This window comes from Arachis hypogaea, chromosome 19, assembly GCF_003086295.3.
Source record: "Arachis hypogaea cultivar Tifrunner chromosome 19, arahy.Tifrunner.gnm2.J5K5, whole genome shotgun sequence".
Taxonomy (NCBI): domain Eukaryota; kingdom Viridiplantae; phylum Streptophyta; class Magnoliopsida; order Fabales; family Fabaceae; genus Arachis; species Arachis hypogaea.
In genome coordinates this window covers 18,495,423-18,567,511 of record NC_092054.1, presented here as the reverse complement: position 1 = coordinate 18,567,511, position 72,089 = coordinate 18,495,423, and the positions used below count along the sequence as shown (strand labels likewise).

Genomic DNA, 72,089 nt, shown 5'->3' with positions numbered 1-72,089 from the left:
GCTTGAGACTGAGTGGTTAAAGTCATGATCCAAAGCAAAAGAGCATGTTTAAGAACTCTGGACACCTTTAACTGAGGACTTTAGCAAAGCTGAGTCACAATCTGAAAAGGTTCACCCAGTTATGTGCCTGTGGCATTTATGTATCCTGTAGTATTACTGGAAAACAAGATGCTTAGGGTCACAGCCAAGACTCATAAAGTAGCTGTGTTCAAGAATCAACATATTAAACTAGGAGAATCAATAACACTATCTGAATTCTGAGTTCCTATAGATGCCAATCATTCTGAACTTCAAAGGATAAAGTGAGATGTCAAAACTGTTCAGAAGCAAAAAGCTACTAACCCCGCTCATCTGATTAGAATTTGAGCTTCACTTAAAATACTGGGATTCTATTGCAACTTGATCCTCTTTTTATCCTATTTTATTTGTCTAGTTGCTTGAGGACAAGCAACAGTTTAAGTTTGGTGTTGTGATGAGCGGATATTTTATACGCTTTTTGGTGATATTTTCATGTAGTTTTTAGTATGTTTTAGTTACTTTTTATTATATTTTTATTAGTTTTTATGCAAAAATCACATTTCTAGACTTTACTATGAGTTTGTGTATTTTTCTATAATTTCATGTATTTTCTGGCTGAAATTGAGGGACCTGAGTAAAAATCTTATTCAAAGGCTGAGAAAGGACTGCAGATGCTGTTGGATTCTGACCTCTCTGCACTCGAAATGGATTTTCTGGAGCTACAAATGTCCAATTGACGCGCTCTCATTGCGTTGGAAAGTAGGCATCTTGGGCTTTTCAGAAATATATAATAGTCCATACTTGGCCCGAGATTTGGTAGCACAAACTGGCGTTTAAACGCCAGCTCCTTACCCTTTTCTGGCATTAAACGCCAGAACTGGCATAAAAGTTGGAGTTAAACGCCCAAACTGGCACAAAAGCTGGAATTCAATGCCAAGAATAGCCTATGCACGTGAAAGCTTCAGTGCTCAGCCCAAACACACACCAAGTGGGCCTCGGAAGTGGATTTCTGCACTATCTATCTTAGCTTACTCATTTTCTGTAAACCTAGGTTACTAGTTGAGTATAAAAACTACTTTTAGAGATTTATTTTGAACATCATGACATTTTTACATCTGAATTTTGTATCTTCTACGTCATGAGTCTCTAAACTCCATGGTTGGGGGTGAGGAGCTCTGCTGTGTCTCGATGGATTAATGCAATTACTACTGTTTTCTATTCAATCACGCTTGTTTCTATTCTAAGATATTCACTCGCACTTCAACATGATGAATGTGATGATCCGTGACACTCATCACCATTCTCAACCTATGAACGCGTGCCTGACAACCACCTCCGTTCTACCTTAGATTGAGTGTGTATCTCTTTTATTCTTGGTTCACGAGTTTGATTGCCTCTCCTGACAACAGAGCATTCAAATCTGTGAGATCAGAGTCTTTGTGATATAAGCTAGAATCAATTGGCAGCATTCTTGAGATCCGAAAAGTCTAAACCTTGTATGTGGTATTCCGAGTAGGATCCGGGAAGGGATGACTGTGATGAGCTTCAAAGTCACAAATGTTGGGTGCAGTGATAGTGTGCAAAAGGATCAATAGATCTTATTCTAACACTAGTGAGAACCGACAAATGATTAGCCCTACGAAACCCGTAGCTGGACCATTTTCACTGAGAGGACAGATGGTAGCCATTGACAACGGTGGTCCACCAACATACAGCTTGCCATGGAAGGAGCCTTGCGTGCATGAAGAAGAAGACAATAAGAAAGCAGAGATTCAAAAGACAGAGCATCTCCAAAACCTCAACCTGTTCTCCATTACTGCATAACAAGTATTATTTAATTCATGTTCTTTTACTCATTCCAATTAAAACTGAGAATTATTATTGATATCCTGACTAGGAGTTGCAAGATAACCATAGCTTGTTTCAAGCTGACAATCTCCGTGGGATCGACCCTTACTCACGTAAGGTATTACTTGGATGACCCAGTGCACTTGCTGGTTAGTTGTGCGGAATCGCAAGAGTGTGATTGTGATTTCGTGCACCACCTGGTAACTTTGCATAATTATTTAAAAAAATCCAAGCTTTAGAAAATAAAGATGATTCTTCTGATAAAGTTGAATCAGATAGGATTAATAGATTTGTTAGTAGTAATATGTTTGATTCGACACCTCTAGTGGAATGTAGTAATGATCTTTTTATTACTTGTAATGAAGTTAACGATATTAGTCGGACTGCCGATTTAATAGCAGAGGCTCATTGTTTAGAGAATAAAAGTTATGATGATTCAGTCGAAGATCAAGTTTCTACTCTTTCTCATGATGTTATTGATTTTACTTTTGATTGTATTTATGATTTGGAACCTTTGGTATTTGAAAAATGTACAACTGAAGATGATGATTTTAAGGGGTTTGAATCTCAAGATCCTTTAGAAGAAGTTAATTTGGGTACTCATGATGATGTTCGAATTACATATATTTGTAAAGATCTTATTGATCCTTTTTGAACTAATCTTATCGATTTGTTACATGAGTTTAAGGATTGTTTTGCATGGGACTACCATGAAATGCTTGGTCTTGATCGATCGTTAGTAGAACATCGATTAGCATTGAAACCTAATGCTCGACCTGTGAAACAAACCCCTAGACATTTTGCTCCTAAAATCAATGTGAAAATTAAGGAAGAGATAGAATGCTTGATTAAAGCCAAATTTATTCGAACCGCTCGTTATGTAGAGTGGGTGTCGAATATAGTTCCAGTGATGAAGAAAAATAGAAAATTGAGGGTGTATATCGATTTTCGAGATTTGAACAATGCTACTCCAAAGGATGAGTATTTTATGCCAGTTACAGATATGTTAATCGATTCTATAGAAGGAAACAAAATCCTAAGCTTCATGGATGGTTATTCTGGATATAACCAAATTTTTATTGCGGAGGATGATGTGGCCAAAACTGCTTTCTGTTGTCCTGGGGCGTTAGGTAATATGAATGGGTGGTTATGCCTTTTGGTTTAAAAAATGCTGGAGTGACATATCAACGAGCAATGAATGCATTTTCCATGAGTTTATTGAAAAATTTATGGAAGTGTATATTGATGATGTAATGGTCAAATCCATTTCTGTAAATCAACATATAGACCACTTAAGAAAAGAATTATTGACTATGAGGAAAAAAGAATTGAAAATGAATCCCTTGAAGAGTGCTTTTGGTGTATCGATAGGAAATTTCTTAGGCTTTGTCGTTCATAAAAAGGGGAGAGCTATTGATAAGAATAAAGCATATGCAATATTAGCTTTGTCTGCACCCAAATCGAAAAAAGAAGTACAATCGTTTTTGGGAAAAATTAATTATCTTTGAAGGTTCATTTCAAATCTTTCAGATCAAACCAGGGTGTTTGCGCCTCTAGTAAAATTAAAGAATGGTTCGAAATTTGAATGGACTACAGAACATCAGTCAGCATTCGACTCGATCAAAACTTATTTGGCCAAAGCCCCAATTATGGCGAATGTTCGTCCATTTGAGCCTTTAAAATTATATATTGCAGCATCTGAGAATTCGATTGGATGTGTGTTAGCACAAGATGATGAGAATGGGTATGAGCGCGCAGTTTATTACCTTAGTCGAGTCCTAATTGATATCGAAACAAGGTATTCACTGACTGAAAAATTATGTTTGTCATTATATCATGCTTGCATGAAATTAAAGTGTTATATGGTGGCTAAATCGGTAAAGGTGATAGCGCAGACTGATGTTGTTAAGTATATGCTTAGTTTCCCTATGTTAAGGGGGCGTTTGGGAAAATAGATACTAGCATTAACGGAATTCGATTTGCAATATGTCCCAGCAAAAGCTGTTAAAGGACAGGTCATTGCAGACTTTCTTGTGGATAATTTGAAAGGTCTGAATGACCAGGGAGCAAATATTATTGATATAGAAATCAATTATTGGAAATTATATTTTAATGGATCTAAGCACAAAGATGGTGCAGGGGTTGGAATCCTTATTATTTCACCTGAGGGTGTTCCATCAGAATTTTTGTTTGAATTAAAGTATCCTTGCTCTAATAATGTCGCTGAATATGAGGCTTTAATTTTAGGTCTCAAAATTTTAATTGACAAAGGAGCTTTAGAGGTTCAAATTCTAGGAGATTCACAGTTGGTTTTAAAGCAGTTATCAAAGGAGTTTAAATGTAACAATGAAACGTTACAGAAATATTTAGTAACTGCTTGGGAGATGTTAACTTCTTTTCAGAAGGTTTCTTTGGTACATATCCCTAGAATTCATAATGAAATTGCTAATGAATTGGCCCAAATTGCTTCAAGATATCGGGTTAGCCTGGAAACTATTAGAAAATTTTCTAGTATCCATCAAATTTTAGTGCCAGCAAGAAAAAGAGAAGTGCTGTGTATGGATGAATGGGAGGATTTTGATTGGAGAAAGCTTATTGCTCAGTATTTGAAAGATCCCAATACTGCAGTTGATAGAAAAATAAAGTTATGGGCAATGAACTTTGTTTTATTGGCTGATGAGTTGTATAAAAAAGGGATTGATGGAAGTTTGTCGAGATGTTTAGGTCGAGAAGATCAGAATGTTGCTCTAGGCGAGGTTCATAATGGAATTTGTGGTGCTCATCAGGCAGGAAGGAAAATGAGATGGGTATTATATCGAAATCATATATATTGGCCGTCTATGATAAAAGATTGTATTGATTATGCAAAAGCATGTCAGGAATGTCAGAAACATGGCTCGATACAACAAATTCCAGCAGCTGAGTTACATTCGATAATAAAGCCATGGCCATTTAGAGGTTGGACTTTGGATCTAATTGGCTTGATTCGTCCTCCTTCATCAAGACAACACAAGTTTATCTTAGTGGCTATTGATTATTTTACGAAGTGGGTTGAGGCTATTCCATTAGTAGAAGCTGGGCAAACTGAGATAATTAACTTTATTGAAGAAAATATTATCCATCGATTTGAAATTCCTCAGACATTAAATACTGACCAAGGAACTATGTTTATTGGTCAAAGAATTAAAAACTTTGCAGCTTCGAGGAATATTAATATGATCACTTCGACTCCTTATTATGCACAAGCTAATGGCCAATTTGAAGTAACAAACAAGATATTAATAGGCTTGATTAAAAAGCATATTGGGAATAGGCCTCGAACATGGCATGAGACTTTAAGTCAAGTGTTATGGCTTATCGAAATTCACCAAGAGGTTCGACATGAACCTCACCTTATAAATTGGTGTATGGCCATGATGCAGTATTACCATTGGAAATTAATTTGAATACCTTGAAGGTATCGAAACAAAACGATTTACCGGTCGATGATTATTGGAATGCAATGTTTGACGAGTTAAATGAGTTAGATTTAGAGCGAATATTAGCACTAGAGAATATAATTCGACAGAAAGAAAGCATTGCTCGAAGTTATAATCGTCGAATTTCTAGAAAATCTTTTCAAATATGTGATTTGGTTTTGAAAGTTATTTTACCAATAGAAAAGAAATCGAGATTTCTTGGTCAGTGGTCCCATAGTTGGGAAGGTCCCTTTCAAGTGATAGAAACATATTCTGGAAACGCTTATCAAATTAAAGATATCGAGTTAGGAAAAGTGATTAGCTCAATTAATGGAAAATATTTAAAACTTTTCTATTGTTGGCAAACATAGAAAATTCAGCATGCATAAAGTTTAAAAGAGACAAAAGTCATTACAAAATAATTGGAAAAGTTTAAGGCGCCAGTAATTTAGCCAGAACAGAGCGCAGTTTTGTCCTTTTATTTTCCAGAGTTGTGAGCATCCCAGTTTGTTTAGATTTATCAGTTTGGATCTCCTCAAGCTGTTGTTCGACTTTCTCTCGCTCAGTGTCAATCGAGACAAGTTGTTGGATAAGGAGATGTTGTTCTTGCTGAGCTGCAACCAAAGGTCTAGCCAAGGTGGTCCGATTTTGACGTAGAGTAGTGAGTTGTTCTTGAATTAGAGACAATTCTGCTTCGAGCCTTGCTTCTTCTTGGTCATGAAAGGCTTGGATAGAAATAGCACGGGCAATCTTTAAATCAAACTCGTCACGAGCAGCTTTGATTGGCTGAGCAGTTGCTTGGTAATTTTCAATTCTGGATACGGCTGTGTCTTCTCGATTTTCAATTTCTTGGAATTGAAAATGGAATGCGACACTTTCTTCGATGAGTTGTTTAAATCCTCGAATTAAATCAAAATTGGGAATGTTGGTTGGGAGTTCAAAAGAGGAGCATAAAAGAGATGGTTAAAAGTTGATTAAGGATTGTGTCATTAACCCATGTGGCAGGAGGATGATCCAAGAGCTTGATGAGCAATCGGAGTTGTTCCCGAGTATCAGGATCCAATTCAATTGGAGGTCTTGTAGAAACTAAACTTGAGATGACTGGAACAGGTATTGGCACTTTGGTTCCCTGGATGATTTTATTCAAAATAGAAGTCAAGTCATCCAAGGTAGCACTAGATGGAGTTGTCGGAATAATTGATGTGCTTGGTTTTGGTCATGGAGGAGTCTGAAGTTGTGCCAAGTCTGAAGGTGTTGGTTGCAATTCTGGTGGAGTTTCTGAAACCTTGGATTTGGAGGAGTCTGAATTGGTAGTGTCAGCAGCCTTGGAAGCAGAATCAGAGTCAGGAACTATTAGATTCTTTTCAGAAAGAATAACCTGATTGTCTGGTAAAGTCGATTCAATCCTTTGAGTTTCTGCTGGGGAATGTTGCAAAGGATTGGCTGTTGGGTCCACTATTTGTGTTGTGTGAGAAGAAAGTGGGAAAGTGGCTGGAATTACTCTGGGTCCTGAAAATTGAATCGAGTCGTGTGACGTTGACTATTCTTGACCATGTTGCTGTGGCAAAATTAATGGGTTAAGTTCTTCAGCAGAAGTGACTGAGTGAGTGACATGGGCAGGCTAGAACAAAAAGGTACACATTTGTGAGTTTAAATTTTATGTTAAAATAGGTAAAGTTTGTAGCGACGATCGTGTTACCAGAGAAGTTTTGGTCCTGCGGATCAATTGAGGGCCAGAATCAGAATCGGCTATATCTTCTGATGGGAAAGAGACGGCAGGAGTGTCTTTGTTGGCCGATTCGATTTCCTCAAAACTCTCAGTTGATGAAAGCAGTATCAACTGATAAGAAATCCGGAATTAAGTGTGATTTAAAAGACAAAAGTTGAAATATGTTTCAAATAAAGAAAGGAATTATAAAGTTACCTTTCGAGAAGTTTTAGTGGGAGTTTTCCTGCTTTTCGCTGATGGTGTTGGTTGAGCAGTTTCAGCTTTCCTTTTCTGAGTTCTTTTTAGAGAACTCTCAGCAACAGGGGCGGTTTGGATTGCAGTTTGTTGAATTCTTCTAAGGTACGAGTGTACCTAGCATAATAGGCACCCCACCATTCAACACATGACTTGGTAATATAAGAACTGCGTTCATACTCCATGAAATTAAAACAATCCCTACGTTGTTGATTCATGGCGAGGCAAGAGTCGAAGTCTTCTTGGGTAGTCAGAAGGAAGTGACAGAAATGGTTATCGTTTCGAGGTTGAGGTTTGGGAATGGCTTGTGAAAATCCTAATTGTCTGGCGGACAGGTGAGGAGCATACAAAGTTATCTTGAATTTTTCTTTTTTCTGTAAAGATAATCCTGTAGGGATTACCTGAACGGCTAATAGGTGTGCCCAACTTCGTTTGGCAAGTTCACTTCCTTCATATGAGTTTGGAAAAAGCAAACGATCTAACCAGACAGGGCCTCGGTTGCGGTGCAAAAAAGGAATGAAATTCAATTGTTCATTCTCAAAATTTTTACAAGAATGAAAAATGGTGAAAACAACCCAAAACCTATCCTCATCTGATTGTGCATTTGGGAAATTGGGTTTGTACGCAGATAATCGAAACCCTTCAATATACTGCTTGTCAGTATGACCACTCTCGGGTTCGGTCATGAAATTCTCAAAGATGGCGTTGAGCCATAATTGAAGAAGCCATAGAGGGCCTCCTGCACTTATTATTTTGTTATCTCGTAGGTCACAAACAAATTGGCCAAGTTCCTCGAAGATGTGTCCCTAAAAGAAGCTTAGCCAGGTTGAAAGTTTTACCTTCGTGGAGAAGTATGGCCAAAGAAAGGTAAAGTTTTGACATTTGGACGCTACGAGAACAAAATAGAATTGCATTTAACCAGTAGAATAGGAAAGATATATGTTCATTATCGGTGATTCTGGTACCTTCTCTACCCATGTTATGGGCGATGAAATCACTGTAAGAGCTGCTCAAAATGACGTTGTATTGACGTTCAGGTTGTATTTCAGAAGTATAATCTGGTAGATTGATGGGAAGTCCAGTGATTGCAGCTACGTCGAGAAGAGACATTCCAATCATTCCACAAGAAAGGTGAAAATTATTGGTGGTTCTGTTCCAGAAGCATGTAATAGCCCCGATCATCTAAGGATGTGTAGTCAAGGAAAAATGAGAGAGTCTCAGCAGTTCGTGAATCCCTAGAGCTCCCCAACTGGCACTTTTGGTGGGTTTGAGACGTCGGTACCAGGCTGTAAAGTCATATCCTCGTGGGTTGATTTTTGGGTTTTTCCTGAACGTCTTTTGGTTGATAAAATGGGAAATATTGAAAGATTGGTTTATTAGCAAATCTTCCCCTTCAGCACTGGGAAAGAAAGAGACTTCCTGTTCACCTTTTCCAGAGACTCAATTGGTCCGAGGAACCAATGTGTGTCAGTTCCGATTGTGAAAGGAATTAAAATCCTATTATCATTGGACTGAATATGAGGATCATCAATGATTTCATCATCGATCTGATTGAGAATGCGAAGAGCTGGTGGAGGTGGTGGTATTGATGCATGGCCTTTACCTTTTTCAGAAGAGGTGATTTGTGAGGAAGAGCCAGCCATTCTCAGATTGAAAAGTTTTGTGAAGAGATTCAAGGTTGTAAAGAAAGCTTAGAGAATGATGGAATTCAGGAAAATTGAATGGAGGTAAGAACGGTGGATTTAAAGTGTTATTGTAACCGTTACTGTAGAGAAAATGCAAAAGGAGGTAACTTCTTGAGGAAGATGGAATGGTGGAGAGAGAAGGCGTGACTCTTGGGAGACGTGTCGAGTGGACTGGTGATAATGGAAGGTTTAAATGACAATTATTATTAATTTGAAAAATGACGTTTTTTGATTAAGTGCTTTGCTTTTCGATAATGATACCAAAGGAAACCACATTAATCTAAGGGGGCAATTTGTTGATCAAAAAATTATTTTCGATCAGAAATAGTCAAATAAAAAAATATCAAATATGAGTTTTCGAGAAAATGTGCTTAGGAGGCTAAGTTTGGGAGTTGCTGACGCGGAAATTGTTTCCAATTACTTTGTCGAAATCGAAGAAGCTAAGTCGAGAGGGAGATTCGATTTGAAGGAGAACTTTCGGAGATTTAGTCGAGTGGTCAAAGAAGTGAGAAGGTTAGTGGATAATTAATCACATGGAGAATATCTATAATCGTGTAGCGGGAACAGTTACCAAGGGTGATTGTGTTTTAAAATTGTAATTTATTTTAATTATAATTAATTGTAATTAATGTGATTCGATTTACCGTTATGTAAGGTTAACTTATAAATACTAGGAAACTTCAGTGACACACAAAAAAGAACACTCTAAACATTCTCACGTCTCAACAATTTCCTGAGTTTGCAATCGAGTCACACTTTCTGTAGGGTTCCTTCCATCTTTTTTATTCAATTTATTTTTTCTTTTCTGTAAAACTTAATATTTCAATTAAGTTAATTCTTCAAGTGTTCTTTAATTCTTTTGTTCCACTTTTCTGCACTTTATTCTTTTTTATTAGTCTCTCAATTGAATTTGACTTATTGTTATTGCTTTTCTTTTTATTTAAGAACTTTAATTTCCGAATTGTATTTATCAACTTTACGAATTTATTTTATATTTCATTATCAAAATTAGTCTAATTGAAGACACTTTGATGCACTTCTAGAAAATTGGTACTCGCACAGAGAAATTGATTTCGCTCCCAAACTATTAGAATCGAACCACCATCGATTTGTTAAAAAATCGACAAAACACCATGTTTAATATACAAAACTATATATCATTATATATACATGAAGACATATCATACGTATAATTAGCACAAGCTGACATGAATTGCATGCCAATAAGCTGATGTAATGTATTATGACTAGCCTAAAAAAATCGTGTATTTATGCGAGTTTTGTCTCAAAGTACGCTCTAAAATTTTACTCTAATTTTAAATTTATCTTTAAATTTTTTAATTGTCTCAGTTCAGTCTCAAATTTTTATTCTATCACTCACATTAATTTTTCAAACATTTTTTATTAACAACGTATTGATGGCAACTATCGACGTTATATATTAGAATATAGTTTGATCATATGTAAAAAATGATGATATGTTGATTAGTGACATGTGGCATATCCATATAGAATTATAGACAATGGTACTATGTGACATAAGGCTGCATTTGGTTTCTGTCTCTCAAAAGTTAAGACAAAGACACAAAAATATGAACAACAAGAGATGTACATTATACATAAACATATTTGTGTTTGACAATTGTGATAGACAGAACACAAATTACATTAAAAAGTCTATTTTATCCTTCTCAATATAATCCTTTATATTCATCATCTCAGTTCCTTTCATCTTCTTCCTTCCACCAATTTTTTTTCAGAAAAAAATAAAAAAAGTTACAGAATCATAATCTAATACAAATTCGTCCAAGAAAACAAGATTACATACACACAACATTTTTGAAAGAAAAAAATTTAAAACAAAAAGAGAAAATGATAAACAAAGAAGAAAAAAGAGCAGATCTACAAGATGAAGTGCATCATCGACAGTGTCGTAAGTCGGAAGCGACGAATGAAGACGTAGCCGGCGGCACAATTGCCGGCAGTAGTGTCACTGGCATTTGTAAAGGAAAAAAGGGCAAAACAAAGAATGGAAAAAGAAGAGGACGAAGAGAGGACTGAGGAGGATGCAATGGCGGTGTTGGCGACGATTCTGGCGGTGGCAATGGAAGCGGTGATGGAAGGAGAGCCAAAGTTCAATGTTAGAGAGAAGGGGGAGGGATGTGGGAAGAAAGAGGAAGGAGCAGAAAAGGGATAAAAAAAAAGGGGTTATAGTTAAGGTAAAATTGGTATTTTATAAAATAATTGGGGTAAAAATGTAAATATTTGTGTCTCATAAATTGTGTACTTTTAGGAGAGACGCTAAATACATATATTTTGTATGTGTTTGTGTGTCAACGTGTCCATCAAAATCTGTGTCTTATGAAACAAACAATAAATGTATATCACTGTGTTTATGTCTTAGTGTCCATATTTCTATAACCAAATACAGCCTAAATAATTTGTCCATGTGTTAATTTAGTAACACCTAGTATCATAACATTATTTATTCATGTATAATTATATAGTATTATTATAAATGATTCATATTAGCTCTTGAATTTTATAAAACAACCTAGTTTAGTCCTTGAAATTAAATGTTATAAATCAAATCAGTTCTTCAACCAATCTTTTTCATTTTTTATTTTATAAATTTAACATGTTTAATATTTTTAGATATATTAATTTTTCTATTTTTTACATATCGCTAAAATACAAATTTTTTTATAACTATTTTTAAATTTTAATCATACAAATTTTTATAATAATTTAATATAAATAAATTGATAATATATATAAGTATTTTATTTTAATAAAAAATATATAATTAACTAAAATATGATATTTTCCCCCCTAAAATACACATTTTATATAATTTGAGGTCCATTCACAATTTCCATAGAATGCCAGCTTTCTGTGTATTATAAATTTATAATACTTATATATTTCAGCAAAACTTTCAAAGTATATTTAGGCAAAACTTTCAAGAGTAAAAGATATTGTACCTATCACAGTATCATACATTGAGTAAAATATTGTGCTAAGTAAGAATGTTATACTTAATATCAAAGAAAAGGGAGAACGATAATACGGTAATACACACCATCTCTGATTAGATGCAAACAATCAAGATGTGATATTGTAATCATCAATTTTTTACTGTTTGTATATTTTGGATACTACTTTTAAAATTTCATCTTCAGTTGAGACATATTTAAGTAGGATCTTTTCTTTTTTCAAATGGTCTTCGAGTTTTTTTTATCACAGATTGTGAGCATTACAAGATGTCTTCATATGAGAAAATTATTTTCTGAGAATTTTTTCACCAATAAAACAACAAATGGTTTATTCTAAGATTATAATGAGAAATTTGTTGAGGAGCTCGAAACTCTTGCTGCCATGTCTCCTCTATCTGTAATGTCTATATTTTCTCCAATATCAATGTTATTTTCTATGGATCTTTTATGACTCTTGATATCATGTGAACATTTAGTCAAAGAAAGAAAAGAAGAAAGAAAGCTTGTAGAGCAAGCCGAGACAGAGAGAAAGAAGAGAGATTTGTGAGTGTAAGAACTGAACTAAAATGTATTGATGATTAATTGATAATTTGTACAGCAGTGTAGAATCTATTTATAATAGATGTTAGTTATCTGATATAACTAACTCCTATACCAATACAACTACCACAACTATAAGTTAACTACTATAACTAACTTTGTAGTCTCTCTCACATCTTCCCACTAACTCAGGGAGGCTTTACTACAATTCTGAGTTTGCTTTCGACTTGTCGAAGAGAGCTTGCGATAGAGGTTTAGTCATTATATCAGCAACCTATTCTGAACCAGGAATATATCCACCAATCTTTATATAATTCGATTTCTTACAAAATAAATATTTAACTCAAAATATATTGTCCTCTCATGCAAGATTGGATTGTAAGCTAAGAGAACTGATGACATATTGTTACAGAAGACTGTCGGGGATATCTTACAAGGTTGTTTGAGTTCAGTCAGGAGAGTTTGAATCCAAATCAATTGGGAAAACACAACAATCAAGACTCTAAACTTTGCTTTGATGGTTATTAGTGGATTAGAGAAGGAAAATTGAATCTAAACCTCTTTTTTTGCTTTGCTTGCTTTTACTTTAAACTGGATAGAATATAGAGAATCAGTTAAGTTTACTCTAGTTGAAAACTCAGAAAACATTTTTATTTTGCCTCTTGTCAATAGAGGAGCCAAAAAAAATTGTGAGAGAGTAGAATTATTGTGACGTCTTGCTGAATGAAATAAGTAGGAGACAATTTTATTTTGTCTCTTAGAAAATAAAACTAGAATCAAATCAGAGAAGGAAGAGTGACCCAACCATATATTCTTATTCAACCACTTTGTGCAATGTAGCATACATCCAACCTTCACCATAATAATAATGGAATTTTCAATATCTTTAACAAAGATTACATTCACCAATTTTTCTAGGATTCAACTCAATTCTATTTGGGACAAAACCCAGCTTCTACCTAAGCTAGATTTGACTAGTTCACTTCCTAGATTTTCAACTACTAAGTGCTCATCCAACTTAGTAAGAGAATCTCTTTAGGATCATAAAAACAAAACAAAAAAATGTACAAAGAATATTTGAAATAAATATTTGGCTTTTCTCCAAGTCTAACTCTTTTTGTCATTTCTCTCAATGGTTTTTTCTTAATTCCTCACATTAATGCCTTTTTTCATTGAAACAAAGAAAGATAAAATTGAGAAAGCGGAATACTCAATAGAGAATCATGAAGGAGAAGAAGGTATAGTTTTGTAAGATATGAAAACCCAAACTTTATGCTCTCATTGCTTGAATCAACCTCTGACTGTTTATCCCTTTAATAGAGGAGTAAAATTTCTAAAGCTTGAGACTTAGCTTCAGCAACTTTGATTTCTTCTTCTCCCAATTCAGCAGCAGCAGCGACGTAGAAGAGAGATAGAGTAGTGATTGAACCTTACATGCATACATACCTACCATCTTCTCTTTCATCCTTTTTCAAATTTCTTCAAAGATTTGAGCTATTCATTTGTGCTTTGCCTCCAAGTTTCTTTCTTGTCCCATGATTTGTAGCAGTGCTCCATATAATCTTCAGTTTACTATTTTGTAGCCTTCAAATTTGATCTTTACTTAGTGTTCTAACTAATTAACTTTCTTCTTCTTGCTTGATTTTGGTAATCCATTTTTCATCTTTGATTCAAATCCTAAACAAATTTCTTTTTTCTTGCTTTACTTTTTGAAATGCTTCACGTGGGTGAGAGAGAAGAGAGAGACGAAGAGAAGAGAGAGAACTGGTTCAATTACTTTGTGTTTTGGTTCAGATGGAAGTGAATCTTCCTTCCCTTGATGGTAACTCATCCCATGGGCCATGAATGAGTTAAATGATATGAACATGGGCTTGGCTCATCTTTAAATTTTCTGGGCCGAATCATTTAAAGACTTTGCTTGTTATTCAATCCTTTTGATTTGGCCTAATGTTTGCTTTTGTTTCTAATGGGAAATTATTAGTGTAATCAACAAATATTCCCTTGAGCCATGAGTGTATGTGGGCCTGAATCTTGTTATTGGACCTGTTTTGTTTTCTATTAATTTATGCACAATTAACAAACTAATCACACATATAATTAGACTTTTAACCCAATAATTAATATTTGGTCATCATCAATTAATTATCATTAATTCTTTAAACTCAACAATCTCTCTTTTGATGACAAATATTATAAAATAAATTAAAACAAAAGAAATAAGAAGAGTTTTAGTGAACTTTCCTTTGTTGGTGCAATTTTTGATGTGAACTTCTCCTTTCTTTTATTTACTTGGCTCTCCCTAAATATTTATATTTTTCAAGCTGTGATCAACATAGTTTACATGATAATAATGTCATACATCCAAAAACTATTTTAATCAGTTTTACGCACTGAATGAGTCAGCCTGATCATTAACAAATATTTATAAGGCTATTAATCTAAACAAAACAATCATTTAGCTTCAACTAATAGCTTAATATTGATAAAAAAATTATCAAACAGAACTGCAAGCAATACTTTTAAAATAGAACAACAACCTCAAACAATCAGTGTCAATTATTCACAAGTAAATCATGCTAAAACAGCGGCACAGCAGCCCATTAGTTCATGAGTTAACCAAACAATTCATTTTAAAACAAAAGCAACAATTCATCTTTTTTCACTCTCTCCCCCTTTTGTTATCAAGGAGAGTTAGTAGTCCCTGCACAAAATATGTTAAGTGTCCAAATGCAAATCAATAGTGCAATCAGTTCAGAGTCAATTGTCTAATCTATTACAATTATCCAAATAGAATGAGAAGTATCAAAGTAACATAAGTGAAACATCAGAAATAGTTTTTCATGTGCATTAGTATCAACAAGGAGCTAGACATCAGATTCCTCATCCTCGGTTCCCAGAATGTCTTCTTCTTCATGCTCATACATCGTTTGATCGTCTTCCAACGATTCAAAGTACTTTAAAAGTACTTCAACTCTGCTTTGAGATTTTCTCAACGAATTTTTTTTTGAATTGCAAGTTTTCTAGCTTGTTAACTAGAGTTGATTATTTGCTTGGTAAGGTTTACAAATTCTTGCAACATATCTTTGTCAATACCATTTACCAAGTACTTATTGGAAGTTGATGTACCAGTAACTGACGGAGAAAGGATACTTTTATCTTCTTATTCTTCCATAATCGTATCTTTGACAGTCTTAGTTCTTTTTTTTTGTCTGTTTGACTGCATCACCGTATTTAAGAGATAAAATTTTATTCTTTTGGGTCTCATTGTTCAGGTCAACACCAATATGCTCAAAGAAATAAGTTAAAAATATGTCATATGGTTGTGAAATATTTTTATCACTTTTGATGCAATCATACATATGATGCATCATAAGATCTGCAAAAGAGATTTCAGCTTTATTAAGAATGGCATAGAGAACTAAGGTGTCACATAGAATAAAAGGAAAAAAAAGTGTAGTTTATAGGGACCTAACTAAAAAAAAAAATTGGTGTAGGGACCCAAATAAAAGAAAAAAAAAGTGTAGAGATCCAATTAAAAAAAATTTTGGTGCAAGGACTCAATTAAAAGGAAAAAAGTATAAGGACTTAATTAAAAATTTCGCGAAATTATAGTGACCAACAGATTAATTAAACCAGTTATATATAATCATGGAAATAAAATTTATTTTTGAGATTTAAATAGTAATTGAATAAAAATCGTAGTTTTATAATTATATAAATTTTGGGGTATTTTAGGTAATAATTAAGAAATTTATGAATAAAATGGGTATTTTATAAAAGATGCAAGATTATTTTACTAATTATAATATATGTAAGGATATTTTAGTAATTTAGAAATAATGTTGGGATAAAAATATAAATTTTTTAAAAATCTCAAACATACAGAATAATTTATAAAGGCTTAATAATAAAGTTTAAGTTAATAAATTTTGAGTAATAAGATTATTTAAAGTTCAAGTTAATAAGTTTTGGACAATAAAAAAAATACTATTACTCTGGTATTATGATTATTATTTATGTATTTTGAAACATTATATACTAGTAATTTTCTAAAAAAAAGTTAGGTTAAGAATAAAATACTTAAAAGTTTGACCTTTGAAGTATAACTTTTAAAAGTTTAATACTAAAGTCTTAACAAAACAAGTTTTTGGATATTAAAAATAGATATATTAAAATATTAATGCTTTTTTAATATTATTGCATTTATACTTATTTAAGTAATATATTTTTATTAAAGCAATTATTTTTATTAAGTGAGGAAAGAAAAGTAAAATAATAAGATTTTCTAAAAGTATTAGAAAATACAGAGTTATATTAAGAATCTTATAATTCTTTTTTCATACAACATTAAGGAAAAGATGAGTGAATAATGCGAACATGTTTTGATATATTAAAAATAATAAAGTAAAAGACTGAAGAAAGAGAAAAGATATGGAAGAAAAAAGAAAACGAGCAAGAATGTTGTTTTTCGTTGAGAGCGGGATGAGGTGATTGTTTGCTGTTGAGAACGAGCAGAGATATGGTGGTAATTCCACTGAAAAAGTTGCTTTCCACGGATACATCGGCTATAGAGGGTCGCACCTGTAAGGCAAGGTTACTTACAAAGGATTATCTTAACATACAACAGTTAGAAAGAGCTACACCTATAAGACAAGGTTGTTTATAGAAGTTATGTTCGGCATTTAATAGTTAGAGACAACTATACCTGTAAGGCGAGGTTGTTGCTCAAAGGAGTTGTGCCAAGTGGAAAGCCATGTCCGGAACTAGTACTGGATAGTGTCGGAGCGAGTAGAAACCGACAGATGAACTCATTGCCTACACTAGATATAGACATGCATCATGATTATTTGTGCATATATTTTGTGTTGTGTATTCTTGTAATTTTGTATGTGTTGTGCTTGATTTTCTAAGTTCTTTAATATTATGCTTGTTGTGTTTATTGGTTGTTGCTGTTGACTAGATATAGTATTAAAACGGACTTAACTAACTATTTCGACCTTACTAATGTAAAACCTGGTTAATTAATGAATAATCAATCCACAAATTAAAATTTATTTTAAAAAAATTAGAAATGTGATTTTTATGACTTAATATGATAGAGAAAATTAAAACGAGAATTTTGATATTAATTTTAAAGAATTTGGCTCAAAATTGGGTCGAACGGGCCGAACCGAATCCAAACCGGGCCTGTGGGCCCAACTCCCTCACTTAATAAAGTGAGTTTAGATCATTCTCTCTCCTAATTGCATGCTGAAATACTGCAAGTGCAGCAAGAAAGGAAGAACAATCTTCCTTTGGCACAAACCCTCACTTATGATTCAAAGTGACATAACTTTTGATCCAGAGCTCCGATCGTCACACCGTTTGCGGCCACGCGACTATGGCGTTGAGCTCTACAAAGTCCATAAATTTATTTAAGAGATAAATCACGCTTTTATTTCAGTTTTCTCAGCCCTTGAATTCAAAATTTTTGGATAAAAAATATTGAGATTTTGAGTTTTGATGTTTTAAGATCCAATTAGTTTGAGGGGAAGGCTTGATCTTGCCTCTTTGATCCTTGGGTAAGGTAAGATTCCCAACCCTAAGTCAAATACTTGTGTTGTTGTGATTAGATATTAAGTTTGTATGTATAGGTGCATATTATGTGTGTTAGCCTATGCGACGCGACCAGTGATCTCTGCTCCAAGAACTCGCGTGCGCGAGAGGTATGTCGCATACGCGAATCTCATTTTCCTGGCTGCGTACGCGACCACCTGGTACGTGACGCAAACAATGGATTCTGGCAGAGAGACTCTCATACGCGAGTTAATGCCGCGTACGCGAGATGTCAAGCATTTTAAGGTTGCGTAAGTGCAGAGGAACGTGCGACGCGACCGTTGGCTACTAGTTTCATTCCTCGCGTGCGCAAGCAAGAGGTCGCGTACACGAGCCTCTATTCTTCAGCAACCATGATTTTATGATTTTGATGCATTCCTCCAGCGTTCAAAATCCTATTTTCTCTTGTTTAAAGCCTAATAGGTGGTTCTTGGGTTATGAAGCTTAGTGAGAACTGTGAGAAAAGTAACTTGTGAAAGAAGTAAAAGGAAATTATGATGAATCATGATTGATGATGATAGTATGAGTTGCTGAGGGTGATGGTAGAAGTGCTGTGTATAATATGAGACGAATGGTTGTATGTGATGATAGATTATGGCTGGTTATGAATTATGATTATAAGCCGGATGGCTTAGATAAACATTGATTTATAGCTGAGTATGAATGCATATATGCTGGTTGATTGAAATTGTGATTGTTGCACTTCCACCTATCTGAGATACGAGTTTCTTTGGGTGAAAGCAGTGGCTAGCCACGACGTGCTCCAGGTTGAGACTCGATACTCTATTGACCTTATGTCGTAAGTGTGGCCGGACACTGTGAAAGTGTCGGATGAGCTCGCCCCCGTGAATAAACACCAGTATGGGTGTTGTGTATATATGTTGATAATTATGATTGAGCATAACTCAAGTTGGGGATACACGACAGGGGGACAGTCCAATGGTTAGCTACCAGGATTTGTCTGGTTGGCTTTATAACCGACAGATGAGACTCATCAGCCACTAGGATAGGCATGCATCATATGCATCTATATGCTTGTTTGGTGTGTTTTATTTGGATTGCCTAATTGTTTGCAACTAATTGCTACTTGATTAATTGCTATATTTGAATCCTATTTATGGTTTTTCTTGTTTGTAATAATTGTGTTTGTGGTATTTTGGTTCCATTGGTGGTTGGGAGATTTGAAGGAGTAGAAAAGTGGAGTTTTAGTTAGACCGAAGATCCTTAGTTAGTTGCCTATTTTCTTTTCCATGGTTTAGTTAATTTTGTAAGCTTTAATTATCTGTTGGATATTCTAGGATTGCCTTTGACTTTCCCAAGATATTATATGTTAGATATGTGGGTACTGTTACCATGCTGAGAACCTCCGGTTCTCACCCATGCGAATTTTGTAGTTTTCAGATGCAGGACGTGAGGCTCCTCACTGAGGCATGCTGGAAGCTTCTGATTTAGCGAAGATCCTTAGCTCTCAGGACTTTATTTTGGTTATATGTACTTGTATAGATACTTATTATCTCCACTGTTTATATATATACTGTATTAACTCCTCTTAGAGGTTATTTTGGAGAAATAGATTCTATAACTTGTCTTTTGGGTTTCTTTTGGGACTCTCCTATTTTATGTATGTATGTATACTATGTGCTCAGGCCAGTTATATATATATCCGCGTTAGCTTATTTCTATCTTCTCCGCTTGTTTCATCGCTTCGTGAGTGTTGCACCTTTCAATTTAACGATTTTGATTTAGCCCTTTTTCTTCAAAGGCTCCTAGTTAACAATATTTTTCAATATTATATATAAGTTTTATTTTTAGAGGTCGTAATACCTCACCACTTCTATTTTATGACTTAAGCATAAGATTCTGTGTGGTAGGGTATTACAACTAACAACTCCCCAGTTCTTACTCCCTATTTCTACCCCTTTCAGCTACATGTGTGAAGGTGCAGGAGTATAGGAGAATATGTTTGTAAGTTGAGTTGTCGTTAAAATTTATTTTTTTTCCTAGTCTTGTTAGTTGAAGTTTTATTCAGAAGGGTAGGTTTTGTAATTGGTTTTGTATGTAATACTATAGTGTATTATTAATATTAAGTATGTGAATATGCATTATTTGTTTTAGATGGAAAAGTTTTAACTTTTAAAAAAAATGTAGATAGATTATTGCATAAAGGCTCAATATTAAATAGATAATAAAGGAATTAGGTTAGTAACGTCGTGTTTTTGGTACGATCATGACGTGTTGGAAGTTGGGTCGTTACAAGATGTCTCAAAAAAGTTATAAAGTTAAAAAATGTATAAGATTTATTATGCTTCAACAGTAGTCTAATGAATAACAAATTTGTACGCTTACAGTTATTTAATTTGTGTACTTTATTAGTTTTTTTTACAGATATTTGAGTCAGTTAAATATGGATTATTAAATAGTAGACAAACAAGTTTTGTTAGAGTAAAACATTATATGTTCACACATATAATATCAGAAACTAAAGTTAGAAATCATTTGGTATTCAAATTCTGACTTTATTGGATGTCAAGGTAATTTTAATCTATTACAAGTATATTCGTATGCTCATAAGAAGAATTCTTTAAAAATGTGTTAAGAAGATACTTATTACTCTTTCTATTAAAGAGCATTTGGATATAAAATAAATTTTGAAGGCATCCATTTTGGTGACTACGAATACTTCTCACAAATTATGAAAAATAAATTTAAAAGACCACTTGAGTGATTTTGTGATAATGTGTTAGTAGTCTAATATTTTAAATTCTTATTAAACAATAGAGTTTAGAGTGTTTTAAGTGTCTAATAAGCAAATTAGCACAAACTCCATAAATGCATGCCTATTTGATTTATAAGAAATAAACAACCAAGATCTTTCGTATGAATACTATTCATATGGGTGTCATATCATTTTATGATATATTATTTCAGTGAAAGTGTGCATTTAGATGCTCATATGATTTAGAAAAATTTATGAATATAGATATTTTTGTAGAAATAAAGTATTTAGTTTTGTTTTCACTCTGACTCATAATCTCATAAAGTTTATTAAAGTTGGACTAGTTGAAAATAGGCATGCATGAGATTATTTTCGCATGTAATTTATGAATTTTCTCATCCAAATTTGATCTATGTCGTTGAGTATATTAGTATCGTGATTTTGATTTGAAAATAAATGAGTTAGTTTTGTTTTCACTCTGACTCATAATCTCATAAAGTTTATTAAAGTTGGACTAGTTGAAAATAGGCATGCATGAGATTATTTTCGCATGTAATTTATGAATTTTCTCATCCAAATTTGATCTATGTCGTTGAGTATATTAGTATCGTGATTTTGATTTGAAAATAAATGAGAATAAAATCAGAGATATTATTATATTTGGACTTTAGAGTTTCATGGGTATCAGATTTAAATATAAATGGTAACTTTAGGGTTTTGGTCTCCAACGTATCAAAGTCACATCTGCAGTTTTTTTTTTTTTTCATTAGAGAAGTTACAATTCAATCGTATTATGAATATAGAACACTTTAATTAAAAAATATCAAAAAACCAAACTCTTTTAATTATATTTATAAATTCAGGTATATTTTATATTTAAATATTTTTTTCATAATTTAATATCAATGATTTTTGGGTTAAAAAATTTTAAAATAATTCCAACAGACTTATTTACTGTAAGTTGTGGACTAAGAGCTTTTATGTTAGAAAAATCCTAGGTATTTAATATTTTTTATTATTGAGTAAACTACCATTTTTACTCATAAAAGTTGAAAATGTCGACATATCTACTCATAGAAGATAAAAATTACCATTTGTACCCATAAAAAATTGATTTCGCATGCAAAATTACCCAAACCCTAAATAATTACATAAAATTCCCAAATTACCCCATTCTCTTCTCTCACGCACGCACCCACCCTCACTCACTATCTGCAGCACCTAAACCATCATCTCCCTTTCTACTCTCTGTTTCTCTCTCTCTCTCTCACTCACTCACTTTTCTTCTCTCATCTCTTGAACATCAACATAGTCCAGCCACTATCCTCTTCAAAATCACAAAAAAGAACAAACTCAGATCAAATTGAAGAATAGAACATGCATAGATTCAAAATAAAATCCTAATTTCTTAGAACCTTCACTAAAAATTGTCAATTTCTCATATTCAAGATCACTATTTTCGTTGCAAATAACTCAGAACATTAATTCGATTTTGGCGACGTTGGAAGGAGATGACAAAAACGCATCGTTAGGAGGAGAAGAGAGCAGCGACGCTGAGAGAAGAAGACGAAGATACGACATTTGAAAAAGGAACTCAACATTGAAGAAATTGTGGTTGTAGAAAATAGAGGAATTGCTACTTCCTGAAGCAAAAAACCTCCCGAAGAAGAAGAAGAAAAAGAGGAGGGAAGGAGAAGATGGAGCTCGCAACAACAAAAGGAGGAACCACCATTAATACACAAAAGAGAGAGAATAACAACAGAGATGAGAGAGACATCAATAGGGAAAGAAGAGGAAGGAAAAAATTGCGAAGAGGGAGGAGAGAAAGAGAGAGAGAGGGACGATTAAAGAAGATAGAGTAAAAAGAAAAGAGAGAGAGAGTGCGAAAAGGGGAGAGTGCTGCAGCAATAGAGTTCACAGTTTAGATGAAGATGAAGAGGATGAGACTCACTAAAGGTAGTTTGGAGATTTTACGTAATTATTTAAGGTTTGGGTAATTTTACTTACAAAATCATTTTTTTATAAGTACAAATGATAATTTTTATCTTCTATAAATAAATATGTCAACCCTTTTAATTTTTATGGATAAAAATAGTAGTTTACACTTTATTATTTTTATCTTATATCTAAGTTTGTATTAGTCTATTTTTTTTTTCATTAAAGATACTGATTCATAGCATTCGAACTTGATGAATTATTATATAGAGGAAATGAATGGTTGCCTAGCCTAATAAGGATAGGATGAGTTTAAAGTGTTGGTAAAAGACAATTTTTCGTTTTCGGAAGGCTCTGTTAGTGGTTGAGGGTTGCGAGAGTATCAATATCCCACGGACACAAAAAAACAAAAGAAAAATAGAGATGAGTGCTTCTTCATAAACTAATTGAAATTGAAACTTAAAATAAATTATAATTTCTATAAATAAAAATTGTTCAGAATATTAACAAATTTTATTAAAAAGGAAGAAAATAAAATTGATATTATATTCATAAATGATAGATTCCGATAAACAATTTAAAAATGGCAAAAAATCTAAACTCACAAATATCTACACGAATTATTCGAGTAGAAAGAATTAACGGGATCCACAAAATTCTCATGGAATAGAAACTCGTCTTTGCGAATAAATAGGAGAGGGGGAATTAAAGTATCAGTCCCACGGAGATCTATAAAATTTTCGTTTAAAATTACTTAAATATCCTTATATAAGTGTATGTTTAATAATATTTTTTTAAAATTTTATCAAAAAGTAAATTAATAATATATATAATATTTAAATTTTAAATAACTAATCATTTAAATTTGTGTCATTACAAAAAAAATACTATCATCGAACTATGATTGATTATTAAAAATTATTATATTTTGTTAAAGGTTTTTTATTTTATTTTATTTTATTTTAATTTGTATATTAAAATTTTGTGCGTATATTATATACTTATTATATTGAATTTGTATTTAAATTACGTTTTAATTAGTTACATTTAGTTTAATTGTATTGAATTTTATTATAATTGTGTTAATTATTTTTTTTTAATTAAATTTAATATCATAGATATTTACGAGTATTTACTTCCCCTAAAAGGAAAAATAAATAAGGATCCGTCACAATAATAAAACAGAAACTGAAACAAGAAACGAAAGAAGAGTATCCACCCCTATAGAATCTCATTGCCATTTCGAGATAATACTATCTAAACACTAAAAAAATATTCAAAATTTTTACATTATTCCTTTTAACTTAACCTAACTCCAAATTTTCAATCACAACTCTAACTTTCACCTATTCCCAATTTGGCAATTTCTAACCCTTCACTAGCACCTCATCTCTACACTCGTTCAGTTGTTGCATCATCATCTTTCTCTTTGCATCTTTCATTCCAATCTAAATTCTTTGGCACAACATCAACACTATCTTTCTCTGTCTCCACAAGCAACCCAAAATCATCAAAATAACACAAAATTATTCGTTGTTCTTCTTCCTATAGACCTCATAATCAATTCGTTTCTTCACCGCAATCAGAGTCTACTTTTGCACCAAGGGCGTCATTCACCTTGTTACACTGTCATCTCTTAATTTTTTCTTCGTTAAACACCTTCATTTTAGCTCCAATGTTGTTGCTGCCATTTCCGATTTCTCTATCCTCTTGTTTCTATTTGTTTATGTGTAGATATATAAGTGAGGTGAATGGACTAAAATAGTGGTGAATGATAAGATCAGATAAGATAGTAAAAGAAGATTGGAGATTGAAGATTGAAAATGAGGTGAAAGTTAAACTCATAATTAAAATTTTCGATTTACGTTAATTAAAAAAGATAATATAGAATGTTGGATAATTTTTTAGTATTGAAATAGTATTGTCTATCTAAACCCTCTTCTTCATAGATAGAAGAATGTCAATTTTGTTTTTTCATAAATAAATTTATTAGAGTTATGAACATTAATAAATACAAATTTAAAACTTGTATATATATATTCTTAGAATATATATATTAACCTTCTATAATGGGAATGCGTTGAATGTTAATATATATTGTAAGCAATGAAACTTCGTTAAAAATATTATATGATTATTGTTATTTGATCTTAAATTATATAAAGAATTAGTACGATTAGATATCTTTTAAAAGGGATTTTTTAATCAGTCTTTTAGTACAATAATTAAAAAAAATTGAAACAAATACATCTAAATAGATTTAGTATCTTTTTAAAATTAAATATACATTTAAAATACAAACTGAATAAAATTAAAATTTAAAATTTCTGTTTCAATTTTAGCATTTTTAATTATTAACAAAGTATTATTTAAATATATATTCAAAAATTAAATTCAGTAAAATTAAAGATTTTAATTTTAAAATTTAAAAAATAAATCTTAAGGGTTTTAATTATTAACCCACACATCTAAAGTCCTTAAAAGAGATCATATTTTAAACTAATATGTTAGATATATTTTTATTGAATAAGATCTAAAAAACTTAGCTTAATTATTCATTCTAATAATTTTAAAAACGTTAATAAAAAAGTAAAAAATATTAGATGTGTTTTTATCGAATAAAATATAAAAAAATTATTTTATTTTTAACGTTTAAATTTAAATTTTGGATTTATGATTTTGCATATGTTTGAAACATATTTTGTATATAAGTCAATAATTCTAGATGTGTAATAAATGAAAAAATAACCAATTTTTACAAACATATATTTTAATAATTTCAAAAGCATTAATATTCAAATAAATAACGATAAAATTCAACAAATAATAAAAAAAAGAGAAATATTAGATGAGTTTTTATCGAATAAGATATAAAAAAATTAATTTTATATTTAACGTTTAAATTTAAATTTCTGATTTATGATTTCGGATGTGTTTCAGAAATATTTTATGTATCACTTAATAGTTTTAGATTTGTTACAATTGAAAACAAAAACGAAGTTTTATACACATCCATTTTAATACTTTTAAAAGCATTAATATTTAAATAAGTAACGAAAAAATCTAACTATTAAAAAAAAGAGAAATATTAGATGAGTTTTTATCGAATAAGATATAAAAAAATTAATTTTATTTTAAATGTTTAAATTTAAATTTTAGATTTATGATTTTAGATATGTTTCAAAAATATTTTTTATATAACTTAATAATTTTAGATGTGTTACAAGGCTTTTTTACCTATATACGCACAGAAAATTCATTTATTCCCAAAATGCGCATGCACCATATCAGGTACAGCAGGCACGAAATGGAGATCCTATTTCCTGGGTGGCAGCAACCAAATGGACAGATCAAATCAGGGGCCACAGACGCGAAATGGACAGACCATTAGTGTGTGTTTGAATAAAAGTGATTTTATAGAATTGATTTTGGGTAGAAGTGAGTTTGTGCCAACATGATTTATGTTTGACAATTTTTACCAAAACTGATTTTGATAAAATAAATATTGTTTGGATAATATTAGTTAAAATCACTTTTAGATAAATAATTACTTAATTACTAAAAAATATAATATTAAATTATAATATTATTTTTTTAAGTGTTAGGGTTTTTTATTGATTTTTTTATTTGTTGCTAGTTATTATTGATTTTTTTCATATTTTTTTAAATAAAAAATACTAAGAGTATTAAAATAATTATTATAATTTTGTGCACTGTTTACTATTTTAATTTTTTATAATATGTCTTATTGTTCTTATTAAAAATGATAAATTAAATAAAAAATTAATTATAAATAATAATAAAAATATAAAAAATTAAAAATTAAAACCTAAAATAATAATAAAAATAAAATTATTAAAAATACTTAAAAAAGTACTAAAATATGTTATTTTATATATTATTTTTAATTTAATAAATAAATATTAATTTTTACTATAAAAAAATACTTAAAAAATTGTCCATTTTTATATTTTATTTTTAAATTTATAAATAAATATTAATTTTTATTATAATAATAAAAAATTATAATATACTAAAATAGAGTACTATAAAAAAATACTATATAAAAAATACTAAAAAAATAGAAAAAAATTAAATATACTTAAAAAAATAATATTATAATTTAATATTATATTTTTTAGTAATTAATTAATTATTTATTTAAAAGTGATTAACTAATATTATCCAAACAATATTTATTTTATCAAAATTAATTTTGGTAAAAATTGCCAAACATAAATCATGTTGGCACAAACTCACTTCTACCCAAAATCAATTCTATAAAATCACTTTTATTTAAACTCCAGTTTGACCAACGTAAATCCAAACACGCACCAAGGGTCTGTCCGCGTCTGTCGCCTCTGATTTGATCTGTCCATTTCGTTGCTACCACCCATGAAATGGGATCTCCATTTCGTGCCTGGTGTACCTGACATGGTGCTCCCATATCGTGGGCACCTAGCCTGAAATGGTGTTAAAATCCATTTCGTGGTCGCCATGTATGAAATGGAGCTGCGCATTTTGAGAACAATTTTCACCTATGCGCATTTTGGGAATAAATGAATTTTTTGTGCGTATATAGGTAAAAAAGCCTGTGTTACAATTGAAAAAAAATTAATTTTTACGAACATACATTTTAATAATTTTAAAAGCGTTAATATTCAAATAAGTAATAAAAAATCCAACTAATAATAAAAAAAATTATTGAAAACTATAAACCTTTATCAAATTTTTATTTGTTATCTTTTTTTCTTTCGAATACCTGCAATTGCTCTTTTATTTATCTTTAATTCGGTCTAATTATTTTATGATGCTGGTCGTCTCTAATCATTTTAGATATAAAGGTTAAAAAAATAAAAAAAAAAGAAAAAAGAAAATAAAGAAGAAGAAAAGAATATTGATGCATATACTGATAATTCATTTATTGTTTAATTATTCAAATGTTAATATAATTTTATTAAAATTTCATTCGACAATGATGATAAATGAGTTTTGAGTTAGCATGCAAGTCACTTAAAATAAATAGCATGATTCATCTAATAATAATAATAATAATTTAATATGAAATAGTAAATGAGAAAAAAAAAAGAAAAGAACGTACACAAAAGAATGGAAAAAACGTGTAAATAAATAAAAATTAATAAAATAACTACTTTATAAAATAGGTAAAAAATTAAAAAAATTTAATATTTAAAATTTAAATTAATTTTAATTATTAACATATTTAACTATAAATTAAGAATGTATTTTAATTTTTAACTAAAATTTGATTAAATAATATTATTTAAATTTAAAGGTCGAGTGAATGCTGAATTTTAAAGTCATGGTATTTTCCAAAAATTAAATAACACTAATTTGTTTATAAAGGTTTCAATATTAGCATTTAAATACTATCAATATTTAAAAACCTATTTAGATTTATACGATAACTCTTTCTGAGTGATTCACAAAATTTAGAATTATTAGACTATTAAAGTCTTATAAAAATGTTCAATTTACATAAAAATTTAGTCATTAAACTAATTAATATATATATATATATATATATATTCACATATTTTTTAACTAAAGAAATATTAATTAGATTAATAATCAAACTTATCATAGTAGAATAACTAAATTTATTATAAACGAATAATAAAATTTATTCACATTAATATTATTATTTTATAAAATATTAACTATGAATTTTGATTGATTTACAAAAAAATCTAATCATTCTGTTGATCTCTGAGTTTTATGAAATTTTTAATTAGGATCTTATACTTTTTTTTAATTTTTTTGATTGAGTTTTTTACTATATCAGATTTTGTGATCAAGTTCTTGTTATAACAAAAACATTAGAATTAACAAAATATTTCATTAAAAAAGAAGAATAAATCTAACATATTACTGAAAATTCTATTTTATTTAATAGAATATTTTATTAATTTTAATATTTTTATTACGATAGGTTATATTTATTTTTGTAGACAGGACAAAACATGATACTAAAATAAAGACAAAATATTTCATTAAAAATTATTCTTTATATGTTGTATTTAGATATGATATACAAGATATTAATATAATGTCCAATATTATATTTAGATACACATGAATAATACTAAAATATTATACAAAATCATATCTCGTATATCCTCTTCAATTTTCCCTTATCTCTCATTCCTTTTTTATTGCCTAACTATTCCCAGTTGCGAAAGAAGGGTGAAGGAATATAATGGTACCTATTATACTTAAAAAAAATAATTATCTATAAAAAAATTATTAAAATTGTGTCTATCCTCTTAAATTTTGTGTTTATTATATTGTCCTTGGTTTATAAATAGACACAAAAATAAAGAAAATTATTTTGAATATATTGTGTTTAGTATTTATATTTTTCTATTAAAATACGTTTTAGATATTTATTATCCATATTTTTGTGTTCTGTCTACAAAAATAACAAACGCAGATATAAAAATTTAATTAAAAATCGATAAAACTATAAAGACAAATAGAATAATTAAACATTACCAAAATAGTATAATTGAAAGAGGGCTGTTACACATACAAGTCTTTTTGGTTTACAAGTGTTACAAGTTGGCACAAGTCCAACAAAACACACGTATTACATTCCCATATTAAAGAATAAATAAACGCACATTATTCAACCACTTCCTGTTTCCAAAGCGCACTACTCACCATGCATTATGAACGACTCTTCTTCTTCTTCCTCCATAAAAACCAAGGTTCTGAAAATCGAACCGGTCATCGAACCGCTCTAGCTACTGGTTCACTGGTTCATAGGTTTAATCGGTTCGACCGTGGTTGAACCGAAAAAACCGTTTTATAATAAAATAATAAATAAAATATAAATAAACACATGAAAATATAATTATAGTCTAATGTAAACCTTAAAATACTATTCAAATTAAAAGTACTACATCAACCAGAATGTTATAATCTCATTCAAATACAAATTCAAAAGTCAAAAAACAAAACAACCAATCAAACATAACATAGCAACATCAAAATGATCCAAGTTTGTCATCAATCATCAAAATCCTCCATAACTTGCTGCAGATTTGTGTCATTGATATCATCACCTTCATTTCCACTACTTGGACTAGAAAAAGCAAGTGGTGTAGCATAAAATGTACTACTACTACCACCACCACCTTGATCTAAATCAGCATCAATCTCATCTAACAAAATATAACACATTATCAATAAATTAAAGATCAAAGCTATTGTAATTTATTGTCTAATCAATAAACTATAATACTCACCAAGCAAGTCTTTAATATTACTTAGAAGATCAGACTCTTTTTCAATAACCTCTTTCGTCACCCAAAAAACAACCATATCAATACTTTCAATATCGATTGGATCATATTGCAACTTTTGCTTTCTTTTTTTTCTTTCTGTCCTAACAAATTAAATACAATATATGACAAGCTTAGTATATTAACTATACAAAATCTAATGATATGAAATGAAAGGATGAAATACATATTACCTGGATTTAAGATGCAAATTATATGTAACATACACAATATCACTTAGCCTATCATGCTCTAATCTATTCATTCTTGTTGTATGAATTTGATCAAAAAGACTCCAATTCCTTTCACACCCTGAAGAAGCAGATGCTTGGCTAAGAATGCGAACTGCCATGTTTTGTAAGTATGGAGTAGAACCACCAAACAACCTCCACCATTCATCTACAAGTTACAATCCCATATCTCAAGTATTAATTATCAAATTAAGGAAACCAAAACACAAAATAAGTAAATAACTAAAGCTTATTGTCAAACAGATATTATTACCAGGTTGAAGTTTTTTGTAGCTCAAACAGCTTCAGGCCTATCAAAGCTTTCCTTTCGATCTCTATATATGTGTATCTCTTTCATTGCCACAACTAAATCTAAATTATTAACCTTTCAATGCAATGTAGCAAGATCAAGTAAAGCTCGCATGACATCAGGTGCTTCTCTATAATTTTCAGAAAAAAAGCAACCATGATTCAAGAAATAAGCTGTTGCGTGAAGATTTTTTTTCAAATGTTTGTCCCATCTTGAGTTGATAATCTCTGTGTAAGGTTGATATGCAGCTTTCCTATGCTTGAACATTTCTTTGATTCTATTTTCTAACCTCAGCATACTTTCATAAACAATTCCCAATGATGGTTTATCATCGGCATCTACCAACCTCAGCAATTTAATCAACGGACTCACAATTTGGCATGCAGTAAAGCAATCATCCCAAAATTTATTGTCTAGGATAATTGCACTCACAGCTCTACCATTAGCACTCCTTCCTAATTTGTGTCCGGTAAAGTGTGTATCAACAACCAATGATTGTAAATCCGATTTGCGCTCAAAGATACTCATCAATGTGATGAAGACAGTGGCAAAACGAGTTGCACCTGGACGAACAATCTCCCTCCAATAAGTTCTTTGTCTTAGCCAGGACAAGAACACCATATGATTATACACAAACACCATAATCTTCGAAGCACGTGTTGCAAGGTTAGAAATGTGTGGCATGCTGCTTTTATCTTTTAGAATAAGATTCAAGCAATGAGCAGCACAAGTTACCAGTGAATATTTTCAAATTTCTTATTAATAAGCCTACCAGCAGCAACATAGTTCGCAGCATTATCTGTTACTACATGAACAATATTATCAGGTCCAATCCATTCAATCACCTCTGAAAACAAGTCACACAAGCTTGAAGTATTTTTAACCATACTTGAAGCATCTACAGATTTCACAAAGTATAACCCTTTCGAACAATAAACCAAAAAATTAATCAACGTTCTTTGCCTTTGATCTGTCCAACCATCAACCATGAGAGTACATCCAATTTCTTTCCAAGCAGACCTATAGCTATCAACAACCATTTGACACTCCCTTTTGAGATCGGCTAATAAGTTAACCCTCAATCTATCATAAGAAGGACCTTTATAACCAAGCCCAATGCCAGCAACACCATCCAACATATCTTGAAAAAAGGGTGACATAACCGCATTGAAAGGAATCGTACAATCTGAAAGCCATCTAGCCACTCGCTTATCAACTTCATGAAGTGCCTCTTTGTTTTGAAACACACTTTTCAGACTTGGTTGACTTCTCGGAGTTGTTCTTGGTGCAAACATAGGAGGAATAATAGTTTTTGCTTTCTTTTTTGGATCGCCTCCAATAACCTCCTTAGTTGGTAACTGACTCGGAGTTTGTTGTTCTTCTTGCGCTATTGCTTCATCAATTGCATCCTCACACTCATTAGTACCCTCTTCATTGAAACTTACTTTCCTTTTACTAGTTTTACTCTTCTGAATCTCTTTCAATAAACCTTCCATTTGTTTCTCTACATCATACGGGACCTTAGAACACTTCTTAATGTCTCCACCTATCTTCGCCAAATGCTTTTTCATTCTATTAATTTCCCTGCCCCCAAAAGTACTCAGACAAAATAAACATTGGTAATGCAATTTTCCATTTATATTTTGTAAAGCAACATATCTCCAAGCAGGATCAGTTTTCCCCCGAACACTAGAAGTTTGTGACTGACTTTCGTTAGTCGTGGGAGGAAGAGAACGTTCATTCGAAGTAGAATTAGTTTCAGCATTATTATTCCTAGGTAGTTCTTGGTTGATACTTTCATCGATACCTAAACATTACCAGCAATTCAACCCAATAATCTCAACTCTCAAGTTCACAACAAACAACATCCAAAATTATTCAAAATTATTCACAATTATTCAGCAAACAACAAAATCTAGTTCAATAAACAAAGCAAAATCAGTTCAGTTTCAGTAATCAGTTCAGTTTCAGTAATCAGTTCAAAGAAAAATAAAATAACTAAAAAAAATACTCAAAAGAGTGGGAGTTCACAGAATCAAAGAGTTCATAGCTTAGCAGTTCATCATGTCAGTTCATCATGTCACAAAATCCAGTTCAGTTTAGCAGGATCAGTTCAGAGTTCACAGTTTCAGAGTTCATCATGTCACAAAATCAAAGAGCTACTCAATCAAACTCATCAGGAGACAGAGACATGCAGTTATTCAATGATTCAATCAAACAATCATAAGTTCATAACTAACAAAAAAATTACCTGGAACTCCGGAAGCACGAAGGCACCTTCAAGGCTTCAACAGAACATGCAATAGGGAGAGTGGGAGACAGCGACGCCGAGTGAACCAAGCAGTGGTGGAGCACGAACGACGGCTGCTGTGCGACGGAGGTAACTGGTCGAAGGAGGTGACTGCTCGACGGAGGTGACTGCTCGACGGAGGTGACTGCGCGACGGAGGTGACTGCTCGACAACAAACCCGTGTGGCCGTGTGAGATTGTGATGGCGTTCTCTGATTCTGAAGCTCGATGAGAATTGTGATTTTGTGAAGGCAATTAGGGATCAGAACATTGATTTAGGGTTTCAGAGCAAGAAACGGCAGCGTTTTGCTGTTTTGCCAAAAAATCGGCCGGGTCACGGTTCGGTTCGACCGACCAGTTATCGGCCGGTTCACCGATTTAACACTGGATTTCAGATTTCGCGGTTTCGCTAATTGACCGAATCGTTTTGGCGTCCGGTTTACGGTTCGACCAGTTCGACCGGTCGGTTCGAATCGGTTTTCAGAACATTGATGAAAACGAGTTTCTTGCCAAATTTGAAGATAATGGAACTTCAGAAATACACCCAAACGATTACAAAAATACACCCAAACGATTACAGAAATACACCCAAACAGTTACAGGAATTCACCCAAACGATTACAGGAATTCACTCAAACGATTATAGAAATACACCCAAAGGATTACAGAAATACACCCAAAGGATTACAGAAATACACCCAAAGGATTACAAAACTACACCCAAAGGATTTAAGAAATACACCCAAAATTCGTTGAAGTACACCTTATGCATAATTCAGAACTCTTTCTCTTTCTCCTCTTCATCTTCTGCTGCTTCTTCTTCTTCAAAAATGATTTCAGAGCTTGATGTCAAAAAATAATGAAAATCGAGAATAACGAAAAAAGAAAACAGAGAGAAAAGCACATAAATAAAGAAGGAGAAAGAGAAGGTAAGAAACGAAAGAAAAGAAGAAGAAGAAGAAGAGGAAGAGGAAGAAGAACGTGCAGCAAGAAGAAGAAGAAGAAGGTGTAGTGAAAACGTGCAGTACGGTTCGAAGTGCGTTAACATAAATGACTTGTAAAGACTTGTATAAAAAAATGCTTGTGATATGACCGTTACACATCAGTTACGAGTTATAGCTCGGCAGACCTCCTTGTAACCGATGCATTAGCTCTGTCGACTTTATGACAATAAATGACCTTTGTTCGGTTACATAAAAAATAATCAATTCAGGAAAAATGGTCGTTATCATCTCCTGGTTATAAAAGGAAGCAATTAGAGTTGGCAAAGGTAGATCATCGTTCTAAGCTAAAAGCTTTCCTCTAATAATTCTCGTTAACTAACTTGAACGTCGGAGTACTTTTTGCAGGTGCTCCCCCCTTGTTTCACTTGGTGGCTGAGGTACATCGTGGTTCATCAAGAAGGTCGGCCAACCATCTCACGGGGATGAATTATAGTTCGGCCACAACCAGGCCGAAACATTTGGCGCCCACCGTGGGGCCCAAAATTTAGAACTCTTTTTTCTTCATAGGCCCCAAATACCGCAGCAACTATTAATGGCTGACGTACCTCCTCCCACACCAGCCGAGCTCCTTCGGATGGTAACCGAGCTTCAACAGGCAAACCAGCGAATGGCCGAGGCAAATCAACGTATGGTGTACGAGAATCAAAGGATGCAGCAACAAATTAAGCAATTAGTCAACACTCGCCTTGAACACAATAATGATCGTCACGAACGGCACACCAATGATGAGTGTCAGTCCGCGCCGACACATGTCTCGGAGACGCCTCAGGATGATGAAGGCGCAGGTCCTTGGAATGACAAAGCTGCACCCGAGGGCGAGGAAGATGAACTTGATAATTTGGCAGGGCCGTTCACAGCCGACATCATGAATTTTCAACTCCCCAGACAATTTACTTTGCCGACGACGTTAACTCCGTATGATGGGTTTGGGGATCCAAAGCAACACATCAAGAAATTTCAATTTATTATGATCGTTAACGGTGCATCTGACCCTATTTTATGTCGTTGTTTTCTGTCCTTTTTAGATGGTCTTGCACTTGACTGGTTTTGCTCTTTGCCTGCAGATTCAATTTCACGTTTCCAAGAGTTGGCGAAGCAATTTGAGGATCACTTTGCAGCGTCAGCGATATATTTGCACGATTCCGACTATTTGATGACTGTTAAACAAGGTTCTCAAGAAAGTCTGAAGGACTACATTACCCGCTTTATGAAGATAGCTATAAGAATCCCTGATCTCCATCCTGAAGTCCACTTGCATGCCATCAAAAGGCCTACGCCCAGAAAAATTCCAAGAAGCCATTGCGATAGCCAAGTCAAAGACTCTGGCTGAGTTTCGCGAGAAAGCCAAAGGACAGATAGATATTGAGGAGCTTTGCCAGGCTCGAAAGGCTGAAAAGTCAACAACCACTAAAGACGATGATAAACCTCGGGACAATAAGAAGAGTTTTAGGCCTACGCCCCGTTACGAGTCATACACGCAGTTTAATGCAAAGAGGGACAACATTATTAAAGAAATACTAAATTTCAAGTTGATTAAACGCCCTCGTAAAGCTGGCAATTATCCTGAGCCGAAGAATGTTAACGAATCTAAGTATTGCATATTTCATCAGAAGTATGGTAACACAACCGATGAATGTGTGATCGCAAAAGATCTCCTTGAACGTTTAGCAAGGCAAGGGCATCTTGATAAATTTATTGCAGGTCATATGCAGAAGAGATCCGTTCCTACCTCAGATCCATCCCCTATAGGATCATCATCAAAGGACAAGGAAAAGGTCCTTGCTCAACCTAGGGGCATAATTAACTGCATCTCGGGAGGCTATGCCGGGGGTGGACACACAAGCTCGGCTAGGAAGCACACGTACAGAGCCATGCTGGCCCTTGGGGACACCACCAACAATCCTCAACCAGTACAGAAAATGACAGAAATGACCTTTTGCCCGACCGATTTTAGTTGCACTGACACCAACTTGGATGACCCTGTCGTCATCTCCATCCATTTGGGCGACTTAATAGTTCAGAAAGTGTTGCTGGACCCAGGCAGCAGCGCCGATGTGTTATTTTTTGCCACATTTGAAAAGATGAAGCTAAGTACTAACATTTTGCAACCATCTGTAGGAGACTTGGTCGAATTTTCAGGAGAACGGGTTCCAGTTATGGGTTCAATGTGGTTACAAACCACGCTCGGTGAGCAATCATTATCCAGAACACAGGATATCCAATATCTTGTGGTTGACTGTTTTAGTCCTTATAACCTTATCTTAGGAAGACCTTTCTTAAATAGATTTGCTGCAATTGTCTCCACAGTTCATCTTTGTGTCAAGTTTCCTGTGCAGGACAATATTGTGGCAACGATTCATGGCGACTTATAAGAAGCTCGGCATTGTTACAACACAAGCCTGAAGCCTATCAAAAGAAAGAACGAACGGCGTGTAAATTCCATACATGCCGAACAGCCAATACTGGCCGAGCTAGATCCCAGAGCCGACCTTCAAGATCGTCCTCTACCAAATGAAGAGCTAACAAAGCTTATGTTAACTGATGATCCAACGAAATTTACTTTTGTAGGAACATCTCTGAAAAACGAGGAGAAGGAAAAACTCATCCGTTTTTTACGACAGAATGCCGACCTGTTTGCTTGGACATCAGAAGACATGTCGGGCATAGATCCATCTGTTATCACTCATAAACTGGCAATAAGTCCGGCAACCCGACCAGTATCTCAGAAAAAAAGAAATCTCGGAACCGAGAAAAGGCTCGCGTTCATGGCCGAAGCCAAAAAGCTCATTGACACAAACTTCATACGGAAAATCAGGTTCACGACTTGGTTAGCTAACGTCGTCATGGTAAAGAAAAACAGTGGTAAATGGCGCATGTGCGTCGACTTTACTGATTTAAATAAAGCATGTCCTAAAGACGCCTATCCTCTACCTTCTATTGATACTTTAGTAGATAATTATTATAGTTATGGTACCTTGAGTTTCATGGATGCATACTCTGGTTACAACCAGATTTTTATGCATCCATCAAACCAAGAAAAAACTGCTTTTATTACTGAGTACGGTAATTATTGCTATAATGTCATGCCTTTTGGCTTAAAGAATGCAGGTGCAACGTACCAAAGACTGATGAATAAAGTCTTTGACCAGCAGATAGGCCGGAATGTTGAGGTATATGTTGACGATATGGTCGCCAAGACAAAGGTCGGCCAATCCCATGTTGATGACCTTGCTGAAATTTTTGGTCAGATTCGAGCTTATAACATGAGGCTTAATCCAGAAAAATGTGCTTTTGGCGTGCAAGGAGGAAAATTCCTCGGCTTCATCCTTACCAGCCGAGGAATTGAGGCAAATCCCGAAAAATATCAGGCAATCCTCGATATGAATAGTCCAACAACCGTCAAAGAGGTCCAGCGACTAACAGGGCGGCTAGCAGCATTGCCCAGATTCCTGCCATGTTTGGCGTCCAAATCCCTGAGCTTTTTTCAATGTTTACAAAAAAATACAACTTTTCAATGGGATGAAAGTTGTGAAGCCGCATTTTGGAGTTTAAAGCAATTTCTTTCTAAATCCCCTGTTTTACAAAAGCCTAAGGTCAGCGAACCATTATATTTAATTATTTATATTTGTCAATCACTGATATGGCAGTTAGTTCTGTTCTTGTTGCAGAAAATGAGAAAATGCAACAACCAGTTTACTTTGTAAGCAAATCACTCCAGAATGCCGAGCTTCGTTATCCGAGGTTAGAAAAGCTTGCATACGCACTTGTTTTCTCGGCGAGGAGGCTTTGTCCCTATTTTCAGAGCCATACAATCAATGTTAGAACTTCCCAGCCACTACACCAAATACTCGCCAAACCTGAGCTAGCAGGGAGGCTGATCAAGTGGTCCATTGAACTCTCAGAATTTGATATTCACTATCAACCTAGAGGATCTGTCAAATCACAGTACTTAGCTGATTTTGTTGCCGAATTCACAGGATTAAGTTCGGACGAAAAAAGTACGAGCTGGGTGCTATTCGTCGATGGAGCCTCGAACCCCCAAGGATCTGGAGCAGGAATACTTCTGGAAAATCCTGATGGGGTTGTTGTTGAGCATTCTCTTCGGTTTTCCTTCAAGCCCAGTAACAATCAAGCCGAATATGAAGCCTTAATTGCTGGGCTCAGGTTAGCAATCGAATTGCACGTTATTAATCTACAGGTTTATTGTGATTCCTTGTTAGTTGTTCAACAAGTAAATCAATATTTTCAAATCAAAGATCATATTCTATCAAAATATCTAGATATTGTCAAAAGCCTTATAGATAGTTTTTCAAAGATTGAAATTAGTCATATAGCTAGAGATCAGAATCACGGGGTAGATATATTATCTAAATTAGCTACCACTCAGTCACACACTGCCTCACTTTTGCAGTCAACCCTTTATGAGCCGAGCATAAATATAATCGGCACTTTTCATATAGATACTGATGATAGCTGGCAACAACCATACATTCAATACCTCAAAAGTGGAGAGTTTCCATTAGGGGTCCAAGACCTTAAAAAGTTTAAACAACAAGCATCTTTCTTTACACTGCTGAATGACAAATTGTACAGGCGAGGTTACTCTCGACCACTATTGAAATGTTTAGACAGGTCAGAGGCCGACTTAGCCCTAGCTGAGGTTCACGAAAGCATTTGTGGGATGCACTCAGGGACAAGAAGCCTGGCACAGAAGATTCTCTGTGCTGGTTTTTACTGGCCGACCATATGGGAGGACATTCAGAAAAAGGTCCGCACCTATGATCACTGTCAAAAGCATGCTCTGATTATTAACATCCCAGCCGAGAATTTGCACCATTCAACGGTAAGCTGACCATTTAATCAATGGGGAATTGACATCCTCGGACCATTCCCCACTGCCCCGAGACAGGTAAAATATCTAGTTGTGGCAATTGATTATTTTTCTAAGTGGATTGAGGCTCAACCCCTAGCTAAGATTACATCAGCACAAATGATATCATTTGTTTGGCAAAAGATAATCTGCAGATTCGGTATACCTTGGCATATCATAACTGACAATGGTCGCCAGTTTACCGACCATAATTTCCAGACCTTTTTGCAGAATTTAAAGATTAGACAGCATTTCTCTTCGGTGGATCATCCTCAATCAAACGGTTTAGCGGAAGCTGCGAATAAGGTCCTCCTCCAAGCTCTACAGAAGAAGCTCGATGAAGCTAAAGGTTTATGGGCCGAACTTGTTCCAGAAATTCTATGGGGGTATAACACCTCAGTACACTCAACAACTAAAGAAACACCATTTCGTTTGGTGTATGGATCAGATGCAATTATTCCAATCGAGATATCACAAGGCTCTTTAAGAACACAAGGCGAGGATCATGACCATGCTCGACGAGTTGAGCTTAATTTGATTGAGGAAGTGCGAGCCACAGCGGCAGTTTGTCACAAAGCCCTACAGTAGCGAATAGGTCAACGCCACAATAAAAGGGTGATGCCGAGATCTTTTCATGCCGGTGACTTGGTATTGAGGAAAACTGAAGCAACACGAAGACCCCCTTTGCACGGCAAACTTGCCGCGACATGGGACGGCCCTTACAGAATTCATCAAGTGCTTGGCAAAGGCGCATATCGTCTGGAGCAATTAGACGGCACGATATTACCTAGCACTTGGAATGTTAATTCCTTGAAGCAATACTATAGCTAGCAAATTGCAAAATGCTGGTACTCTTTTTCCTACCTTGAGATTTTTCCCAAAGTCGGATTTTGCTCAAAGAGGTTTTAACGAGGCTAGCTTACCTAATTCCATTTGTAAAGATACTGCATTAAATAAGAATTATTTTTTTTCTTCTTGCTACGACTCATCTTTATTCAACGTACTTGTCCAAAATAAGCTTTTTACTGATCGACTCTTACTACCGCAGTAAAGGGCTATTAATCAAATCTAAAGTCGCATTGATACCTCATGCGCACATCGGAAGCTGATAATTTCTTCATCGGCGCACTACACTAATCAGACCCTAACTAGGGATACATACAAAAGTTAGAACTAAAACATATCCTAATTTATCAGAAATATATCAATTGGAAACCAAACAGTATAATATAACAGTCCTTAATAGGATTCCACATGCACTATTCAAAATAAACAGTTTTTATAGGATTGTTCATATCCCTTAGCCATCACAAAATCACAAAAAGTTGAAAATAAAGCTAATAATTTAATCGACCAAGTTATCATCGCCCTCTTCTGCGACTTCCTCACCATCAACCAAGTGGCCATTCCGAACTATCTTGCTCGAATCTATAGCAGTAAAATCACCTCCCGGACATAGGAACTTTGCTTGAATGACGGCACGTTCAAAGCCTTTAGCAAAGGCATCGAGGATATCAGCTTCTCGGTTTGACTCGATCTGTTTCAACTTTAATGTCACCTCAACAATTTGCTCACTCATAGTGGAAAATTCACTTTCTTTCTTTCCTAGGGATTCTATAGCCCTTTCATGCTCTTCTTTCTCAAGTCTCAGTTTCTCTTTCACAACAAAAAGTTCTTTCCTTAATTCGGTTAGGATAGTCTCTTTTGATTCCAGCTGCTCTTTTAGATCAGCACTTTCTACAGTACTCTGTAGCATTTTTCTATGCCTTTTTTCTTGACTTCGGCCTATGCTAGCTAACCGAAAATCCAAAACCTACAAATCAAACACAGATACACTTTAATCCTTCAAATGTTTATTTTGACAAAAGTACAAATATAAAAGCTTAACTGACCTGCATGAATTGGTCTATACCAACATCCCTGACCTCCTCAATACGAGTCATGTCTGAGGCAGATTGAACAACTTCGTCCGCTAATACATTAAACGGAAATTTTCTGTCCCATATTGACGACGCATCACCTTCTTCCTCAAAAGAGTGAAGTTTTTCTTGTTTAACAGTAAAACTTGCTAATTTGCTAAGTTCAATCGCTTTCTCTCCTTCGTCCACATTGATTACATCAGACTTTCTCTTCTTGAAAACAATCCCTTTTTTCTTCCACGGCGGTTGATTCACTTCAGCCTCACCTTCCACCTTTTCTGGGTTTGAGGAGAACCCTTCGAAATTTTTCATCTTAAACCGAGCTCTCATGCTCGATATTAAAACTCCAGGGTATTTCCCACCTAAAAAAAGGAAGACGAGAAAAGAGCTCAGTGAGCACACTGCAACATAGCATACAATCCAGATCAAATAACACAATAGTGCCTCACCAAAATACTCTACAACAGACGCCCTATTTTCCTCCCACGGAAGTAAGTCTGACACAGATATTAAACCACCTTGGTCAACCATTTCCATCAGGAAGCTTATTATACATTCGTTCCGAGGCGTTATAAGTTCAGGACCGAATATGTGATTAGGTTGGCAGCACCAGTAAAGGGGAAACTTTTCGCCAAGGTTTTCGTCTAGGTAAAAAGAAAATTCTTCATCTACCGATTTTACCTTGAGAAACATTTCCTTAAAATCTTTGAAAGAAGATTTGTACAATTTAAAAATAGAAAATTCAGGGGTACTATTCAAACTAACCCAAAGGCCTTTCCAGACACCCTTGGCTTGAAAAAGAGAAAAAAATAATTCTATGTCAGGCTCAATCTCTAAAAATTCCATCAGAACTTCAAAACATTTCACAAATGTCCATCCGTTAGGATGGACCTGAGAGGGTGCACAGTTCATTTGCTTCAATATGTCACATTTGAAATTTGTAAAAGGTAGCTTAACAAACAATTCTTTAGGGACACAGCTATACATAAAAAATTTTCGAAATCTTTCTTTCTGTGAAAAACACGATCCATGCGATTGCATGGCATCAGTTCGATATGAAAACCAGGTCTCACTATCCTTGCCAAATTAACCCTTCAACATTTTCTTTGTCGAAAAAAAGAAAAGCCCTTATCTTCACATCCCCATCAACCCATTCGTACGACCCATCGTCTTCTACCTTAGGTAAAGCCTTTCCCTTTTTGTCACCCATTTTCTTTCTCTCAAATAGCAAAAATTAGAAAAGGTAAGGAGTACAGGAGTATTGTTACTAACCTCTTTTTCTCATTCTTTAAAACTCTTTGAGAAGAAGAACAAGTTAAAGCAGCAGCTCTATCCCTACGCCAATGTAACTTGAAATAAAATTTTGACCATTCATTTAATAAAAACTTTTCAGTTCCAAGTTAACATCACAACCCTTCATCAAGAGTCCAGTTCCAACGGTTCGAAGCCCACCTAGGAACTCGCACCTTGCATTAAAAAATACTATCATCATTAATTTGTTTATCATGGCTTTTACTATTCTAAATAAAATAATAATTTATATTTATATATACAGTGAGTCAAGTTAACCTGGGGGCTCCTCATGCCGAGCTATAACTCGGCCACGTAAATTTGAAAGTTCAATCTGCCTCATTTAAGTCCAGGCTAAGTTTGAGGGCTGTGATATGACCGTTACACATCAGTTACGAGTTATAACTTGGCAGATCTCCTTATAATCGATGCATTAGCTCTGCCGACTTTATGACAATAAATGACCTTTGTTCGGTTACATAAAAAATAATCAATTCAGAAAAAATGGTCGTTATCATCTCCTAGTTATAAAAGGAAGCAATTAGAGTTGGGAAAGGTAGATCATCGTTCTAAGCTAAAAGCTTTCTTCTAATAATTTTCGTTAATTAACTTGAGTGTCAGAATACTTTTTGCAGGTGCTCCCCCTTATTTCACTTGGTGGCTAAGGTACATCGTGGTTTATCAAGAAAGTCGGCCAACCATCTCACGGAAATGAATTATAGTTCGGCCACAATCAGGCAAAAACAGCTTGTATGTGGAGAATTATTCTAATTGAAAATCACATTACAAAAAATTCTTGAGCACATGAGAAATCCCACCACGTACTGTGATAGGATATAGAATATGGAATATGGAAAATCAAGAGGACCAACCACCTGTCCACCTCTATGCATAAAATTCTCTATAAATAAGAACCTTAGTGGCCTTCTAAATTACATTAATCTCTCAAAAGCCTTTGTTTACAGGCTTACACTTACCAAAGACAAAGCAAGACTAAACAAGGTACAGGACTTTCCAAAACTCTCAAATAGAATTAATAGTGTTTGTTTTATTTGTCAAATTTGGGCATTCATGAAGTATAGAAATCATATAGGAGATTTTAATTCTGAAAGTGGAGAGTAGGAGATATCGATCCTCTGTCTTTCTTCGTTTTTCTAAATTTCCCATTAAGAAAACCTTCTCCCACTTGGTTGGAGCGAGAAAATTTCATCGTGAGAGAGTCATAGTTTAATTTGTCTTTTTCTCCAAAACTTAAAATATCAAAATTTCTTAATTTAAAAGAAGGCAGAGAGCGAAGAGATTCTTTTTTTCCCATATTATTCTTTCTCTAAACTAAAATTTACTGAAACTTGCATCATCAACCGGGAAAAGATACACATAATTCATTCTCAATCTATCACACTAGAATTAGATATTTTCTGAGTTATGCTATAGTTTATGGGATTTTTTTTTATCATTCTGTCATTATTTTCCGAATTATTTATCAAATTGTCACTGCAGATAATATATTTTAAAAGGATAATAATTTAATAAATTATTTGTAAAACAGTGGTACAATGATTAAAAAAAGGCCATAGTTTACGTATGGTGTTTATTTTCTGGTACTCTTTTAATCAATTTGCATATTTGTGTAATTTTTCTATGCACTTAGTGTGGTTGTTGATAAAAAAAATTCTTGAAAAGTGCGACAAAATTAAAGACAGATCAAAATGCTTATGTGTTGTATTATTATTAATTAAACGTATTAATGAATCAGTTATTTTTTAATTTTTTAACAAATTAGAAATAAAACTTATTTTTTATAATAATAACAATAAGTCTAATTTTTTTAAGAATTTAATTGTATTTTTAGGGATTTAAATATCCGCAAAATAAAAAGTTAGAGATATATTTATTTTTTTATCAAAAAATTTAAAGATATTCGATTTAAATTGTGTAATTCGATCGGATCAAATCAGGTCTAATAATTATAATGCAGATAATTGGATTTATTATTGTTGTTATAATAAACTGATTTTATTCTAATTTATTAAAAAATAAATTATTAACCAATTTAATAAAGATGCCTAATAATAACATAACACATATAAATTTTTAAAAAAAAAATATTTTTAATATCTTTATTAAAATGGTCTCCAAAATTAAAAGTAATAAAACGGTCGAAATCTACTTAAAAAAACGCGAATCAAACTAGAATTTAAAATTCTGTCCCGCCGAGCCAAGGGTCATTTATTTTTTGGTTTAATACAAAGGTTATTAGTACTAAAAAAAAATTAATAATTATATAATTTTTAATTAAATTTTTTTTTTCATTCTTGTAACTTTATTTATTTTATTTTTATTTATATATATATACAAATTATGTAATTTATTTATTAAAATAAAGATGATTTTATTAACGAATATGATTGATTGTATGATGAATCACATATGTGTTATTATGTTTAATAATAATAATAATAATAATTGAAAAAATGTAATATAATAATATAAATATAGAATTATAAAAGAGTAAATGTCCTTTTCGATCTCTAACAATTTGTCCGATAGACTTCTTACTTCCTAAAAAATTTAAAAATCTAAATTGGTTCCTATCTATTTTGATATATGTACGTTCCAATCTCTATCTACTCTGAATAAATGTCCTTTTCGGTCCCTAACCAGGGACTGAAATGTAAATATATCAAAGTAGATAGGAACTCATTCAGATTTTTAGATTTCTTAAGAGATGAAAAGTTCATCAGAACAAATGGTTAAGGATCGAAAAGAACATTTACTCAATTATAAAATAATACATATGATTTATATTTTGCAATTTCTGGACTACAATCGCAATTGCTAAATTTGAAAGAATTACGTGACTAGTGTAAAACTAACAATAAGTATATATACAACATATGTATTCAGCATTTTGTAAAATTAATTTATTATAAATCTAATTATTTTAATAATTAATTATTTATTAAAAATATATAAATATAAACAAATACACAATAATTAATTTAAGAGAAAATTTCCCTCTTCTTTTGTAAGAGATGTTAAAATGACACTCCTCCTCCCTCAATTTATATATTATATATTTTTTCTCTTATAATTTTTAAAAAACATCATCTTTAATCCATCTTAAATTTGTTGTGTTAACTAATGTTAACTTTATCTATTTTTCAAAAAAAAAAATTGTTTTTCATAAAAATACTTTTTTTATAAATTTTTTTTATTAATTAAATTGTATTTTTACTAAAATATTTTTAAAAAATTTAATAATTAAATTATTTTTTTCTAAAATACCCTTCAATAATTTTTTAATTATTAAATTATAATTTTAACTATTAAAAAAAATCTTACCACTATTAATATGTATAACAATTAATATATATTGATATTAAAAAATAATCTTACCAAAATTTTTTATTTAATGTTAAAATAATATATATTAATATTAAAAAATTAATAATAAAATATAAAATTAATTATTAATAAAAATCTTGGTAAAATCATAATTTAATAATTAAAAAATTATTGAAGGATATTTTACAAAAAATAATTTAATTATTAAACTTTTTTAGAAAAATATTTTGGTAAATATAATTTAATCAATAAAAATAATTTATTAAAAGATATTTTAATAACAATAATTTAATGACAAAAAATAAAATTTTTGTTAAAGGATATTTTTGTAAAAAATAATTTATTTTTTTAAAAAAATAGATAAAATTAACATTAGTTAACACAAAAAATTTAAAATGAATTAAAAAAAATTTTAAAAGTCATAAAAGAAGAATATATATTTTACAAATAAAAAAATGTCATTTTAGCATTTCTCAAAAAAAAAAAAAAAGGAATTTTCTCGTAATTTAATAAATAATTTTTAGAATATAGAAGAGAATTTTGCATAAAAATTTATGCGATGACTGCTGGTATGGTATCGAATAACTGGCTTCTTTTACTTGCTCCGCTAGGTGAAACGACTTTAATCATAAATCAAAATGAGTGAACCAAGAGGGACATCATCCACAACCGCTACAGCGTGGTGGTGTAAGATTTTGGATTGGTTTAAATATGATAAGGATGAATGGTTGAAGGATATGAAAACAGCCCTGGGTGTGATGGTTTCCATTATCGCAACTATCACCTTTCAATTCGCTTTGAATCCACCTGGTGGCGTGCTCCAGGTAGGTTTCGACGATAAAAGTAAGAGTAACCTATTTGACTGCTCAATTCCCAATAGAACGGATCAGCTATGTCCAGGAGAAGCAGTTTTATCTCTAACTAAAAGTGACTACTATACTTTTTTCTTGGTATGCAATACCACTTGCTTCATTGCATCGCTTTGTGTGGGTCTTTTACTTGTGAGTGGACTCCCTCTGAAGAACATATTCACCATGTGGATGTTACTGATTGGCATGTGGATCACTCTTACAACTCTCTTGCTGACTTACTTTGCCGGCATTGTTTTGATTACGCGGGATGCGATTGTAGATGGCCGTATTGTCGACAATTGGTTTTCGTATCTTTTAAAGGCCCTTTTGTTATTGTTTGTTGTAGTCGGTGTATTCCATGTACTACACTTAGTTATTTGGGGTGTGAAGAAATGCATCCGGTTATGGAATAATAGGTGTTACTGTGTTAGAACTTAGAAGTTCCTTTACAATTTGAAGTTTTTGAAGGGGATGGAAATATTATGTAAGCAGTATGTTATTGAAGAATAAATGTGATTTCACTTTTAACATAAGTCCTTCCACCTTTCCTCTTTCTTTTCTCCAAAAACACTATGTGGTGATGATATTATTATTCGCCATATCGTTCTACTCCTATGCTCATATTCATACTCGTTCATTATCCTTGATGGAGTAAATAGCCAAAATCGTCCCTCAAAGATACTCCAATTTCCATTTTGGTACTCGAAAAATAAAGTTAATTAAAATCATCTCCAAAAGATATACGATTGGTAATGTCACGTGTCACAGAATGATTGGTTGACGTGTCAACTCAGTGACACCTGACATGCCACATGTTAGGTTAGTGACACGTGGCGTGTTAGAGTGACACGTGGCATGACACATGGCACTTGACATGTAAAAAAGTTATTTTGTAATCAAAATAGTCCTTGAAAGTTCAGACGTAAGTCATTGTCATTCCTGAAATTTTAAAAATTAATCAAATTAGTCCTTATATAATTTATTTTATTTTTTTTATAATATTAAATTTAAAATATTTTTTGATACTACTAATTTTAATAGAAATGTAATCGACAATCAAAAAATTAGTAATTGTATCTTTTCTTCTTAAAAATATTTTTAATAAAATTATCTCTCTCCTTTAATTCTTGTCAAAATCTCTCTTATTCTTTTCTATTCTAAAACCTTTTTCTTACATTATTACATTTTGCTTGAATATATATATATATATACTCAAAATTGAAATGTAGGTATTTGTTAACCTAAATAAAGTTATATGCTCAAAATCAAAACTTATGTATATTAACCTATAAATGAAAGTAATACCGTAATGAAAAAAAAATGTATAAATTTTATTAACTTTGTTTAGGTTAACATACATAAATTTTTATTTTGAGTATATAACTTTGTTTAAGTTAACAAATACATACGACATTTCAATTTTGAGTATATATATATTCCAGTAAAATGTAATAATATAAGGAAAATGTTTTAGAATAGAAAAGAATAAGAGAGATTTTGACAAGAATTAAAGGAGAGAAATAATTTTATTGAAAATATTTTTAAGAAGAAAAGATACCATTACTAATATTTTGATTGTCAATTACATTTCTATTAAAATTAGTAGTATCGAAAAATATTTTAAATTTAATATTATAAAAAAAATAAAAAAAATTTATATAAGGATTAATTTGATTAATTTTTAAAATTTTAGGGATGAAAATGACTTGCGTCTGAACTTTCAAGAACTATTTTGATTATAAAATAACATTTTTACATGTCAAGTGCCACGTGGCATGCCACGTGTTACTGACTTGACACGTGGCATTAGTCCTACGTCATCATCCAATTGACGGAAGGACTAACGTAACTAATCGTATTTCTTTCGGAGACAATTTCGATTAACTTTATCTTTCGAGGACCAAAATAGAGATCAAGATATATTTCAGAGACGATTTTGACTATTTACACGTCCTTTATTTGTCTGCTAGCTAGAATAAACCAGGGGTGTTGTTCACAGTTCACACATTGAATCTAATAAAAATGAACAAAAAAAGTTTATCTATATTAAAATAGTTTTTAAAAATTATAATCCTAAAAGTTGTAACATATGTGTTTAATAAATTAAATTAAAAATACCTTTTTAATAAACACAAACAATAATAATTTTATTTAGTAAAATAATTTTTAAAATTAAAAAATATTATATTAAATATTTTAATTTTAATAAGCACACAAATCAATTTTAAAAAACTTTTTATTAGATACTTTTAATGTACTCTTAATTTTTAAAAGTTATAAGTACACAAATATAAAATTTTTTATTTATCAAATAAAAAAGAAGTGTTTATATTTAAAAAAAAATAAAAACAAATATGGTTTCAGAAAATTTTATCATACTAAATCTAATCCAATTTAAAGTCATGAAAAAGAAACTCAACAATACATATGTGATTAATATGTCATTTCAAAAAACTGCTAGAATCAAATTTTAAATTAACGCTTTAAAAATTGAAAAATATTATGTAATTTTTACTATTAATTTGTTTCTATTTTAATAATAATATAATAACTTGCTGATATGAAATTAATTTTTTACCAACATAATCCAATTCAATCCGAATGATTTTAAAGGTTTTTTTTACAAGATCATGCTATAGGATATTAGGATTTTTTTTATTATAAATAAAAAATTATTATCTTTAAAAAAATAAAAAATATTATTTACTAAGACACAATTTTTTTTTTGGACGTCATATGTAGTTTGTCCAAAAGAGTGGGCGAGTTATTCCTCAACCACAAGGTTCGCAAGTTATTATGCGAATTTTTTGCAAGGTTCTGAAAATCGATTTAAATTGGTCGGTCGAATTGTGAATTGGTGAAGTTTTTTATTCGAACAAAAGTCATAACCGCCCTTTCTAAACATCGTTATTGGACTGCTGAATTTGTTGGAAACAGACCAGTCGAATCAAACTGGAATTCGGCCGGTTTTTAGATTTTCCACCAAAATCCTAATCCTCTTCCCCTGTCCTTGAGCACTCACTCACTCGCACTACTCGCAACAACATCTCGTCTTCAAGCTCCTCCATCACTCTGTGATTTAGCTTGTTCCGTCCAGCTACTGCCGTGTCACCCCGTCATCGCAATTGTCATCTCCAGCCACTCTCTCCTGAGCCATTACCCCATCAATCCTCAGTCCCTTTTCTCTCAACTCTCAACCCTAGGTTACAGTCTTCCCCACCGCCGCAAGGCTCGACTCAGCGCCGCCGTCCGTTAAACAATCGGTGCGTCCGCCTGTATATTCTCTTGGTAGCTCGTCGTCTGTCACACGTCGTGGGTCGTCGTGCTCATCGCCTGGTCGACCGTCGCCCGTCACCTTCTTATCACCGGCGTTCTCGCTCCTTCTCCCTCTCATACTCTGCTCATTGCTCACGTCTCAGAGTCTCATACTGAAAGTAATGGTTATTTTCTTATCTTTTTTTTTTATTTGTAGTTCAGATTCAGAGACATCCCTTTCCTCCTTTGCTTGGTTAGATTAGTATGATTTAGTTTATTCATTCAAGATCTTGCTTAGTTTTTTTTTTATGCTTAATCACTTAGTTGAGTATTTAGTTAAATTGAAAATAATTGTGCATAACAATGACTGGATGAAGGTTGTAGATCTTGTTTTAGTTGGTGTTTCTTTTAATTAGTAGATTGCAGTTCTAGTTCTTATTTCGTTGTTGAATTGCTGAGTTAACTTGTTTTGATAACTTATTTTATTATGTTCTTGATCTTTTTAATTTGTTACGTTGCTTAATTTATGTTTTTGTGGATTTTAATTATTGATGACAAATTTTGATATTAGCATTTTATGTTTAGTTATTTTTTTTATTATTTGGCTTGTAACTTTGAATGATATTATAATAGTGGTTGATGTAATATTTTTTATTTGAATGATATTTTAAAATTTAAATTATATTATAATTATGTTTTAGTATGTTTATTTATATTTTATTTATTATTTTTATAAAATGGTTATTTTTGTTGAATTATAGTTGAATCGGTTGAACTAATAAACTAATGAACTAATAAATTAGTAACTAGAGCGGTTCGATGATCGGTTCAATTTTTAGAACCTTTATTTTTTTTTGCAGTCCAATTTAATATAATTTAGCACATTTTGGATCGTATTGACATTTTTTTATTTTTTTAATTAATTTAATTTTATTTAAATAATTAAAATTTTGAGAATTATAAAAGTTTTAAATTAACAATTTAATTTAATAAAATCACTAACAAACGACCCGAACATCATTTCCGGTTAAACCGCGAACAAAAAGCCTCTACGAACTTTCTCGCTATCTCTCCAGGCTTCATTCCCCGTCTCCACCAGGCCGCCACCGGCACACTAACTTCTCCACGCAAGCAACCAGGATAAGTGCCTCGCCGCTGTTCTGGTCAGTTCAGGTAGGCTTATTTTGTTCAAATGATCTTCTACGGCCATGAATATTCCTAACCCTATCTTGTCAAATGTTCTTCTCTTTTCTGATGGTTTTATAGCTTTTTGAATCTTCTGACTTGAAGTACTGTGCTTCTATCTTGGGGTTGTGAAAAATTTTGCATTGTCGTGGATTGGATTGGTTCTGTTTGCTGTGGACGATTCTTCAGTAATTTTCTCTACAGCCTTGAGGCCAAATTACTTCTGTTATTTTTGCTTTTGCAGTTCTTGAGTGTTTATAGAGTCGAGGGGAAGTTGAAATTTTTACATTTTTATGGAATTGGAACAAATTGGAGCTGCATGATATGCTTTATATTTTGTTGGTACTGTATTGTTAGCTACATTCAATAAATTTAACCCCATTGGATCATAATTTGGATTGAAGTTTCCAATCCTGTTCATCTCAAGAATTCTTGAACTTTGGGACAAAAGAATCTCGCTTTAGTATTTGAAGATACTCCCTCCCTTCTCTCCCTATTCTGTAGATTAAAGTTATTTTACTCAAAGTTTTGCAAGGAAAAAAAAAAAAAAAGACAGTACAGATTAATCCAGCAGTAACATTTTTTCCGCTTTCTGGAAAGCTTCTTTGCAACATTTTTCCTTATAATCCTCTTTCCTAAAAGTCAAATTTTTTACTCGCCAAATTTGATTTCCTCAAAGCATAAGGAAGGTGTGTTGATTTGATTCTAAAACAGGAACTTATTGTTTGAGTAATGAGTTATGTCTTATTGTTTGCTGAATTCTTGGCTTTGGTTTCATTTGTGGTATATGCACATGGCTTTTGTCCTTTTGTTTGGCCCAAGACATATAAGCCACATTCTATACATTTCTTATTGAAGTTGATTTGTTCTAGGTGATGATTTATGAATAGCATTTTTTTGAAATTGTTTTCCTATATAGATACTCATATTTGTAATGATTTTGATTGATGTGTTTAATCAAATGTTGCAGGTGTCCATATGAATCATGCAAGAGTTGCTGTTCAAGGAATCAAAATCCCTGTCAAATTCGCGGTCTGCTAACTTTTCAAAGACTGATTTTGTGATTTTGTTGAATATATATTTTGTATCCGTTTTCCTATGATTTTTTGTATGCTGAGAGCTTCCTTTTATTAGTGAACACGTTGTTAGGTCATGATTTTGAGGTTAAAAAATTGATGCTTTAACGAAGTTCAATCACTATGTTGTGAGCACTAGAATTAATTTTACTTTCACTCATCAAACTTCCCTGTTTCCCTCTTAATGAAATTTGTACGAATACCTTTCATCAAATTTATGCAGTTCCTAGCTCTACATTTTATATGAAGTTTTATTGAACATGATGTTTCAGTTTCAAATGGTGACACCTGTGTTACTTAGCCAACAGATCCATGGCTTTTAAGCTTTTCTGGTTGTTCAAACTTTCTTCTTTATGCTTGTTATTCATCTGTTTGAAACTTGATAGAAGCCACTCTTTTTGCTCTTCTTTAAGGGAAAAAAGTGTTGGACATGACTCCAAATTTCAACTCTTTTTGTATTATTTCTTAACTTCACTTGCTTCTTAACTTCACTTGATTTTTAATTTCTCTATTAGGCAAGTATTTGTTCTTCATCACTGTTCTTAATATTGGTATATCTTAATATTGCTCTCCTTTTATTTATGGTATCTTGCTACTGGATATATCCTAGAACCATTTGGCCTTTTTTTGGTTGCAATATATTGTTCGATTGTAATGGAAATAGTCATAATGATAATTAATCTTGAGACTTTTGAGAGGTAGATGTTGTCAAAGGTAAAATTAATTTTTTTAAAGTGTCGAAAATTAATTTATAGGTTAAAAACTTTTTTATATTTAAATAAAAAACCAGTTTTTTTTTTTAAATCAGTTTATAGATAAAAAAATGCTGTTTTTCTGTGCAAAAATCAGTTTTTATTTTTAAAACCTGTTGATAAAACCAGTTTGGTTTATTAACCTAAACCAAATTTCTAGGCATGTGCAACTCTATCCACAGTTGCTTACATTAGATTTGCTTTCTGAACCCAGAGTCTTTGTTAACCTAAACTCGATTCGAGGAGGAGAGAATTGTAGCTGAACATAAATAAGTTGTTGGCCAGCAATTCTTCAATTATGGATGATACAATATATACGTCAGACAAATCTTCTGCTCCCTCGCTGAACCCTTCGCGGACGATTTGTCATGTGTAAGTCCTTCTATCTTTCTATATCATCTTCACGTGCGAGAGTTTTAGTATGCTAAGGTGTCATGGTGATCAGAAAATTTCTCTCTATTTTTCCTTTTTGTTTGTTTAATTTATTAGTTGTTTGAAACCTAAATTTCTAGTTTCTCTTATAACACGAGTAATGCTGTGAAATTTATAACATGATACATAAGGTCTAAGATCCTTGAGTTTTATATCAATGGTTTGGTTTGAGTTCAGTACCGTGATATCATTTGATGATATGCAACAAACCCCCTGTTTCCTGATAAACTGATGAAGCTTCTTTGATTTGTTCCTTTTCATATAATGACAGATGTCAGAAGCAATTTTCACAGTACACTTGTCCTAGATGCAATTCACGATACTGTTCTCTCCATTGTTACAAAGTAAGTTACCTATATGCCCATTTGAGTTTGGTATTTAAGTATCTGATAAGGATTGAGATGTGAGTAAACTATAAACTGGCATCATTCATCAACTATTCTATTTTCCAACATGTGTTATGGAAATGGCATGTTAACCTTAATATATATGCTACAAATGTTTTGAGCACAAAATATTTATTGAATGAATTATTTGCACGCTGGTTTTACTGTTGGGGGATCTCATGTTTATCTGGTTTTCAGCTATGTTGTGTTATTATGGTTTACATTTGCATTTGGCTTCTTTTTCCATTTTGCTGTGTTTGACTCGCTCTGTAAAAGCATTGTCTAAATTTTGGCTTTCCATGCATATTTTAGAAACAGGATATCAAGCTAGGTTGTTATACGAGTGGTGTTGCTTGTTTCTCTTCATGTGCATTTATTATGCCTACTTTACTTTTGCCTGTGGCCCAAATATTTTGACATGGTCTCACTCGGCAATTGGTTATAATTTTCTTAGGGCATGGATGGTTTGCAAAATGCTGTTGTCTGCACGCTCTTTCTATAAATGTTCTATCTTGATCTTTTTGATAAACTGCAGTAATTATTAAATACTTTTTTATTGTAAAATTACAGTCTCATAGTCTCTGTTGTACGGAATCCTTCATGAGAGAAAATGTAGTTCAGGAGCTTCAGCAGATCCAGCCTGATGAACAAACCAAACATAAAATGTTAGACATACTGAAAAGATTTCATTCAGAAGAGGAAATGGATGATAGCATAGATGACAATGAGGATTGTAAGTCAAACATTTTTGCTGCTTCCATAATACAGATTGGTTTTGTTGCAGTCATTTTCTTTTTGATAGTTGCCTTCTCTGAGGTTCTTTCTCTTTGTTGATCATGATGCTGGGCTCTGTCGTAAACCACATTTGGTTTCTCCTGAGGTTTTCTTAGATGATTATTCAAAACTCTCCTTGATAAAGATCACAAAAAGCTTAGTGCATACGTCATAACTCATAATCTGATAAATTGATAATCCATAAGGTCTGGAATTTTGTGAAGAACCTTAAGATGGTATGTGGCACTGCACAAAATAATTTGGAACAAAGATTTCTCTGGGATAAGATTAGGTGGTTTGTTGTACATTGTCAAGCAGATTTCTTTTTACAAGGTTGTCAGGGAGAATTATGTTGATGTTCGTTGTTATGTAATGTGCTAATTTTCCCTTGTATTTGATTTACCTTTTGTTCTGCTGCTTTGTACACTTTTCTTTGTCTTATTGTACATATTTCATAAAAAATAAAAGTAATAGAGCTAGAAAATATCCAAATAAACTGCAGATTGTAAATTGAGGAGAATGAACACAGAGCAGGACCACAACAGAAGCTGGTAATAAATTCAAAATAATTCTATAGTATTAAGTCATATAGTATAAAGGAGTGTACAGAAAGAGGAGGAAAATTACTATGAATACTTGGAAACAGCTTAATTCTGAAATAATTCTTTTATTCCTTCCAAAACTTATGTGAGAATATTTTAGTTGCTAGCTTCTTTAAACCTAGAATAAGCAGTATCCAAACATGCCTAATTCTTTAAACCTTAAACCCTAAACCTTTATTTATTTATTTTTTATTTATGAACAAAAGAATACTATAATAGATGGTCATTGATTCTTTTCGACTGGTTTCTTTGCTTATGCAGATTCAACACTATCTGAGGGCATAGTGCAGAAAATTTTGTCTGGTAAGTTCTTTTGTAATGCTTCTCCCACCCCCACCCCCACCCCCTTTCTCTTCTGTTGTCAACTCAGTTAAAGTGGATTTTGTAAATGTTGATATGTTGTATAAATCAAATTCTGCACCCTTATTGGTTGTATTTTATGGCCATTTAACTGTTAGATTATGCTGATTTGGGTGTACCTAATTACAGGGCAAGAAATCAGTTTTGATGACTTATCTGTTGAAGAGAAGAAAAGATTTCAAAGAGCTATTGCCTCTGGTGAATTGAGCAAGATGATCAAACCTTGGGAACCATGGTGGTCAAAACTTTCTGCCAGAAAAATCCGTCTTAGTAAGGAAGGAACTCAACTTGTTCAACCACTTGCAGAGGAGGAGCTGGAAGATGATATTGAAAATCATGATTCCTCCAAAATTCCTCTTGGTCCGGAAACTACACTTCCTCCAGTAAGCCAGCTTAGTTCTAAGGAGCCGTCGCCCATTTTAACGGTTCACCTAGTCGATATCTTATATAGCTACTGCTTCACTCTCCGCCTATACAATGGAGATTGGAGGTCAGACCCGTTAGGATCTGTTTTGGTTGTATTCAGCGTGTCGTCAGTGTTGGGTCAAGGTGGTCTGCCAGAGACTGTACTGGAAGCTCTCTCTCATTGCTTGCAACAGATATGCTCTCCGGCGTTCCGTCACATGGGCGGGTTGCAATTCGGTTTTGGTGTTATTGATGATGTGATCAGCCTGCTCGAATTAGGAAGTTCTGCCTTGATTTGTGCCCTCTGCGATATGCATCGATTGGTTCAAGAAGCGGGGAAGGTGGCCAAATCAGAAAAGCCAAGAAATTCAAGGAAAGATGAGATTAGAAGTACTATTCGGCATGCAGAAAGAAAGATTTATTTCATCATGTGTTGGGTTCATGAACAGCCTCCGGAAGCGTGGTCTTCTTTAGCAGCCATTGTAAGAACAGAAAAGGCATCAGTCATGGAATCTCAGTGGAGTGGTAAAGGTCAAAAGTTAAACAACAAAGCAGAAACCAAAGGGAAATGTTTAATTGAAGAGATTAATGATTAACCAGTTACTTAATGCTTGTTTACATGGCAGTTATAAACATGCTTTTATATAGATATCTGAGAATGATGCATCCTGAAAACAAATTTTCGATACTTACAATTTAGTAAAGAAATTAGGTAGATTAATCATACATTAAGTCGTTAACTAGTATATCATCATATAATCTATGGAACTATGTATGTTATATTGTTATGTATATTGAATAACTTTATATGCATGCTAATTTTAGTTAATTCGACCTCTGCATTATGTGACATTTTGTTTTGATTAGCTTCCTAATTTTGGAAAATTCAGATGTGATTAAATATATAATCCAATGGTTAGTGTTTACTCTTAAAACTATGCGGCAGCTTAAGGTGTTCAAATAGCTAGTAGCTACTATCATAGTGCGGAAGCGGTATCTGTACTCATAAAGAATGATAGGGAGAATTTAGTTTTTTGATTTGTATCCCTAATAGAGTTGAATCATAACTCTTTAATAGGAAAAGAGTTATAGAGTATGATATCTATTAAACCATAAAATTCAAATAAAAATAGTATTTAAATTTTAAAATTTAAATAAAGATAATATCTGATTTTATTCTCATTTAATTCTAAATAAAAAATAATTATGACTTATTTAATTTAATATTTGTAACAATAAATAAGATTATCATTATATAAATCATCTAATTTAAAATAATATGATGTATGATTATAATTAATATATGTATTACTCACAAACAAATTAGGAAATTAAATAATTTTCCAACCTTCAAAGCTAACAATTTTCGCTGCATATAAGTTTAAAGACTTAAAAAACATTCATAATTCACTTGTTTTCCAAAAAAAAAAAAAAATTAGTCTTGCACGAGTCAACCCTTCTTGGCATCTTTATTAACAATAGTGAACACTTGGAATATTTGGAGGAGAGTAATACTACATTAGTTTTTTTGGGTTTCTTTCACTTGTATATATAGTGAGAGTTTTTTATCCATTAGAAATCTATTCTTTTACTCTCATATCGTTCCGTAATTTGGATAAAAAAGATGCTTAATTATTTTTGGAAGTACGATATTTTTCTTATTTAAGACGGTTTCATACTATTGTGTGCACAATGGAGAGGAACATATTTCAAATATTTTGCTTGTTCAACATGCTAAAAGATGTTTGAAGTCAAAACTACTCGTTTTACTTTTACATGAAAAGTATTCCTGAAGTTCATTTTTATGCGTTTTCCATTTCTGAGGTGGACTGCAAGCCCAAAAGATTGTTCTTTGTATAGTACAGTTCTTCTCATGTCTTGTTTTAATTTTGTTTTCTTATATGACTTAGAGAAAACCCTTTAGAGTATTTTAAGTGTTTAATTATGTCACGCATGCTTAAGGAAAATCTTATGGACTAATGACTCACATAATGAGTGTATGCGAAAAGGGTGATTATTTGTCTTTTATGTTTTTGCCAATTAAGATTTAGTTTGATAAAACTTTTATTTTTCAAAAGTAGTTTATAAAAATTAATTTTTAAAAGATGGCTTTTTAAAAGTTATAACATTTATGTTTGATAAATTAAATTAAAAATAGCTTTCAATAAACACAAGCAACAACAATTGCGTTTGGTAAAATAGCTTTTAAAATTTAAAAATACTATAATAGACATAAATGCAAGCATTAAATTTGAAAATTAGTTAACATATGAGGTTATATTAGACTTTTAAATTTTGAAAAGTACAAGTCAACTTTGAAAAGCTCTATCTTAGGTGCTTTCAAAAGCACCCCGATATTTTAAAAGTTGTAAGCACAAACACATGATCTTTTTGATTTACCAAACACAAAATGAGGAACTTGAGCTTTTAAAAAGCACAAGCACCTCTTCGAAAAGCTTTACCAAACTAAGCCTCAGTCTTCTACGAAACATCGTGATTATATTTTTATTAGGACAAGTTACCTAATCAAAATATCAGTCATGCTACACATCCATGTAATTTTGTATCTAAGTCCATCCAAGCTGGTCTAACACTAAAAAAATCCAATACCATTAAATAAAACGTGAAACATACGCGCCCAACACACACGAAACCATTATTTCATTCGCGCTTCATTATGAAAAAATGCTCATTCTTCTTCAACACACACGAAACTACTCATTCTCTTCGAATCTCCCTAAAATCACTCGAACTTCACTCACGTTCTCTGTGAAAATTGCTACTGAAGAAGAATCGCGAGAAGATTTCGGAAGTAAGAAGCAAAAACGAACGACCACATTAACAGAGACTGACGAAGGTATGAGAAAAACTACTATTCCTTTTAAATCTTGCAATATCGCGTTTCTCCTAGTTGCATTTTAGGTTTACTGGATAGAGTTGCTTTGTTTAGTAGATCGACGTATTCTGATTCTATTTTTACAGCGTAACTAGGGCTTGGAATGAAATGTGTTCTTATTTTCATTCAGTTCAGTGGAGTTGCTAATTTTGATTCACTTGATTGTTAGTATGTTCAGTTGACTTCTATTGCATGCAAAAATACTTTTCTTGATGAATGAATGTTTATAACATTTTATTCAGCACATGAATGTTGCTCGGTTCATTGGAGTTACTCATTTTCATTCACTTGATTGTTAGTGTGTTCAGTTGAGTCCTTTTGCATGAAGAAATGTCTTTCTTAATCATTGAATCTCTATCATGTTTATTCAGCACATGAATGTCGTTCAGTTAAGTAGAGTTGGCCATTTTCATTCACTTCATTGTTAGTATGTTCAGTTTACTCCTTTTGCATTCAGAAATGCTTTGTTGCTGATTGAATGTTTATCACATTTTATTCACAATATGAATGGTGTTCTGTTCAGTGGGCTTGGTGATTTTCATTCACATGATTGTTAGTGTGTTCAGTTTAGTCTTTTTTCATGCATAAATGTCTTTCTTGATGATTGAATGTTTATCACATTTTATTTAGCACATCAATGGTGTTCTGTTTAGTGGGCTTGGTGATTTTCATTCACTTGATAGTTAGTGTGTCCAGTTCGGTCCTTTTGCATGCATAAATGTCTTTCTTGATGATTGAATACCTACTACATTTTATTCAGCGCATGAATGCCGTTCGGTTAAGTAGAGTTGGCCATTTTCATTCACTTCATTCTTAGTGTGTTCAGTTGGGTCTTTTTGCATGCAAAAATAATTTTCTTGTTGATTGAATGTTTATCACTTTTTATTCAAAACATGAATTATATTCAGTTCAGTGGGGTTGCTAATTTTGATTCACTTGATTGTTAGTGTGTCCAGCTAGCTTCTTTTGTATGCAGAAATGCTTTTCTAGCTGTTTTATTATTTATCATATTTTATTCAGTGCATCAAGGGAGTTCGGTTCAGTGGGCTGGGACATTTTCATTCACTTGATTAACATATGCATGCTTATGCTTGTTGGTGTATTGGGTGAAGTATTGACCAAAATTTTTTGACTTTACAACAAAAATGAAGAAGACAATGGTGACAAAGAAGGACAAGCCGCGCTATAACGTAAGCACATTAAATATATTTATCCTCTTTCATTCGAATAAAATCTATTTTATATTATAAATATATCGTCACATTCTGTTTTGAAACCTTACAGAAAACTCACGATTGCATATTCCAAACAAAGGCAATAGCAACAATGTTCAAGAATTTGAATCAGGAAAAGAAAGATATAGTTGAAGAAATGGGATTCGGTGCGCTGGCACATGTCCCGGAAATGAATGTCTCTCATGCCCTCTTGAGAGAATTGATTGATTGCTATGATGAATACCATAGATGCCTGAAAACTCTCCACGACAAAATATACATAACACCTTGCAAGATAGCAGCTACGCTAGGCATAAATCACGGCAGTAATACACTTTCGAGTTTTTGCTTATTTTCGGTTCATTGCTTCCTTTAATTTCGGTTCATTGGGGTACAAAAAATTAAACTGAACCTTTTTTGCTGATTTGTTGCTATTAAAATATTGTAGGGAATCGTTTTCCTGAAAAGGTTGAGTATGGCAAACTGAATGAGGCAGATAAGGCAATATTTGACAGCCTCAAATGTGTTACGTTGGCGTCTTTGACAAAGTCTGTCCTGGATATGAGTGTTGAAGGGGAGGAGAACCAGAAAAAATTTCAGAGGACTTTTGTTGTCTTCGTACAGAAGTACTTCTTATTGCCGACGATGGTAAGCATGGCCTCCCCAATCCACAAGCCGCCTATCTTTCGTATGGACAACATCCGACAGTGGGATTAGGCAAATCATGTGCTCAACTTCTTGAGGAAGGGAATTGAAAACAAGAGAAAGGGAAACAAACAGTTTGTTGACGGCTATGTTTTTGTTTTGATGATGATTTATTTCCATGAAACCAAGTTCCCTCGCTGGATTGGACCTGATGCTCCCCCGCCACCGTGGGTGGCTCACTGGACAAAGAAGATGATGCTTGACCGGATTTCTCAGGGAAACAACGAATACAATGGTAAATTAAACAAAAATTTTCCCCTAAAATTTCGTTTCAAATGCTTCTAAAATACTCTGCTAACTAAATAAGCTTGTGTTTTAGGTTATAATTTATTTATTTCTCCTAGGATTTGGAATGAAATGTGTTCTTTATTTCTTTCTGTTCGGTAGAGTTTCTAATTTTGATTCACTTGATTCTTAGTGTGTTCATTTGAATCCTTGTGCATCGAGAAATATTTTTTTTGATGATTAAATGTTTATCACGTTTTATTCAGCACATGAATGTTGTTCGGTTCAGTGGGGTTTGTAATTTTGATTCAATGATTGTTTGTGTGTTCAGTTGAGTCCTTGTTCATGCAGAAATATTTTCCTTGATGATTGAGTGTTTATCACGTATTATTCAGCACATGAATGGTGTTCGGTTCAGTATTTGTGCTCATTTTGATTCACCTCATTGTTAGCGTATTTGCTCGTTTCAGATGCTTTTAAAATATTCTGCTAATTAAATAAGTTATGTTTTAGGGACTTCTGTATAGAAAGCAAATAAAGGAGAAAAAAACAAAAAGAAAGAAAGTGGAGAAGAAACCAACTTTATTGAAGGGGAAAGAGAAAGGAAAAAGGAAGAAAGAACAAAAGAACATTATTGATCAGGATTCTTCTTCGGAAGAAGACACTTTTCAGAATCTGAATCCAAATCCGAATCCGACAAAACACCGCCAGCCAAGAGAACAAGACAACAGAGGCTGGTTAAAAAACAAAAAATTGATGCGACGGATTCAAAAACAACAAGAGAAACTAAAAGCAGTCCCACGGATTCAGAAAGCAGAAGTGAATCCAAAAACTAGTAAGTTTGATATTCATATTGATTTTGTTTTGGTTGTATTTGGTTAAAATTGTTCTTATGCGCTTGTTCTTATGTATTGCAGAGAAGAAGAAGAAATTGAAAAAACAGCGACAAAGAAAAGAAAACAACCACAGAAGGTGGTTAAAAAAGAAAGCAAAAGAAGGAAGCCTGTGCCGACGGATTCAGAGAACACAAGCCAATCTGAAAGCCAGTAAGTATTGGATGATGTTCATTTATGTGATTGTATGATGTTCATCTGGTTTAGTTTTGCTTTTCTTTGCTGAAAACTGTTTATGTATGCTTGTTAAGTAAATTACAAATGTAAAGTTGGTCAAATTGATTCATTTGATTGTCAAGTGTCAGTTGAGTCCTTTTGCATACAGAAATGTTTTTCTTGATGATTGAATTTGTATCACGTTTTATTCATCACATGAATTGCGTTCGGTTCAGTAGACTTGGTAATTTTCGTTCACTTGATTGTTAGTGTCTTCACTTGTCCTTTTGCATGTAGAAATATTTTCCATGATGATTGAATGTGTATCACGTTTTATTCAGCACATGAATTGCGTTCGGTTCAGTGGTGTTGGTCAATTTCATTCACTTGATTGTTAGTATCTTTAGTTGGGTCCTTTCTTTTCTTGCTAATATTTGTCTCCGGTATCAATTCGATATGTTTGTCTATGTTGCAGAGGAAAAGAAATAAAAAAAACACCCATAGTGAAAAGAAAACAACCAAAGAGGGTGGCCAAAAAACAAACCAAATCAGGAAAGCTTGTTTCGACAGATTCAGAGAGCAAAACTGAATCTGAGAAGGAGTAAGTTTCTGGAATCATATTTTCGGTTATTGATGATTCCGTTTTAAGTTCATTGATACTTATTTTATGAATTTTCAGAACTGAACAAGAAAAGGACAGCGCATATGCATATGATGTATGTCTGCCCTATGACCGATGAGTCTCATCTGTCGATTATAAAGCCAAACCCGACATGTCTGGTAGCTAACCCGGACACTGTCTCTCTGTTACGCATCAATACCATTAGAGGGAATATGTGCCCTATCACCATTAGAGGGATTATGTGCTGTGTCACCGTTAGAGGGATTAGGTGTCTTGTCACCCTTACAACCAGAGAGAAAACACAGACATACTTGTCATCAATCATCCTCAACCATGTCTCATTTATTATATTTATTCAAATTTAATCATAATCTTCATACCTCTCATTCTGTCTACCAAAAATCCTAACTCAAACATAACTAATTCTTTCTAATTAATTCAAACTCAAAACGTAATCCTTTTCTTAATAACTCAAAATCAAATTATAAAATCCTTAAAAATCCAAACCTTTCTAAATAACCACTTCAAATGAAGCCTCATATTTTCATAAAAATTTCAGCAGTATCTCCTCTAAAACTTGGAGTTTTGCCACCCCTTAAGGGTTCCAACCACCAAATCAAACACCTCTCAATTATTCAAATCATTCCTAATATCAAATTATTTCAAAATCAAATCAATTCTAATATTAAATCTTTTTCCAAAACCAACCAACTCCAATATCAAACCGTTTACGAAATTGAATCACACATCACATACCATATACCCAATCCATCAATAATTCATTCAGTTCATTCCTATCTTAAGGTCTTCTAGCCTAAGTTTTCACGTGATATTAAACATTAACTACGAGAAACCAAAACCATACCTTAGCCGATTCCTCCCTAATCTCGGAACTTCTCAAAAACCTTTCTTTTCAAAACCTCCAAGCTTTCAAACGTCAATTTCTCAAACTTAATCACCCAGATTTTGTTTCAAACTGCCCAATTGAACTCCTACTAAACAAGAACATAATCTAATTCACACAATGTCTCTATAATCATCATAGAATTCACTAATTCAATGATTCACAAGGGTTTAATAGTTTCTTACCTTACCCACGGATCTATTGGACAAAACTCAGTGATTATCCGCTGGTAGAGTTCACATAAACCAACAAAATCATTCAATTTCTCAATACTCAAACCCTAAAATCATGAAATTAGGGAGAGGTAGAACTGGAAGAGAAATGCCAATTTCTTACCACTTTGTTATGATAGAATTGAAGAGAATTCCGAGACAAACACGTAGTCACTGACGGCTCGTCAATCGGAATTCCAGATTGAAAATTACGGGCGACGAAAGTTTATGGTGAATACCGTCTCCGTATTCCCAAATCACGCTCTTTTTTCTTTTCCTCTCTTTGCAATCCTGATTGTCGAGAAGAATGGAAAAAGGGTTTTATATAAGTGAGCAGTGGGTTCTTGGGCCCGGTTTGTGCTGGTTCAACCGATTCGGTATGTTGGTCCGATTTTAGGCCAAAATCTTTAAAATTAGTGTCAAAACTCATATTTTAATTATTTCTACTTCATTAAACTATAAAATTTATTTTTTTTTTATTTTTTTGATTAATAATTAATTTATTAGTTAATTATTTACAAATTACATAGGGTTTACACGTAATGCCCTTAGTAATGACGCAGTTAAAGAGCTTGCCGGTCTCACAGAGATTCATGATGTAAACCCCGCTAAAATCGGTAAATAATTAGTTGATAAATTGAATTTTAATTAGGAAAGCTAAAAATAAAAAACTAATGTCAAAATAGGATAGAGCTCGTCGAAACGAGAATTTTAATACCAATTTCGAAAATTTGGCCCAAAATTGGACCGGAAGGGCTGAACCGGTTGAACTGGGGCCCAAACCGGTCCCGTGGGTCCAACTGGACCCAAACATTTAAACAAAACAGTAGCTCTCCTTCTTCCCCATTGCATGCAGAGAACACAAATAGAATTGGGGAAGGGAGGAGGAGCTCTCAACCCTCACAACCTTTGATCCACCATAACTCCTCCGTCCGGGCTCCAATCGCCACACCGTTTGCAGCCACGCGTCCAGCGCGTCAAGCTCTACCTTTTTATCCGAAAAATTTCACTGGTAAGCCTCATATTTAGTTCAGAATCTCTATCCCTCTTTCTTTGGTAAACTTGAAAACCTATAGTGAATCTTGTCTAATTTTTGTGTTCTAGGTTCAAGTTAGCTTCCAGGACTTATGGGCTCAAGCTGTTGAGCATACGAGTATGGTAAGAACACCCTAACCCTAGCTCAATCTTGTATTTATAATGAAAAAACTGAAATTAGAACATGTATATGTATTAGGTGTAGATTAAGTGGGTATATAAGCATTGGAATTGAATTGGGAGTAATTGGAGGCTTGTTGGTGATCAAAGCTTGGTTTGGGGCTGTTTTAATTGAGCTTGGAGGGGCTGTATTTTGTGTTGTGAGGCTGCCTTGGGTGAACTAAGTGATCGGCCAAGGTATGGTTTAAGTTTCGCACGTTTAATATTTACGGTGTTGTGAAAACTTAGGTTAGAGGAACCATAGGATAAGTTGAATTGTTAATTGCATTTAATGAGTAGTTTGTAATGTTGTTGGAATAAATTGTTGATGAACATAAATTGGAATTATGAGGTATTGAGGTTATTAATTTCATGCTTTTGGACTTGCTTATAATGGGTTGTGTTGATGTTGATATTGATGGATTATGGTTGGTGTTTGTTAATAAAGAGTTGTTATGTCAAGTTGATGGATTAATGTGTGTGAAGGGTTGATTTATGTTAATGGCATTTAATTGGTACATGTTGATGGAAGGTTGATAAATATATGATGAAGGTTGGTATAGGTGAAGAGTTGATATAAACAAATGAAGGGTTATTGATGTATGAGGTAAATGTAGATAATTATTGATGAACAAGGTTATAATGGCATTGGTTGTTGATGAATTGGGTTGATATGGTATTATAATGCAAGTTTTAATGGTAAGAAGCTTAAGTTGATGAAAATGAGTTTTGGTTGGGAATTGGTTAAAAACCAATTTTTGATGAACTTTGGAAGTCCATAATTTACTCCACAAATTTTGGATTGAGTTGTGATTTATTGCAAATAAAAGATGGTTTTAAGAGCTTTTGATTGATATCAACTTTGTGGAAAACAAAATTTTGTAGAGAAAGTTATGGACGTTGCAAGTTTAGTGTTTAAACTTGTGTTTAGGATGGCCAAAATTGGTTGCTGCAAGCTTGCAAGGCATTCTGCCAAATTTTTTGGAAAAACGCTCATCCACACGTACGCGTAGCGTGAAGTTTTGGCGACGCATGCGCGAGAGGCATGCGTATGCATGTTTTCATATTCACGCGTACGCATGACTCACGCGTACGCGTGACTTGATGTACGCTCCACGCGTGCGCGTGGCCTACGCGCACGCGTGGATGCTGCCTACTGCAAAAACCGATTTTGACTATTTTTAAACCAATTTACCACTTCTAAACCTCCATTTTCTTCCCTTTAAGGCTTAAAGTATGGTTCTAGGTCCAGTAGATAAAAGAAACTAGGAAAACAAGATAACTTGAGGGTGAAGAAAGTTGTAAATGGTGGTTTTTATGAAGAAAATAAGAATGTTAACGAAGTTTAACGCTAAGGCTTGATATTTGATGATGTATTGATGATAATTGCCATGGCTTATGAATAATGATATCTGAGATACGAGTTTCTCTGGGTAAAAACCGTGGCTCGCCACCACGTGTTTCAGGTTGAATCTCGATACTCTGTTGACCCTACATCGTAAGGGTGACCGGAAACGTATAAATTCTCAGGTATGGATAGCCCCCATTGAGTGATTATATGATGATTGAATATGAACTCTATGCATAGACTCTTGGGGATGTGCGACGGAGGACAGTCTAAGGTTTTCGGACTTGTCGGGTTGGCTGGATAACGAACAGATGGGCCTCATCAGCCATAGAACAGGCATGCATCATATGCATTTGTTTGTTTTGATTGCTATGCATTTCCTGGGTTTGCCTAATTGATATATATATATATATATATATATATATATATATATATATATATATATATATATATATATATATATATATATATATATATATATAACATGCTATCTGTTATACTTGCTATTTGTACTATCTGCTCATTATTTGTGCGTGAACTTGTTTGGTTGGTTGTTTCTGTTGTATTATGAATGATGGAGGGATGGAAGAAACAGAGAAATGGTTTGGTGTTAGGTTAGGATTGAACTTGAGTAAGTTAAGTAGATTTAGAACACCTACCCCTGTTTATGGGTTCTGTTTAGTACTTAAGTTGGATAACTGAATAACGGAGTTCTAGGATTGCCTATGTCATTCTCAGGACCTTATTTATTATACGCGTGGCACTTTTACCATGTTGAGAACCTCCGGTTCTCATTCCATATTATATTGTTGTTTTTCAGATGCAGGTCGAGAGGCTCCTCGCTAGGCGTCTGGATCCTGGGAAGTAAAGTAGTCCTTGGGTGTATTTTGGTTTTTGTTTGTACATATGTATATATATATATATATATATATATATTTAGCTTACTCTCCAAGTAACTTATGTACGCTGCTCCTCTTAGAGGTTGAAGGAGAGATAGGAGTTTACTTTGGTATTTTGGTGTATTTTGGAGACACTTATGTATGTTTATATGTATATATGTATCCTTCGGCCAGCCTTAGCTTCGCAGGCTGAGTCAGTGGCTAGTTATGCTGTTTCTTTGGCTTTCCTTTATTCCTTTGCTTATCTTTATCATGTTCCTATTAGGTTTCTTAGCACGCAAGTAACCCTTTTCGTTGAGCGTTGCGCTTTTAATTTTTGCAATTTTTTGTTTACCGTTTCAAGGCTCCTAGTATATTATCCTCTTCTCTATTATGTATCTATTTTGCTGTTTAGAGGTCTGTAACACCACACTACCTCTGTTCTACGACTTAAGCGTAAACTCTGTGTAGTAGGGTGTTACATTATGGTATCAGAGCAGTTCGTTCCTATAGAGCCTGGGGACAGACTGATTGTGCTTTTGTGCATTCTCTGTGTATGTGTTTATGTGCTATTAGGATATCTAACTGATATATGTGGCATAAATGTTCATGAGCATGCATTTGGGACTTAAAGCACTGAACTTGCGATATTGAGACTGATCAACTTGATATCACTTGTTTGGTGTGTATAGGGACCAGATGTTTACTCGCGGACGCGGACGCAGGCGAGGTAGAGGCTGAATAGGCAATACTATGCCGGAAGCATCAGTGAATATTCCTGACCCTATAGACTTCATGGCTGCATTGGGCAATATGGCAGCAGCTATGCAAGCGACAGCTGAAGCCCTGGGAAACCAAATTAATAATGGGAACAATGGTAATAATTGTGATAATGGTCTAATGACGCTCTCTTCCTTTTTGAAGGTTCACCCTCCAACTTTCAGAGGGACCTCGAATCCGACCGATGCTGATAACTGGATACAGGCCATTGAGCGAGCATTACAAGCTCAACAGGTTCCGGATGAACAATGGGTTGAGTTTAGAACCTACCAGTTGCATGGTGAAGCTCAGCACTGGTGGCAGGGCATGAGGCGCATTCTGCAGCCTGATGGGATTGTGATCTCTTGGGAGTTATTCCGAGAGGAATTCTATAAGAAATATTTCCCCATCTCAGTCAGAAATGCCAAAGAGCTCGAAGTGCTTCAACTTAAACAGGGCCAGATGACTATTACTGAGTACACCAGTAAGTTTGAGGAATTGTGCCGGTTCTCATGCATCTGTCAGGGAACTCCTGAGGACTTTACTGAGTGGAAGTGTATAAAGTATGAAGGAGGCATTAGGAGTGACATTCAGACCTTTGTGGCGCCTATGCAGATTCGAGTGTTTTCTGAGCTGGTGAATAGGAGCAGGGTGGCGGAGGATTGTATTAGAAGGGCTGCAGTAGAAAAAGGGAGTTTGAGGATGCCATTCCAGAGGACCACAGGGAGAAACTTTGCACCCAGAGACAGACAGTTCAAGCGTGGTGGCTTTGTCCCTCAGAACAATCAGGGGCAAGGCAACTCCAGGAGGCTTAATACTAGTGCTAATCAGGGAAGGAGACAGGGAAAGCAGCCACAGCAGGATATGAGTTGCCACAGATGTGGGAAGTATCATTCAGGACCATGCAGGTTTGGGACTGAAGTCTGTTACTCCTGTGGGCAGCCGGGACACTTGGCTAGTAGTTGCCCAGAGAAGAAGAGGTATGAGACAGGCAGAGTGCAGTAACCAGGAAGAGTATACATTACTTCTTCAGTAGGCGCTGAGGGGTCAGAGACACTGATCAGAGGTAACTGTGAGATGGCGGGTAAAACTTTGAATGCTTTGTTTGATTCTGAAGCTTCACATACTTTTATTGCATTTGAGAAGGCTGATGAGCTAGGATTGAAAATAGTAGTATTGGGATATGATTTAAAGGTATATAATGCTACCCATGAGGCTATGGTGACTAGGTTAGGGTGCCTCCAAGTTCTTTTTCATATACAAGGGCGTGATTTTGTGCATAACTTAATTTGTTTGCCGATGACTGGTCTTGATCTCATTCTGGGATTGGACTAGTTATCCAAGAACCGCGTTCTACTAGATTGCTCTGCGAAAATGGTGTATTTCATGCCTGAAGACACTGAAGGGCCGGTTGTGGTAAATAAATACTACCTGAATTCCATGACGGTAAACTGTTTTGGGGCCGAATGTCAGGGAATATTGTTGTTAGTTGCGGGTGTTTCAGGTGATGATCAGAACTTGGAATAAATCCCGGTTCTGTGTGAGTTTCCAGAGGTATTCCCTGATGATATTGATGAATTTCCACCAAAACGAGAAGTGGATTTTGCTATTGATTTAGTACTTGGGGCCGGACTAATCTCGAGTGCTCCTTACAGGATGTCGCCTCTAGAAATGGCCGAATTGAAGTCTCAACTGGAGGATCTGTTGGGTAAGAATTTTATCTGACCAAGTGTATCTCCGTGGGGTGCGCCAGTATTACTGGTGAAGAAGAAAGATGGAAGTATGCACTTATGTGTTGACTATAGGCAGCTGAATAAGGTTACAGTGAAGAGTAAATACCTGCTGCCAAGGATTGATGACTTAATGGACCAATTACAGGGAGCCAGTGTGTTCTCTAAGATTTATTTACGATCTGGATACCACCAGATAAGGTTCAGAAATGAGGATATTCCCAAAACTGCCTTCAGAACGCGCTATGGTCACTATGAATATACTGTGATGTCCTTCGGACTAACTAATGCTCCGGCGATATTCATGGATTACATGAACAGAATTTTCCATCCATATCTGGATCAGTTTGTTATTGTGTTTATTGATGACATTCTTATCTATTCTAAGACTGAGGATGAGCATGCAGAACACTTGCGAACAGTGCTACAAATTCTGAAGGATAGGAAGTTGTATGCCAAGCTATCCAAGTGTGAGTTTTGGAAGTTCGAGGTGAAATTTCTTGGTCATGGAGTGAGCAAGCAAGAAATAGCAGTGGATCCTGCTAAGGTTGAGGCGGTGATGAATTGGGAGCAGCCAACTTCAGTGACGGAAATCAGGAGTTTCTTAGGCTTGGCGGGTTATTATCGGAGGTTCATTAAAGGATTTTCACAGCTCGCTTTTCCCTTGACTAAGCTGACCAGGAAGGATATTCCTTTTGTATGGACTCCCGAGTGCGAGGAGAGTTTCCTTGCCTTAAAGCAAAGATTGACTACCGCCCCTGTATTAGCGTTGCCTGAGCCGAGAGAACCATTCGAGGTGTACTGTGATGCGTCCTTGAAAGGTTTAGGATGCGTGTTGATGCAGCATCATAAGGTTGTGGCTTATGCCTCACGTCAGTTAAGCCCACATGAAAGAAACTACCCAACTCATGATTTGGAACTTGCCACCGTTGTCTTTGCCTTGAAGATTTGGAGGCATTAGCTCTATGGAGTGAAATTTCAAGTCTTCTCGGACCATAAGAGTTTGAAGTACTTGTTTGAACAAAAAGAATTGAAAATGCGTCAGAGGAGGTGGATAGAACTCCTAAAGGATTATGACTTCGAGCTGAACTATCATCCGGAAAAGGCGAATGTAGTAGCAGATGCTTTGAGTAGGAAATCCCTATGTGCCACTTGGATGATGCTAAGAGAGGAAGAGTTGTTGAGAGCCTTTCAAGGATTGAAACTGGAAATCAGAGAGGAGTTTGGGACTTTATGCCTAAGCAGTTACAGATCTCAAGTGACTTCAAGGCTGAACTGAAAAAGGCTCATCAGAATGACCAAGAATTGTATAAGATTTTGCTGACGATTGAGAAAGACAAGCAATGGAAAGTGTCAAAAGATAAAGAGGGGTTGTGGAGGTTCAAGGTCCGGATAATTGTGCCAGATGTCGGAGATTTGCGACGGAGCATATTGGAGGAAGCTCACAAGAGCGGGTTCTCCATTCATCCTGGGAGCACCAAGATGTACCAATACTTAAAAACGATGTTCTGGTGGCCAGGAATGAAAAATGATGTGGCGTTACATGTTTTTAAATGCCTAACTTGTCAGAAAGTCAAGATTGAACACCAAAGACCAGTAGGGTCCCTTCAACCTTTGGAAATTCCACAGTGGAGATGGGAGAGCATTGCTATGGATTTTGTACTGGGCTTACTAATAAACCACTATTTTATGGTTTATATTGTGTTTAATTGAGTAGTTTTTATCAAGTCTTTGCATACTTATTCATACAATTCGCATGTTTTACATTTTCCTTCCTGGTTTTGTGATATGATTGAAAACATGCTTCTTTGGCCTTATATTTGCTAATATTAACCCTCTCTTATTACCATTCGATGCTGTGATACGTGCGTTAAATGTTTTCAGAGATTACAGGGTAGGAATGGTTTAGAGGATGGAAAGGAAGCATGCAAAAGTGGAAGAAATACAAGAAACTGAAGGAACTGCTAAAGCTGTCCCGCCTGACCTCTTGGTACTAAATTGACCATAACGTGAGCTACAGAGATCCAAATGATGCGGTTCCAGTTGCGTTGGAAAGCTAACGTCTGGGGCTTCGCAAAAATATATAATTTGCCATAGCTGCTTCGAAGCCAGGCGACGTGAACGCGTGGATCACACGGATGTGTGACCGGGCGAAAACCCAATCCGCGCAAACGCGTGGACGACGCTTCCGCGTCACTTTTCCGCAACCTGAACATACCAAAAATCGCCCCGGTAATTTTTGGGCTATTTTTGACCCAGTTTTCGACGCAGAAAATACAGATTAGAGGCTATAAAGTGGGGGAATGCATCCATTCATTAACATGTCTTCCATTATTCACTTTTCATAATTTAGATGTAGTTTTTAGGGAGAGAGGTTCTCTCCTCTCTCTTAGGATTTAGGATTAGGATTCCTCTTAAAGGATTTAGGATTATCTCTTCTCAATTTCCAGGTTTAATATTCTTTTTATTTATTTTCTCAAATTTTGTTTATGAACTCTTTGTGTTTAGATTTGAATGTTTTATTTAATATAATTTGAGGTATTTCAGATTTGACTTTGCTTAGCTTTATTTATATGGATACTTTTAATTTAATTTAGATATTTTCTTCCTTTTGGCTTTGGTTAAGTAATTGGTAACACTTGAGTTGTCAAACTCAGCAGTGATTGAAATTGGCAGATTACTGATTGATTTGGATCGCTCTGAAGCTAGTCTTCCCACAGGGATTGACTAGGACTTGAGAATTAAATTAATTAGTCTACTTGACTTAACTAAGTGGGATTAAAACTCAATTCTCATTACCGTTGATAAGGATAACTAGGATAGGACTTCTAATTCTCATACCTTGCCAAGAGTTTTATTAATTATTAATTTATTTTTCTTGTCAATTAAATTACTTGTTCAAACCTTTTAAAAACCCCAAGTTATACCTTTGCATAACCAATAATAAGAACACC

At 33.6% G+C, this 72,089-nt stretch overlaps 3 protein-coding genes and 1 long non-coding RNA gene across 5 annotated transcripts; 3 read left to right on the top strand and 1 right to left on the bottom strand.

Moving 5' to 3' along the window:
• Positions 1-30,679: 30,679 nt before the first annotated feature.
• On the bottom strand, positions 30,680-32,172 carry LOC112778049 (uncharacterized). The gene is made up of 2 exons (XM_025822419.2): positions 31,374-32,172; positions 30,680-31,296 (listed from the first exon to the last, which is right to left on the bottom strand). The coding sequence occupies exons 1-2, from the start codon at positions 32,170-32,172 to the stop codon at positions 30,680-30,682; spliced, it is 1,416 nt and encodes a 471-aa protein (XP_025678204.2).
• Positions 32,173-34,426: 2,254 nt separating this feature from the next.
• Positions 34,427-36,266, top strand: LOC112778048 (uncharacterized). Its single transcript, XM_025822418.1, has 3 exons — positions 34,427-34,874; positions 34,959-35,063; positions 35,164-36,266. The coding sequence occupies exons 1-3, from the start codon at positions 34,427-34,429 to the stop codon at positions 36,264-36,266; spliced, it is 1,656 nt and encodes a 551-aa protein (XP_025678203.1).
• Positions 36,267-42,777: 6,511 nt separating this feature from the next.
• On the top strand, positions 42,778-46,705 carry LOC112776692 (uncharacterized). The gene is made up of 2 exons (XR_011877321.1): positions 42,778-42,975; positions 45,933-46,705. It is a non-coding gene; the product is annotated as an uncharacterized lncRNA (long non-coding RNA).
• A 3,710-nt stretch (positions 46,706-50,415) lies between these two features.
• On the top strand, positions 50,416-56,228 carry LOC112776387 (uncharacterized). Of its 2 annotated transcripts, none has more exons than XM_025820537.3 (7): positions 50,416-50,600; positions 51,583-51,644; positions 52,655-52,812; positions 53,144-53,216; positions 53,829-53,991; positions 54,896-54,937; positions 55,124-56,228. In XM_025820537.3, exons 3-7 carry the CDS (start codon positions 52,739-52,741, stop codon positions 55,993-55,995), a joined length of 1,224 nt encoding a protein of 407 aa, XP_025676322.1. In that variant the 5' UTR covers positions 50,416-50,600; positions 51,583-51,644; positions 52,655-52,738; the 3' UTR covers positions 55,996-56,228. The 2 variants fall into 2 exon arrangements, with proteins under 2 accessions (XP_025676322.1, XP_072083349.1); XM_072227248.1 differs by having other exon boundaries at positions 50,454-50,800.
• The last annotated feature ends 15,861 nt before the right edge of the window (positions 56,229-72,089 follow it).

Excerpts from the sequence above, each read along its gene's own strand:
- LOC112778048 (XM_025822418.1), top strand. The coding sequence starts at position 34,427 with ATGGCTGACGTACCTCCTCCCACACCAGCCGAGCTCCTTCGGATGGTA. Across the intron at positions 34,875-34,958 it reads ATTTATTATGATCGTTAACG|ATTCAATTTCACGTTTCCAA; the intron begins GTGCATCTGACC and ends CTTTGCCTGCAG. Across the intron at positions 35,064-35,163 it reads TTTGATGACTGTTAAACAAG|GCCTACGCCCAGAAAAATTC; the intron begins GTTCTCAAGAAA and ends TGCCATCAAAAG.
- LOC112778049 (XM_025822419.2), bottom strand. The coding sequence starts at position 32,172 with ATGAAAAAGCATTTGGCGAAGATAGGTGGAGACATTAAGAAGTGTTCT. Across the intron at positions 31,297-31,373 it reads TGCGAACTATGTTGCTGCTG|ATAAAAGCAGCATGCCACAC; the intron begins GTAGGCTTATTA and ends TTATTCTAAAAG.
- LOC112776387 (XM_025820537.3), top strand. The coding sequence starts at position 52,739 with ATGGATGATACAATATATACGTCAGACAAATCTTCTGCTCCCTCGCTG. Across the intron at positions 53,217-53,828 it reads GTTCTCTCCATTGTTACAAA|TCTCATAGTCTCTGTTGTAC; the intron begins GTAAGTTACCTA and ends GTAAAATTACAG. Across the intron at positions 53,992-54,895 it reads CATAGATGACAATGAGGATT|ATTCAACACTATCTGAGGGC; the intron begins GTAAGTCAAACA and ends TTGCTTATGCAG.